This window comes from Crassostrea angulata, chromosome 4 (genome assembly GCF_025612915.1).
Source record: "Crassostrea angulata isolate pt1a10 chromosome 4, ASM2561291v2, whole genome shotgun sequence".
NCBI lineage: Eukaryota > Metazoa > Mollusca > Bivalvia > Ostreida > Ostreidae > Magallana > Magallana angulata.
In genome coordinates this window covers 40,470,556-40,542,644 of record NC_069114.1, presented here as the reverse complement: position 1 = coordinate 40,542,644, position 72,089 = coordinate 40,470,556, and the positions used below count along the sequence as shown (strand labels likewise).

General features: G+C 34.0%; 1 protein-coding gene and 2 long non-coding RNA genes across 3 annotated transcripts; 1 reads left to right on the top strand and 2 right to left on the bottom strand.

Moving 5' to 3' along the window:
- Positions 1–21,096: 21,096 nt before the first annotated feature.
- Positions 21,097–21,994, bottom strand: LOC128179557 (uncharacterized). The gene is made up of 3 exons (XR_008243099.1): positions 21,908–21,994; positions 21,462–21,548; positions 21,097–21,180 (listed from the first exon to the last, which is right to left on the bottom strand). It is a non-coding gene; the product is annotated as an uncharacterized LOC128179557 (long non-coding RNA).
- A 4-nt stretch (positions 21,995–21,998) lies between these two features.
- LOC128179556 (uncharacterized) lies at positions 21,999–22,950 on the bottom strand. The gene is made up of 3 exons (XR_008243098.1): positions 22,834–22,950; positions 22,330–22,424; positions 21,999–22,054 (listed from the first exon to the last, which is right to left on the bottom strand). It is a non-coding gene; the product is annotated as an uncharacterized LOC128179556 (long non-coding RNA).
- A 7,369-nt stretch (positions 22,951–30,319) lies between these two features.
- LOC128182266 (mucin-2-like) lies at positions 30,320–71,763 on the top strand. The gene is made up of 3 exons (XM_052850857.1): positions 30,320–30,381; positions 31,082–33,219; positions 71,756–71,763. Exons 1-3 carry the CDS (start codon positions 30,320–30,322, stop codon positions 71,761–71,763), a joined length of 2,208 nt encoding a protein of 735 aa, XP_052706817.1.
- The last annotated feature ends 326 nt before the right edge of the window (positions 71,764–72,089 follow it).

Sequence of the window (72,089 nt, the reverse complement as noted above, 5' to 3'; positions counted from 1 at the left end):
TCCAGATTAATTCAGGTTTTTAAAAACTTTGTTGGGCCACCATAGGCCATAAGCACAAATATAAACGTGATCACGCGTACTGAATATATTTATTTTTGTAATATTAAATAAAATGTTCAATTTTACACAACCAAATTTGATATGTACTTATGAAAAATAATCGTGAAATCTTATTTATTCGTTATTTATAACAGGGTTTTTTCTACAAGGTTCTGGCATTAAAGTTTTAGTCGAGGATGCCAATTTATTAATATGTTAATAAGGTTGTTCCATTTATGTTTATTATCCCTGACTAAGAGCGCATAGAATGGCTTTACAGCGACGATTCACATATATTTTATACAAATAGACATCAGTATTAATATAAATATAAGCAATGAATGCTTATTTTTGGATGTTGTTGGTCCTATAATACACAAAGCGGTGCAGATAAATTATTATACTGAGGTAACGCGCTGTTTTCAATTTGTCTGCACATCTTATAGTTCATTTGTTATGGGACCGACAAATCCAAAAAAAAAAAACAATCAATGCTTAACTCCAAGGGGGAAAATGGATTTTTATTTATACAGGATCTACATGAATTATTCCAAATTGTCCAGATATTTTGTATCATGCCTCCATTGAGCTGATTTTATCATGTATATTGTTGCTCAGGTGAGCGATGTGGCCTATCAATAATAGTAAAGGATATACTATCAGATTATCTCTCTTTTAACACAACTGTATCTGGCCGAATTAAAGACGGGGCGAAACTAATTCGGGGCGAAAATAACCCTGTATCTATTAGAGTAAACGCATCTAAAAAATGAACCCACTTAAACATTTTCAAATTGCGATAAAATCAATGTGAAAAATGGGCATATTTCTTTTTATTGTAGAAATTGCCCATTGTAGTTTTTGTAATTTACATTAAGTATTCTAAGAGAGATAACTGGTTTAATCCGTAGTGTAGCATGCAAAGACGTAACATAAAATTGGCGATGAGGATAATTGACACTAAAAATTACGATGGGAAGTGTTTTAATGCATGATTTACATGGACTTTGAATTTTGATGTTTCGGATGTGACAAGCATTACATTCAAATGGCAAAGACGGCGTAGGGCATTTGAATTATATGCTACAGGTTAAAGGATAGAGGATGGACTCAAGCTAGAGCTTTGCTTCTACATACGGCAGGTATGAACGTGCAAGCCGTTTTCTTTACGTTACCGAAAGGTACGAGTAACAACGTTTACGCAAAAACGCTGAACGCTTTTGAAAAATATTTTAAGCCCAATGCAAATGTTTCCAACGAGAGATCTGTTTTAAAAGGTATGGAATAGTCCGCACACACGACTATTGAACAGTACATAACTCGGTTACGTCAACATGCAGACACGTGTGAATTTGGGAACCATGATGCAATTGGCGAAAGGACAAACACTGTAAACACCATAAACACTTGAGAAGGGTACAGAACTCGCTCTCGACCAAGTCCGTAAAATTGCCAGAGCTATGGAAGACTCTGGGACAAGTTACATCATGATCAATTGAAAATCAGCCCCAAGGAGCCAGTAGCAATGATGTCAACAAGATAAATGTTCAGAATAAGAAACATTTTGTGAAAAAGACTTACAGTAAATGGTACAGTTGCTGTTATGAATGGCACTTACGAAATGATCCTAGATGTCCTGGTAAGGGAAACAATTGTCGAAAGTGTAATGAAGTTGGAAATTTTGAGCGAGAGTGTTAAGCCAAAAACTGGAGTGCTAATGTGGAAACACGGTTCATAATATCACAGAGCAGCCAGATCAAGGCGATAAGGACAACGCTTACGCATTTAATGTCTGTAATTCTGTGTTGAATGATGGCCACGTTGTAAATGTTGGGGTTGTTGAACTCAATATGATTATCGACTCAGAAGCAAGTTGTAACATTATGGGGATGCCGTTATAGAACAGTCGGCAGGACAGGCTATCGAATGAGTTTCATTCAAAGCCGACAAGCAACTCTTTGCTTATGGAAGTCAAGAGCCTCTGAAATAAGCTGGTATAGTTAAAACAACCGTTAAATAGGACCAAATCGTTATACCGGATGTGGAACACGAGGGGATAGGAAAGCTCAAATCGTTTCAATTAGAAATTCCGATTGATCTAGATGTTGAGCCAGTAATGCAACCGATGAGGCGGATACTGTATAGTTTGCGTTACGAACTCGCCAACAAGCTGAAAGAACTGCTCGACCTTAAGATAATTGAATACGTCGAAGAGCCGCGTTCATGGGTTTGTGCAACGTTGTGTGCGTTCTGAAACATTCAGGTAATGACATCAGATTGTGCGTAGACATGTGACAGGCCAATACCGCCCTAAAGAGAGTTCGTCATCCTATCCCAGCCATTGATGGACTTTTGCATGAAATGAACTCAAGTACTAGTTTAGCAAACTTGGTGTTACTTGGGCATATCACCAAATTGAAATGAAACCTGAATCTTGAGAAATTACATCGTTTGTAACACACAAGGGTTAACTTTATTAAGATACAAACGTTTTATGTTTGGTATTAGTAGTGCTCCTGAAATGTATAAAATTATTTATCATTATTATTATTATAACATTTATATAGCGCTAAATATAATAAAATTACTCTATAGCGCTTTACATAATAAGTTAAAAATACACAATGAGCATACACAAATAAAATTGATTGAGTTATTATAGGCATATAAATACATGAAAAGAGGTTTACATATAGAAAATAGGCTAAACAGTTGTTAAAATATTCATAAAACATTTTCAGCACAGATTAAAGACTGAAGATCTAATTAAACTGATGAAAGTGTCAATTATAAAACGCTAATCTAAAAAGATGTGTCTTGAGTAACTTTTTAAAACTGGTCAGATTTTCTTCGAGTCTTAAAATTGCGGGAAGACTGTTCCAGAGTTCAGCTGCACTGACATCGAAACGCCGATTTCCATAAAGTTTGGTACGTGCCTTGGGCTTAACCAGAAATCTCGAGTTCTCTGATCGAAGTGATCTTGATGGAAAATATACATCAACAAGGTTCTGAATGTATGCCGGTGACTTCTCTTGCAAAGCCTTGAAAACAGTCAAAACTAGTTTGTATTGAATTCGAAATTCCACTAGCAACCAATGAAGAGCAATCAACACCTGTGTGATATGATCATGCTTCTTGGTTCTTGTTATTATTCTGGCAGCTGTATTTTGAAAAATGGTCATGCAACAAGTGTTGCAGGGTTGTGATGGTGTACACATTATTATGGATATCATTGTACATGCAAGTAGTCAAGTAGAATATGATGTCTTGAAAATGTTGTCATAGTGTTGCATGAGGAAGGTTTTACCTTTAATAGGGACAAATGTCGATTCAACATTTCACTGGTTTTTAAGGCTAATGTGTTTCTGGTCGCGGCATAGATCCGGCGGATGTTAAATCCAAAGCTGTCGCGAACCGAAAACTTCAGCAGAAGTTCGTAGCTTTCTGGGACTCGTGAATTACAGCTCTTGATTTTTTCAGATCTAGCAACATATGCTGCCCCATTACGCGAGTTGACGCGTAATAGTGCAGTTTTTAGATGGGGAAAATCGGAACAAGACTCATTTATTCAACTGAAGCGCCGTTTTGCGGGTGCCGAAACGTTAGGCTACATCACAAATCTGCGCCGACTAAAGTCATAGCCGTTGCTAGTCCTGATAGACTAGAGCGGTAGTTGTTGAAGAGCAAAATGGTGAATTCCGAGTTTCTTCACATGCCACAGCAGTTTGAGCGATACGGAACGTCGTAACTCTCAGACGGAGAAAGAGGCGTTAGCTCTATTGTGGGCATGTGAAAGATTTCATGTTTATCTGTACGGTATAGAATGTGAGCTCATCACTGATCACAAGCCGCTTGAATGTATTTATTCTGCGAAGTCAAAGGTCTTTGCTAGAATAAAACGTTGGGTGTTACGTATGCAACTGTATAAATTTAAAGTTTGGTGTATTCAGGGTCCGAAGAACATAGCAGAACGCGTTCACGTCTTGTGAAGGATGACATTCCGCAGAAGTCGCAGGATATTGTAGACGATTATGTTAGGTTTGTAGCTGAAGAAGCAACACCGATTGCTATGACAACTCGAGACAAATAGAGAGAGCGTCAGAGAACGATCCAGAACTTTGATCGGTTAGACAATGTCTTGTTAATAAGCAGTGACATCGTAACGAGTTCAAGCAATATTTGCGGGGCGAATTGTGTTTGATTGGAAAGTTAGTATTACGAGGTACGCGAATCATAATTCCAGCACAATTGCACTATCAGGTTCTTTAACTTGCGCTTGAAGGACATCCCGGCATCGTTGCAATGACGTCGCGATTAAGAAGTAAAGTTTGGTTGCCAGGGTTGACAAATGTGTTGAAAAGTTTTGCATAGAATGTTACAAACTTTACAGTTCTTGTGTTAGTTAGTACAGTTTGCTGTATGCACAAAAAGAGGAAAATGCAGTTGCTAAGCGATGCACTTTATGTTATATTTGGATAATTCAAATCTCCCGAGTTGTTCTTCATGTAAGTTGTTAAAGTACGTAAGCTTATGAAAAGGGGGGGGGGATTCTAATCGGGAAACTGTTTTTCAAGTTAGCTGAGAATGCAGTGGGTTCTTTCTAAAATATATTCTATTAAGCTACACAAGGTTAAAACAATTATTTATTGTATTTAAAATTATATATAATTTCGACTAAACCCCTAACATTTTTTTTTCAAAGTGCGTTAACATCGATGATATTAACGCACTTTGAAATTTTTTTGTTCAAAGTGCGTTGACTTAGTCCCAAAATTAACGCATTTTGAATTTTTAAAGTGCGTAATTTTTCAAAGTGCACGTGCGTTGTAACAGCATGAGATGAGGTCCTATTGTAAAAATATAATTTTTAACGTTCACATCAAGCCAATTATTTAAAAAAAATAATTTACCTGTTGGCAAACATTCCACCAATTTATCCCATGGTCTTCCATAAATTACTTGGCGCGTCTGGAGGTGTATTTGAGGTCGATGTCCTGCTGGAATCGATGATTGGACCAAACGTTTTCTCGATAAATGGCACCTGTGTATCCTTTAGAATAATGTTCGTATAGAACTCAGAGTCCATGATGCCTTCAAACACCCTGATGGTTGATTCGCCGCGCTTGCTTATTGCTGTCCACACATGGATCTTCAACGGGTGTTTCGGCTTGGGCAACACTGTGGTGTGTGATTCCTTGGGTAGTTGCAGGACTTGTTCTGGTTGAGTTAAACGCTACACTCGTCCGAGAATATAACATCATCCAAAGTGTCGTTTGAAGCAATTAAACGTTCGCAAAACTCCACACGCTTCACCTTGTTCGCATCACGCACCATATGTCCATATCGCAGCTTGGAATGGGTGAATCCGGTAGCCTCAAACACCCACTTGGTCGTTGAGTGTCCGAATGTAGCGCAATCCTCCCTCAAAACTCTGTAGATGTCTCGGCTGGAGAGGCTGGGATCCCGAGTCAAGCAATCCCGAATAAGGTCGGCATCTCTGTGAGTCACTGAGGAAAACACAGTAGGTGCAGACAAGTCACACCCATCGCCAAACAGTCCAACATTAAACTTCTTTATCCAGTAGGAAATGGTGTCTCTGGAAACGGTATATCCCATGGAGATAAGTCGTCGAAGAATCCCAGCTACAGATGTACCGCTTCGATGCATTCTAACTATCTCCAGCTTTAAATCGTGTCGAATACGCCCCATCGTAATGCAAAACTTCAAATTAACGGGTATCTCTCTGAACTGAAGTATAACAAATAGAGATTAAAGCTGCCATGAATTCATAAATACGCATTATTTCCCTTTTATCTCCAACTACCGCCATATTAGTTGTCGATTTCTATTGTTCTGCTCATCTCTACACACACCCTATATAAGGCCGAAAGCACTATTCATGCCTCACCGCATTCAGGAATTTCGTACACCCGAACACGTTACCTTGGACTAAAAGACATGGAGAAACGCCTTTTGAAGAAAAATATGACAACCTCTGCACTGGCAAGATATATCCAATAAACGGCGAAACAAAACACTGTCAGACAGAAATCTAGCTAGGCACAGATACGTAAAAAATTCGCTGATATTTGTAAACCGTTTTCCTGTGTATATTATAACATCGCACATGCGCAAACCATACACTTTGGCAGATCGAGCAATGTCAATTATCGCATGGATTTTAGAAACGGCGATTTTTTGTAGGAACGGATAGAAACGATGTTACGTTGTTACTTTCTTCGATTTACTATCATTTAGCTACTGTGTTGGATGTAGTACTGCCGGGTTTTTCAAGAAGATGCAGACGCTACGCATTCTGTATGAACAACACACGTGTTCGATGTGCATGCGAAGTAATGCAACACTGTCTGTGCAAAATAATACGGATACCTCGTAAATCCTTTCAAAGAATCAATATATTTTGTATTTCATTGATTGTTGTTTTGTATAATCTTTATTACAACATTTTACTACAAAGTGTAGTTCATGGATTTAGAAGTCCGTGCAACCTGAATGCCTCGATCGGAAAGCAATCGACCGTAACTTTCTCAACCGGTATATATCCCAGTGGCAGTAGAGGAGCGATCGAAACTAATATGGCGACCTTCTACCATAGCTTGGCGTATTTTCTATTGTTAAAAGTGTGGGTTATCTGTACATACCCCACACTTTTTCAAACTCCGTCCACAATGTTACGAAAAAACAACAACTACCAAACTAAATTTTTTTAATCAACCGTCCATCCGTAATAGCTGTAATGAAATGAATAAAAACAAAAATACATTATTAATAAATGACATTGATATTTGAACGCAGTTTTTATTGCAAATTAATAGTGCAGGAAAAATTCAACTCCAACTTCTGCTCATGCTCCTTTGCCTCACTTTTTATCTTTTTGTTAAGCGTTTCCTCAAGCTCATCCCCCGACGCCGATGGGATTCCAGCTTACAAAGCAATTGACACTTCGTGTAGCATTTCCGAGGAGGGTCTTTTGTACTTTCGTATACTCTCTACTGATCTATGTCCAGTCATTCTCATTATTTCTTGCTCCGGAATTCCTGCTTGGTACAGGGATGTAGCGCATGTACGCTTACCTGAATGGTTTGTGAAGAAACCTGGAATGTTAGCTTCTGTGCACATGCTTTTTAAAAGGCTAGACAGTTTGTTAACTCCGATTGGTTGGGAACTGAATCGTACACTTCCATTCTCTCCGTTTTCTAGTGGTCGTAAATAAAAACGTTCTGAACCTTTTTCTTTGACGCACTGGATGTAAACTTTATAGATCTCATAAAGAGATTCTTTTGCAAAGTGCTATTTCAATTCCTTGGCTGTAATATGTCGCTGATTTAATCCTCCTGACAAAAAAACAAAATTTATTATATACCTTTGTTAGAAACCACTGCTGCAGGTCAGTTGACTAAATAATATATGATTTCGGACTGTAACTGTAGAATACTCTGTAAAAATATCAACACGTGGTCAAATAAAGCCTGGTTTGCTTCCTGTTATCTTATTACTATAATTTCCATATTGTTAACAAACTATGTATCCAAATCAGAAAAACAATATCCATTTATTTCCTTATAATGTTATCAATAAATTCCCCGATTAATTCAATATAAAACAAGTTCTGACTGACCACGTGTTAATATTGTAACGTGTTTTGTCCTGGGTTCTCAGGGATAATATATGAAATAAATTTTCCTCTAACTCTACCTGAGTTAATAATGATTAGTACAATGATTTTTCTCTAATTGGGTAACGTTTAATAAATGGGGATAATGTGTGAGGTGGGCTTTCAGTACTGTGTGTCGATACCCGGTTCCTATTGAGAGAGAGGTACTTGGTGTCTCAATCTTCTTCAGATTTACTACACCAAGCACCTCACCTCAATTCCCTGGGTTTCTTGCCACTAGTTTCTATCTAACCCTACCTCTTAACTCTTTTATCTGTCTTCTTTCTATATTCTTTCTTTCTATCTTGTCCTTTCTACTCCGCTGTTCACAGACGACTCTCCCAGACTCTACAGCACAGCTGTTTATATAACCTTGGAGTAGTCCACTCCAAGGGTAGTCAGGTTATTCCATTTCCCCACCCAAATCTAATTCATCACAACGTTTATTATAATAAGGCATAATCATCGCATTACCCACGCCTCTTTTACCATGCGTCCCGCATGTCTACTGATTTTTTAACAATTTTTTTTTCAAAGGTATTTAAAATATTTATTTTTCAAATATAAATGACAAAACCAACATAACTTTCTGTTATTGGCTGAAATAAGACAACTAGTCTCGCCATAAATCAATTACTGTTTTCTCGAGTTTGTTTCCTGTGAATAATCAAACCACGTGTCCTCTTCAAATTTCTCAATATTTTCACCATTCTCTTGATATTTTCTTATCACTCTGATAATCTTCTGGTGGCCTCTCTTCTTTTGATCATCGACCTTAAAGTTGGTCTGCGTTCCAACGTCTACTTTTTCTCTCCCAACAGCCTTACAACAAGAGCAATGACTCTCTTTCTGGGGTTCTTCTTGGGACGTCGTTTCACAGATCTCTATTTCTACTTCAGGTTCTTTACCATGTCCCTCTGACAATACTGGCTCTTCTTCTACAGCTTTGCGTTTGACACCTGGCAATCTTGGGGTGGTTCTTTTCCGGTATGTTCTTCCGACCTCCACTTCGTCAAATATCAACTCTCCAGGGTCTTTATCCCAATCTTCATCTTCCCCAACACCCTTTGGTGTAGACTGAACCTGGTCTCGGGTGGCTGTTTTCACTCGGACGTCACCGTGGACTCTTTTGATGTGCCTGGTTAAAATTGTCTTTTTCCCAAAGGCTTGATCACAAAACTCGCATTCAAACTTCCTTTTGGACATGTCTTCCAAACCACAAGCTAACAAATGTTTATTCAATTTATCTTTTGACTGAAGTCGAAACAAGCATCTAGTACTCAAATATTCTGGTTTTCTAGGTGTCAATTTTTCATTATTTTCTGTCAATCTAATATGGGAACACCCAATGTGGCCTTGTAACTGTAATTCATGCTCCACCCCTTGTATATACATTTTACTTTGAGATATGTCTATTACACGATGGCTTGATTTCAGAAATTCAAGCCCTAAAATTCCGTCGGCTTTAATGTTGGCAACAACAGCTGTACATTTAAACATATATTCCCCTAGGTGGATTCTGAAATTTCCTTTTCCTTTCACTTCCAAAGGGGTTCCATCTGCACCTACTATGTTTTGTGCAACTGTTTCCAAAGTAATAGGACCAGCCTTTTCCATGCTCTCAAATATTCTATCGGCTAGAATTGTCAATGTTGCGCCGGTATCAACAAGCAAATTGCATGGAACCATGTCTACAAGCGCGTTAATAAACAAACCAGATTCTGTACTGACTGAAGCATTCTTAATAGTGGCTGTATTCGACTTTGTATCATGGCTTTTATTCTTGAACTGAGTTTCACAATGTTCACCTGGTTTAGATTTAGCAGCTTTCTTTTGAGCCTGTTCTTGGTTTAACTTAATAAAGCAATCTTTGATTTTATGTCCACGCCTTCCGCAGTGATGGCATTTAAAAGGGAAGCGATCGACATGCTCTGCATCGGTATCTTTTGATTTGTCTGGCGCCTTACTTGCAGACAATTTTGATATTTTATTTTCCAGATCTCTCATGGACTGTTGAATTTCTTGACGAAGCTTCAAAATTTCTTCACTCACACCAATGCTATTCTGTGCAGAAGCCGTATTTGTATCTACCGCGTCATTTGTAGCACCTCGAGCAAACCCGACGTCGTGCCTACGTTGACGCTCGGCTCTACAGAACGCTTCTATTTCGACTGCTAATATTTCGGCATCATTCAGAGATTTAGGACGGGACTGTTGAATACGCAGTCGCATGTCAAAATCCGACAGCGCATCAATAAACTGATCTTTGGCAATCATTTCAGTTACATCCCTTGGTGCCGTAGGGTATGCAAGATGAGTCAAGCGACCTAGCTCTGGTAAAGTCTCTGTCGCTTTTTGGCGTTTTTCCCTCAGCATTGCTCGGTACAACTCGGTCTGATTAACAGGTGCAAACCTAGCCTCTAATGCATCACATAAATCCTCATATGTGTAAACTGTGCCTGTTTTTATGTTTCCGAGTACAGTCTGTGCTTGTCCTCTTAAAGATGCTGCCAAGTATAAACTCTTCTGTCGAGGATTCCACAAGTTAATACTACAGCAGGCTTCGAAATGAGCTTTATAGTCTATCCATGAGGAAGTGCCATCAAATGTTGCCGGTTTCATGATAGTTTTACCCCTATCATTCTCTACAAGATTGTTTTCAGTGTTACCTTGTGAGTAAACACTCCGATTAAAGACCTGGTTTGAATGTGGTCTATCATTCCATGCACCATGTCTTGATGTCCAAGTAACACTGGTTGTCGTCGATGTGGCACCGAGACTGTGTGTACTGTGTGGAAAACTACCTGCTAGTAGCGTTTCCGAAAAATTTGGTTGTTCAATTGATCGAGGGTTTAAGTAATCACTATTCGCTTTGTACGTTTCTTGACTTGTTTCCCCTCGATAAACAGAGAAATCTGACTTTGGATATTTTGAATAACCAAAATTCCCCGCTGTGTCCGATTTAACATTTGCACTTGCAGTGTTAGCATACTGAGATGATCTAGCATCCATACTTGTATCATCTTTTGGTGTTACATCTACCCCGGAATCTGGTATCATAGAAGGATTAGATGTATATGGCGTAGATCTCAATCTATCCAATGTCTCTTTTAGCTTCTCACGTCTAGCATCTATTACGCTAAGATCAGCCCAAAGTTCAGCTTCTTTGTCATTCATTATCTACACTAATACAAAAATACTACACAAAAGTTTTCTAATTCTTTTATTCTTATCGTTCACAAATTCAAAATTCAGATACACGGTTTCTTTGAACCTGGTACACACTACCCGGTAATACTTCACATGGTTCAAAGCACCCGGTAACAATGCACTCGGTATCCAGTTCCTAATACAAACGCTATATGTTGATTCAAAAACAACAAAATTAAATTTATTAAATCAATGAAATCACTGATATTTTATCCCCGAACCGGCTGCCACCAAAATGTAACGTGTTTTGTCCTGGGTTCTCAGGGATAATATATGAAATAAATTTTCCTCTAACTCTACCTGAGTTAATAATGATTAGTACAATGATTTTTCTCTAATTGGGTAACGTTTAATAAATGGGGATAATGTGTGAGGTGGGCTTTCAGTACTGTGTGTCGATACCCGGTTCCTATTGAGAGAGAGGTACTTGATGTCTCAATCTTCTTCAGATTTACTACACCAAGCACCTCACCTCAATTCCCTGGGTTTCTTGCCACTAGTTTCTATCTAACCCTACCTCTTAACTCTTCTATCTATCTTCTTTCTATATTCTTTCTTTCTATCTTGTCCTTTCTACTCCGCTGTTCACAGACGACTCTCCCAGACTCTACAGCACAGCTGTTTATATAACCTTGGAGTAGTCCACTCCAAGGGTAGTCAGGTTATTCCATTTCCCCACCCAAATCTAATTCATCACAACGTTTATTATAATAAGGCATAATCATTGCAATATTTACTACAAAAAGTCGCAGACCATCATTCATTGTCATTGGTCAGTGCTATCATTGGATCTGTATTTGATATGCAAAATAGTATTCATTGCCTTGAAAACTAACAGTAAATCGATGCACAGTATTGTAATCGAAATACAAAGTTTGAGCACGCACGGTCAAGCAAATCACACGCTTTTGGTTGAATGAAAGTTTGACTGACCATGCATGTGTAGCTATACATTTAAATACGTGATAACACTGATTGGTTAATGGTAGTGTATATGCAAAAAAAGTATCCATTTCATGAAAGCAAATAAAAAGTAATATTATCAAGCTAACTGTTATAAGACTTCTATACCACGCTTGAATACCTACATGAAGAACACGTACTTGCTTCCTACAGAAAATAGAGATCATGCTTTTCGCACATATGTGGGCGTATCTTTCTTAGATTCCTTGGACTGGGTGTTATTAATATTTCAAAGTAAGATCAAATAAACAAAGGTAATTTGGGTAAAGATACAGTCAATCATGTTAGTTAAAATGCATTTTACAAAACGAAGCCTGTTTTGCTCGATTATTACCACAAGTACATATTTGCATAAATGAGAGAGAGAGAGAGATAAAGAGAGAGAGAGAGAGAGAGAGAGAGAGAGAAGGGTAAAATAGGGAAAACCATTACCTTTATATGTCTTGTTGGCCTCCCGGAAAATTTGATAAACTTTCCCTCCTGGTCAGTCCCCAGCTCAAACTGATCCACCGAGAGTTGCCTGTGTTCGTCCACCGCACGCAGTCCAAATAACTTCAAATAATAGACCAAACTTCCAAAACTTGTTTTCTGTTTCAATGCTAATTGTCTCTGCCTGTTTTACATGTGATCCAACACCCTCGGTCGTCAGTTGTGCCATACGTGCACTCAATTCTTTACGAAATTCGTAAAAGTCAGAGTTTTTTTTCGTTCAAAAAATTGCGATGGTTTCCATTTACACGTGTAACGGAGTAGGCCAACAGTAATCATGTATAAAGAACGAGGGGGTAGGGTGATCCATCCTTTTTCCGTGCTTCAATTACAAATTTACCCAGTAATGAGTTGATGTTTTCGGTATCAAAAAGAGCGAGTTCAGGAATGACTGTTCCTTTAGTCGCCATTCTCGCTTTTCTCCACTCCATAAATACGGAAAAGGCCCATTTGGTGTTTTTTCTCGTATTCTTGCTCTGTAGAGGTAATGTGATTTGATACACCAGGGTCCTCCACGAAAGCAAACCTGGCTGTTTCCTCTTGTTGTCCTCTAGCGTGTCCTTCATGCTGTCTACTGTAAGCGATCCCCCCCCCCCCATATCAAACACAGACAACTGACTAAGACTAAGTTCTCCAAATAAATACTCACACTTAATCTCGTTAGTGGCTTGGGACAAGGCAATGTCGTCAATGGTTTCGTCCCAAAGACTTTCCGTTTCCATATTCTCACTCATGTGTCCGAATAAATTGAGAAACACGTATTAGTAGAAAAACGGGTATCGTGTATAAAGTTTTTATATGGAAAAAAATCACGTGATAATAACGCGTTTGAATGTTAAACTTGTTTTGTTGTCAGGGTGAATAGCGCCAGCCAATCGGATAAGTCGTTTTCCATTTATTGTTTCGCGCCACATATTTCTAGAAATATTTTTGTTCGCTTATGTTTCATTGATTATTTTAAATATAGAAAGCTATTGTATTGTATATTAAACGTGTTTACAACCAAATTAAAAGAAGAAAATGTATTATAGATACAAGGTAGCAAATAGGATTTTTAAAAGAGTAACTACCGCCATCAATTGAATTTACACCGTATTTACTAGTAATTCTCTGAACAGAGGCATAGCACAGATACATGTATGAGTTCTTGAATATTAAATTGCATTTATGTAGATTCTTTGAAGCAAATACCGGTACTAGATGTAAGAAAATGATTAAATGTGAAATAAAAAAATTAACAACGGATCGCCAAAATATTTAATATATGATTTTTTTAAATAATTGTTTTAAGAAAAAATAACGTTTATCTTTTGATGTGGATAGAAAGTCATTCAATAGTATTACATGAAATACACAGTGCATTGTAAAGACACCAACATTGGAACCATTCTGACTACATGTTTTACGATATATAATGATGTTAGTAAACAATGGTACAAGTAACTTACCCCATATAATATTGTTGATTATGTGCAGATACCCGATGGGCGTGGTCATAACGACACTCGGGAGCTACGCTCCCTCGTGTCATTATGACCACGCAGCTACGCTCCCTCGTGTCATTATGACCACGCCCATCGGGTATCTGCACATAACCAACAATATATAATATGGGATAACTACTACGAATGCTTTTATGAATTCATGTCAGCTTTAAGGAGCCTTAGAGATACCCAGAGTTGCATAAAATTATGTAATCGAAAGATATTGTGAGTATCCCTTGTCATGTTGTCGTGATAGTGTACCAGCTACTGGCCGTGACAGAAGTTAGCGTTCGCTTGCGACCGAGTCCCTCACCCGTCTCTCTCTCGCTCTCTCTCTCTCTCTCTCTCTCTCTCTCTCTCTCTCTCTCTCTCTCTCTCAACAGAATAACTAGATAAATTTTTTGAGAACTTAATGTTGTTAAACCGTATTCTTATGCTCTTAAATATTTCAAATGAATAAAGAACATGTTTTCAAAGTTTGGCTGTTGATATTTCATGTCGATAAAAAAAAACATTCAGCAAATGTATTGATATTATTTTATGTGTGCATGTAATCTTGTTGAATATGAAGTTACTACACATGTGAAGAAGCTTCACCTCAGCCCACCTCAAAGTTCTATGACTGTCAAAGTAAACTTTATTTAACTTTAGTCCCAATTGTTTTACACAAAGGTGTGAAACCATCACACTGACAGGAAATCACTCTACGCTTGAACGCACAGAATACACAGGAATGAGACAGGTAGATAATCCGTGTAACAAGTGACCAAGAAGAATTCTACATGCATAGCAAACAATTTTACTAAAAGTTAGATCAAACTAGACACGATCTCGTTGCGAGCAACGAGGAGGTCTTCCTTCCGATTTTTAAAAGGAAATATGACATCATCGACTTATATTTTCGACAAAAAAACATGATATGGAAAAAGGAGTGAAGTACTGATTTTTTTTGTATCGTTTTTTATAGTTCTCTAGCATTGCTTTTTAAATACTTGCATTTCTTTCAATGAAGATAGAAGAGATTAAACTTGTTTACCACTGACCCCTAAAAACCCTTATCAGGTTATACAAGAGGAAATCATTTTATTGTTAGGATACATAAACGTATTATGCCTAATTCAGCTTTAAAAAACTTCCACAAAACAGCTCTCAGTAAAGAGCTATAGATAAATGACTTAAGAACACTTTGGTCCCTTAATTTAAGGGACCAGCCCCTTTTTCTTGAAATCAAATGAAAGGTCATTAAAGTCTGAACACATTTTGTTCAACAAGTGTTTAGAAATTTGTTACTGTTCTGGAGATACATTGTATATGACAAAGAAGGTTTTAGGGGCTGATCCCTTATCTCCATTTAGGTGTCGTTTAACGAAATTTTGAAGGTTGCATATTGTTAAAAACATAATTTTGAACAACTTTTTTTCTTCTGTACTGCATTTCAAATTATTTTTCCTTTCTGATTTATGGGTGATCAAATTTTGGACTTTTGGCCCCTAAAGACCCTTAATAACGTACACATGATAAAACAATTGCATTGCTTGGATACATAACTGTAAGATAAACATATTTGCGTCTATAACATTTCACAAAATATCATTCAGTAAAGAACTATGGATAAAAAACTGTAGAGCCCTTTGGTTCTCTAATTTTAGGGGCCAGTCCCTTTTTCTTGATTTTAAATTAAAGGTCTAGTAAATATAAACCTTATTTACATTACATGTTGTAACAAAATATTTTTTTCAGAAAAGAGATAAACAAAGAAAACCCCAAAAAATGACGTTTTTTAAATCTGAAATTTCCAGTCCAGGCGAGCTTCAGTGCCTTTTGAGTCAGACAAAAAAGAATGCCTAAAGACACATCTACAATCTTTCGTCTACAATTCCTAGAAGTTTGAACTCAATATCTTTAATCGTTAAGGAGAAGATCCCAGGACAAGCCGACTGTCTGAAAATCGCTAAAACGTCAATATCTCAAAAACGGAAAGGACGTCATCAAAATAAAAAAAAAATCACGTATGAAGTTTAGATCAGTATCTCTCATATCTGAAAGTTTAATGAAAATCGGTTGCGTCGTTTTTGAGACATCGTGTGCACAAATATTTTTTGGAAAAAAAGAAAAATAGCGAAGAAAAAGAAAGAACGAAAACAAGAAGGTCTTCCGTTGGAAACGGAAGACCTTAATAATTGATTCATTTACTGCGTTCTTTAACCGCTAAACTTGTTTAAGATGTTCCTTCTCGCAAAAAACCTTCATTATAAACTAAACGAGATGAGAAAAAAAACAACGAATTAAACTTTCCAAACACAGTATATCAAGCATCACGAACATTGTTAAAAACTTTATAGTTAGACATACCTCTTATTTTCTTTATTAAAAATAAAACTAACAGAACGAAATAGGGAAGGAACATGTGATGCAGCTCGCGGGCTGATTTTATTGACGGGTTCAGCACGTGGACTCAAATCTGAAACTGCACGATGGATTCCATCACAGTGTACCATATTCTTTTATGAATACTAATTTTATGAATATTTAATATTAATTATATTTCAAATAAGTGTACGTTAAATTACGCCTAAACGCTCCTCTCTCTCTCTCTCTCTCTCTCTCTCTCTCTCTCTCTCTCTCTCTCTCTCTCTCTCTCTCTCTCTCTCCTGAGTTTGTTAAATCACTACATGTATACACACAGAGAGGGAGAGGTGTTTAATTACATAGTACATGTATTGTACCGCTTTTCTACTTTTAGAAAACTCATTACAATATTAAATCAACTCTCCATACATGTTAATGAGTCTTATCCCCAATCAAGGGTAGACAAAACTAAATTCAAGATATTTGCAGAGCAGTGAGGGTAAGAAAACAACTAATAATTTTATTACAACACAGTTTAAAACAGTTATGACAAAAAATTTCTACTGGAAACAGAACAAACTGTATAACAAGTGACTTGAAGTAAAATTGAGCGAGGAATAAACGTGACCAAAAAAGAACCCAAAATACGGCGTTGGGTGCAATCATTCTTTCACGTAACTTTGCTAGATCAATGTATTTATTATTCCAAATTTTTTCTTGTGTTGACAGTAAAACATTAGCACCAAGATCAGATGTAATGCTAACAAGCGGATTAATATGCGTACCGTGTTGAGCCACTAGAGGTGTTGTTACAGTAGACATACTGGTTCCTTGCAGTTGACTGTGTTGAGGCTCTAACACAGGCATAGTTGACATCTGCGCAGGCGGTGAGCTATACATTCCACATGCATTAGGGACACTGCTTGGAACTTGGGGGATGTTTAGGACACTGGACGTCGTAGCTTGGTCTGTGGCCAGTGTGGGGTCTGTTGCACGTGCTTGGTCTGTTGCCAGTGTGGGGCCACGTGCTTGGTTCGTGGCCGGCATGGATCGTGTTGATCGTGCAGGTCTCGCGTAAGGGGACTTTGTTTTAGATCGGCGAGACGATCCCACTCTCAACATTCCAGTGCTCATGCTCTTGCAAATAAACAAGAAAAAATAAACAAGACTTAACATACGAATATCTCGATTTGTTAATCTATAACTGAAAAATTAATCTGCGTGCACGTCCACAATTTTTTTTTTTGGAAAAATTAGCCAAAAAATTGAAATTACATTGAAGAAATGTAATTGATGTGTCTTTTTTTTCAATTTCGACGCTTAAATTTAATCGGATTGGTACTTTACCTCAATGATGGAATTTGATTTTTTCCGCTGCTCAATTTTCGTGTTCACTCGGCCGAGGATTGAAATGAAAAGGCCAAAAGCGCATGCTCAGGAATAATGAAGTATCAGTCATGATGTATAGAAAAAAATTTCCGGAAAAATTGGATATTTTGTTAGATTTGAATTACCTAATTTATTCTCAATAACTGTATTTATCTGTAAGGGATAAATTTGATTATAGAAAGTAAAATTGAATAAAATTTTAAGATAACAAGGGCACTGCATCCGCTCGCGAAATGAAAATATTGTGCTGGGAAATGCATTATTTGGGAATAAATATGTAGTTGAAGTCACCAATTGCAAATATAAAACTTCCTAAAATCACTTCGAATTAAAATATTTCGTTTATTTCTATCCCGATGCACGCTCTTGAGTGTATTCATTGGGGTGAAGGGTGCATTTCTGGGTTGTACAATTCCTCTCATTATTAGCGAAAACACACCACAGAAGATTTAAACTTTAGCAATATGGTTTTATTCTCTTTATCCAGTGACATACATTATGCATTTAGACAATTAGTGTAGGCATATTTAAATTTCATATTGAATATGGAACGTAGCTAAGACAAGCGATTTATAGTTTGCTTTATGGGGACATTCGAGTTACAAGTCGTAATTTCAACCCCAATATTTTGAAAGGGTAAGGTATCTACAGCGATTTACATGAAATGAATTCCCGATTAATCATGTTGACGATGTTCGCCAAAGTCTCCTCTGAATTATTAAACTGTTTTTCTTTAAGTAATTTGGTAAATATAACCCGAATTTCGGCTCAGACAGCTGCTTGTTTTGATTAAATTAGGATGAACTTAATCTCCTGCATGCTTCAGTTTTTCACTTTGGACATCCTTCTAACTCCCCATTTCTTAAAAAATGTTGTTTCTTACCTTTGAAATGCCTACATCCAACACAATATTATAATAAAGTTGTTGATTTGTTGAATGTTTACTTTCACAAACCGGAAGTCGTACATAAAATTTCTATATTAAGTGTTGTAATTTTAACGATATTTTAAAAAATATATAACAGAATTCCTGGGGCTCGTTTCACTAAAAGGCGTAAGATACGACGAAACTAAAGTTAGGCCTTAGGGCGTACGCCAAAAGTTAGTCCGGCGTAAATTAAATTGCGTTTCACTAAGAGGCGTACGCTTGCCCGTAAACAAGCGAGCTTCTTTATATGCGCATACAGACAGACAGACAGACAGACAGACAGACAGATAGATAGATAGATAGATAGATAGATAGATAGATAGATAGATAGATACTTGTCAATTGTGTTTGCGTGAGAGAGATTGAGAGAGAGAGGACGAAAGAGAGAGTGAGAAATAGAGAAAGAGAGAGAGAGAACCGCAAAGTATTATCAAAAAAAAAAAGGTGACAAAATCACACAGCAAAACTTGCTGAAATTTTTTATTTGAAGGATATATTTGATGAAGCATATAGAATATGTTCATTCAAAATCATTAACTAACAGAACTATTTTGTTATCGATATCTACGGTGATTTCACCATGCTTCGAACACCCTTCGAATTTTCCTTTTGATCATGCGTCAATTATGGCCGGAGTATGAATATTTTCTTATTAAATTTTCTGGTTGAAAGAAAATCAGTGAATTTGTTTAAACATAGAAAATAAAGCGAATTAATGCAGTAATGAGCTATTTAACCACGGATCGGACAATATTAAGCAATGCAAGCATCGGACAACCATAGAGTAGATATAAAAAATAACGAAATTTTCTTATTTCATGGGGAAAAAATCCCAAGAGGTTCGGATAAATATATTTATTACTTTCATATTTAGATTTGTGTCAATGTAAAATGAGGAGCAAAAATGACCTAGGAAATAATTGAATAATTCCAAGGCTAATTTTTCTTTTACAAAGTTTGTTTCAGAAGTTTTTTTTCGAATTATTTAAGTGAAAGGGTACATTTTCACTTGGTTCTTTCAAATGCCAAACATTCAAATTACCTTCGTGTAAAATGTGTGTAACCAAGTTTTTAATGATGGCGTATGTTACGATGCCTATATTGCTATTTCTTTGACAATTAAATTTTTTAAATCTTGATAATTAAAGTTAATCAGTTCTAATTCAGGAATAAATTAAACAAACCATAAGTGAATGCACGTTGATTTAATTTAATTTGTAAATGTTTATCCAAAGTTATCCTATCCAAGGTAAAGATGTATGTGTCCGATATATGGTGAACTCAACATAAACAACCCTTACATGTGTACTTAGTATATTGAACGAGGCTTCATATAAAGTTTAAGTTAATATAGAGAAGGTGTATGTAACCTACAAAATAAAATCTATTTAATCTGGAGTCAGTGTTTTGCATCGGTTGTATGATAAATACATTATCTAATATTTAAAAAAAATTAAGGACTTTTGACGACTCTTAAACACTGTTGGAGCTGTCATCATATTTTAGAATTTACATTTTAAGAATGCTGAAAATACTTTTATGATTAACCTTAGTTTAACTACCTAAGCATGACACCTTTTACTCACCAAAAATGAAATAAAAAAGAGGAAAAAATTAATAAAAGTCAATAATTCACTTATAGAGTTTTAAATTTCAAAATATCGCGCTCACACATATTTTGAGGCTTTTAATCATGTTTATGAAGTGTACGAAGTTTGATAAACATGCATGCGAGGGTTTTTTTTAAGTCTTGCCAAAAGGACTGAAATAGACACGCACGTATGCACACACGCTTACACACACACACACACAAGTTGCCTGAGGAGATAAGGAAAAAGCGTCCTTGACTAAATAAGAGATACTGCTCTGACAATTACCGTGAAACTTTTTTAAATCACTTTACAGTATGAGAACTAGAACCTAAGAATATACTGTGTATGGCCTAAAATCAAGAAGTGAAACGGAAATCGATATCCTTTTTGTGAAGACAGAAACCAATGCCGTCCCTATAGTTCAATTATTTTGTTATATACAAGTGATCCTTTAGAATAAAAAGATAAGAAAATGCATTTTTCACAAAACAATTCTAAACCTCTTTCTCCTGAAACATGAAGCTTAACAACAAACAATGCGCTGTAGTAGTATGATGCGCTGTATACACAGCAAAATGTGCCACATACGTTTCACATACGTTAAACATGTGTGATACGTATGTGACCTCACGTACGTTTAACGTGATTTAAATACCACGTGTGTTTAACGTACGTTAATGAACATATGTGAAACGTATGTTACACGTGTGTTAGACATACGTGATACATTCCATACGTTTTACGTATGTGGATCCAACGTACGTTTTTTACATGAATTACATACGTATCACATGTAAATTGCTTAAAATTGAATTACTTGAATATTTTTAATTTTTCAGTTCATTCTTCATATACTTCATCTTGCTGCTTGAATCACTTCAATTGATTACTCAGTTACTTCGGTGGATCTTTGGAAACATTCATTTTGCATTTCCAGCTTCTTGTTAATCTAAAACTAGAGTTACAGAAAAAAGACAGTTTCGAGATTAAAAATGAATTTAATTCCTTGAATGATTACATTTAGATTTATATTGTTGTCATTCTTCTGTGCTTTAATAGTTTCTGGAAAAAACCCAAAGAATTTTGCATTAAATTTCATTTTATGATAAAGTAAAATTTGCAAATGCCTCGGTTGCTTTTTTATTCAACAATATTGTTAAAGAATAACAGGATCCATTTAGATTGATTTTATTGCAAATACAACATGAAGAAAGTTTACAATTGACAATCAATCGTTAATGATTTTTTCTTTTATTTGCAAGCTCTCAGAGAGAGAGAGAGAGGGGGGGGGGAGCAAAATAGAAGGTCAATCACAAGTATTAATTTGACAAAATAATTTTTACCTCTAGTATATTCATCCTGATTTTTGTCCACCTCCAACTTCTTCCTTTTTCATGTTTTCCCATGACAATGCTTGTTTGAACTTCTTTCTAAAATATTAATACAAACTTAAGTACATACAATCATTAGAGTTTTTTAAATACACGATAAAAAATATAATTTATACATGTAAGTGGAAAACAACGTATACAGGTAAATATTTTTTTATGCAAATAAGCTTGAATCATTTGGGTGAAATGAAATTCTAAAGTACACTTACACATAGTTTCACATAGTCCCCAGAAAAGTGTGTGTGTGTGTGTGTGCATGCATGGGGGGGGGGGGGGGGGCAACTCCTTGATAATTCACTTTTTATATGAAAATTTAAGAAAAATCTTTGCTGCAACAAAAAAAAATAAGGGGGTAACTGGATACATGCCTGTATCAATCCTTATCTAAATTGAATTACCTTAATCTGTCACTAAATTAGCAAACACATTGCAACTGTCTTTGAACTCCGCGAAGAACTTTTGGATCCTGGATCATTCATTACAAATTTTAAATCTTCAGGCTACATCAAAACAGATCTTTGAAACTTCTGTATTATATCCATTTGCTACAAAATATAATACATGCATTAGATAATTAGATATATCAAAATTTTTCACTTACTTACTAAGAAATACAAATGTACATGTAGGTGTCATGCAACAGATTATCATTAATGATCCTGAACACCCAGTGACTTCTACTCTTAATGAACTATGTCATAGAAATCCATACCTTTGAGTTATTTATTAGGTTGGATTTGTATGGAAAAAAAATTCCCAGCGGTGTTGATGACCCTTAAAAAATGTTTAAATTGTGAAATGCAATGGTATGTGTACTTACATTATGATTTTATCAATTCAAAGAGACATCTGTCATTGACTGTGTTAGCTAGTTGGTGTCCTCTTCCAGGGATATGTCAAGCAGCCAATGCATGCCTATAAAAAAATTTCAATTACCATGCAATAAGAATACAACTTAATAGAGGCAATTCAATAATCATTTCACTTAGTTGCAATGGAAGACCTACTCGTTACTTTGCATAGGCTTTGCTCTAGTTTTTCTCTACTTTCAAATATTTCAGTTTTCAAATGAGTCTTATCCAAGATCGACATATATTTTATGGGTTTTAATAAGTATTGGTTCTTCTATATTAACTAAACCAAATAGCTGCTTAGTTGTAGCTCTCTTGGGAAACATCATTTTTATCGTCATTAATTCCACCCGAATTTTCCCGGAGAACACAGTTACAGCTCCGTGCTACATGTTTACTCTATTGACATCGGTAATTGTACGATATAATTTTCAAATGCAAGTAAATAAAAACGAATGCTTGACAATCATTACCTCTGCTAAATCCATCCTGCAGTTCGATCTTCTGCCTCCGTGACGTAAAAATGTGACGTATATTTTGTCATCGACAAAACTAAAACCGATTTCGTATTAATTCCGGATTCGTTATCGACTTAATTTTAAGAAGACAAGTGGCTTCTGTTAATGAAACAACTTTATTTATGCATAGTTTAAACCAATAAACACGCACAGTAGCAAGGCCTTTCTTCACACATGTTCACATGCATTCCTTCAGAGACATGAGTGATAAAGCAACATCACACATGTACATGCAGATCATGCGCGGATCCAGAATTTTTTTTTCCGGGCGGGGGGGGGGGGGGGTCCGAAGGATAATTGTGTTTGCCCGGGGGGGGGGGGGGGGGATCCGAGGCATACTTGCGATAATTTTACCGTGTAAATTTCATTAACTTTTATTTTCCGGGGGGGGGGGGGGGGTCCCTCCGACCCCCCCCCCCCCCCCCACCCATTAGATCCGCGCATGCAGATAATTTTGATTTTGATGTAAAGTTATTCAAATGCATGCCTTCAGTTCACACATATGTAAAACATATATATTAATAGCGAGCGCAGTGAGGCGGCGTGAAGCGCCGCTCGCATAGCGAGCTCCATAGACAACGTGTACGAACGGAGAAAATTAGAGTTGAAATCTGCACATTGTTCAAAGAAATTTTTATGAGGCCACGTGAAAACGTTCTACTATCCCAGTGATCCTTTGCGGTGCATAGCAACATGATGGAACAGGAAGCGTTTCTAAGGAAAATTCTTACCTGTAAATCGCATACATCATTTGCATTTAAGGTAGCTCCATACTCGTAAAATTCTCTGAGGAAAGTTGAAAAACCGAACTGATTTCGACTTAATAGACTTAAATGTCATTAATTGTTAGAAAAAATATGCATGTCATCACACTTTTTGAGATGCCAGATAAACATAAACTAAAGCATATTTTAGCATTAGAAAAATGTAATTTTTTGTTGTTAAAAGTAAAATCTTGTAGGCAGAAATTTGTTTTTCTTGTTTAATTTTAATGTCAACTTTATCAGAAAACTAAAATTACAAAAATATTTTAAAATTAATCGTTGTAATAAGAAAAACTATAGCATTTAGACATACAACTGAGAGAAAAGTCAGAAAAAGAGTTATTTCCCCTTTGCATAGATAAAATATATAAACATTTGGAAATTTAGCTTAAAATTAAGTGCGAAAATATCTTGAACCTACCAATAATTCTAATTACATCCATGTGATTATATTCACATAAAAAAAATAAAACTATCTTGCACAATTTTTAAAGAATTCAAAGTTTTACAAAAAAGTGTGACGTCACAGAACACTGGATCTACTTTAACAATAAAAAATCCTTTTAAAAACATTAAAGTAAACAACACATATGCTTACGTAAAAAACTGTACCTATGACGTCATTTCCTTCCCCGAATTCGTCCGACAATTTACGAAAACTGTCGAGCGCAAAAAGTTAAGTATGACGTCACAGTGATCTCGCGTTTTATATTCCCGCGATACATTTAGAGGTGGATCAAGCATCTGTACTGAATGTAACGTGTAGGAAGTACTCAGTAGTCACCGTTAATACTGATACTGCGCTCGCTATTAACGGTGACTCTTTGGCTGATTAGTTTTGTTTTGATGATTTTTTTTTGCTTAGTAAATACATATGCAAGTTCCATGCTAAATTTATTGTCATATTGATCCAATCATTGTATACGTTAGGTAGGTGACAAAAAATTATTAAACAAGAAAAGTCTAATCGTTATTAGATCTACGTGTAGCCACGTCATTTTGTAATGAATAAATAAAAGAAAAAAATTAAACTGATAAAATATCTACATGTATTTGTTATAGTTGCATATGTGGTCAAACCTTTCAATAATATTGGATATCACACACTAAAAAGAGGGGGAGGGCACATATGTCTACAACGCTAATATAGCGTACAAAAATTAAAAAGATTAGAAAACAAAATTGATGTCACAGAGGAAAATAATTAAAACACCGGTAACAACAAGGAACAAAATGAGAAATAACACAGACACACAATTTATTGATTTTAATGATCATTATTAAAAGGTAAAGAAAAGATAAAAAAAAAAAATTTAAAAACCGGCTTTGTGTTTATCAAAATATTTTAATAAGTCTGTTTAACATTTTATTAATGCTCAGTGGTAGTTTTTTGTTTAAGTGTATAAGCCTAGGAAGGGACCATTGGAATAAAAGTTTGATATCTTCCGGTTCCTTGCAGTGGTAAAAGTTTTCGAGACAAAGCCACAGTTTTTTGGTTTGGTTAAGTCCACGGGTTGCATTTACCAATGATGACAGATGTATGGCTCCTTCTGCGCTCGCCCCAACGGTCACACCGTAAAACATATTATGTAAACGGTGTGACCGATGGACCGAGCGCAGATTTAACACAGTGCATTTTGATTTTTGTAGAATAAAATTTATTTGAAATGCACACAGTAGGATCCGCCTGGTTGCCTACTCAAAGCATTAGCCAAAGTTTAACGAAACGTCGCGTGCTCAGTCTACATTATGACGTCATGTTTCAAACGTAATACACGTTTTGTCTTCGGAAATAGCCGAAGAGAGTTACGTTATTCACGCTTCCACGCCCCGCCCACCGATGGCAACCAAAATCACGTGACTCTATACTCCGACAAACTTTGTAAACAACATGGCGGGTGATTTAGAACTCGTCCCCGAACTTTTTTTTTATTTCTTCTTTCATTTTTAATCAATTTAATTCATATAAATGCCGCGGTAATAAAACTGAATACTTTATTCAGTATCTAAAAGACCAGTTCCCTGATATTAATGTTTTTATATTCCATCTGATAATTTGGTAAGACATACATAGAACTAGTCGTGTTTCTTGACTGAAGCACTATTGAAACTTATCCCGTGTCCTCTTTTATTTCTTTTGATTCAAATGAACTTCTATTTAAATACTGGAACATTTTAATCGAGTTTAGGGGCATCAAACATCGATAAGTACCGGTCAAACAATGATCGAATTAACTTTTTAAAAACAAAATGGCTGCCAATATGGCGGCGCCCATGGCTGGAAGAAATTTTTTTTGGCCTTAGTACCCCTGATTGAACTTTCATTTTTCAATGATTTTTTCATATATACGTGTTACCATTAATCCTCGCTTCGCGAGGCGGGCTTCGCCCGCCTCTCGCTGCGCTCGGTATTAACGCACGTGTAACATGGTTTTTAGAACTCATGTTAACCATGTGTTTATTAACATATGTGTAACATGTGGTTGAGATCTACATATGTAAAACATGTGATTCACATATGTTTAACATAATTATGTAAAATCTAACGTATGTTAAACATATGTGATGTTGAACGTTTGTTATCACACGTATGTTAACCATGCGTTTCTCAACATATGTTTAACGTACGGTTTGACTTCACATGTGTGTAACGTATGTTTAACGTATGTTGTACGTGTGTTAAGTTCAAACATATGTGAAACGTATGTGGCACAATTAACTGTGTACAAAAATGATACGAAAAACACGACATGATACTCATTTTTGTTTAATGAGTGGTAAGGTTATTTAATTTAAGGAAAATGGTTATTTTCATATGCATATCTATAACATTCACATGTTTGGATTTTGCATGTGCGTGCGAAAAGTAATCGAAAGAAACTATCACAGCGCAAAACTGACTGTTCTATAATTAACATTATTTCGGACTTTACTTTCCAAATACATAATTTATTTTGTTATACATGTATGTTCTAAGGATTTAATATTTAACCAAGTGAATTAATGATTGACACCTTGAAGACTCTATATTAATAATTACAAACAAGACAGAACTGCTCATCTCTCTGCTTGTCGGAGATGTACGGAGACAGCCGATGGTTGAACGAGACTATGTTGAACTCTGGCGTAGGAATACATACTACTGCAAAAAACTTCTAAATTGTTCGAACTATTCAAAATCTGACTATTTCTTAGGTATTTATAAATAAGTTTCCTTTAAAAAAAATGCTTCAGCGTACATTACTTCGAATTTATCCATTATTTTCAAGAACTAACTTTTGTCAGCGGTGATGATTTGTGCTGAGGCCCAAACATTGTTTCAGTTTCGGTTTGCCAGAGTAACTTCATAGGAGAGTTGATTAAAATCAGCTTCCAAAAACAATTCCATTAATTGCAGATAACTATATAGTTTTAATCATTACTCGGGTTCTTTTATCTATTACCTAACCTAAATTGAAAATAATTATTTTTTTGGTATATTGAAAAATATATTTTGTATGTTGTGGTCTGAAAACAAATCATTCTTCATATTAAAGTATTGGTCATCAATTTATTAATCAATCTGCTTTGTTCATTCTTCTGAAATTTCTTTTATTAATTCAAAGAATTTCTTCATACATGTTCATCCATTTTACAATTACTCAGAGAGTACATGTTGAACAATGAAAAGTATCTTTATTATTATATATTATAAGATCGTTTCTCGTAATAACGAGATCTTTTCTCGTTATTATGAAATCTTTTCTCTTCATAGTGAGATAATTCACTCGTAATAACGAGATAGTTAACTCGTAATAACGAAATCTTTTCTCGTAATAATGAGATTATTTCTTGTAAAAAAGATTTTTTTTCATTATAACGAGAAAAATAACTCCTAATGACGAGATAAATCACTCGTAATGACGAGACCTTTTCTCGTAATGACGAGAGTAACTCCTTATAACAATATCTTATCGCGTTATTTCTTGTCTCACGTAATAACGGCGTCTTTTCACGTAATTACGAGATAAAATTAAAGTACTGAAGCACTGACGGGAGTTGATTTTATTGATTATTATCGATTTCAAAAATCAACGATATGTTGAATTACGCACATTTTTGTAATATGAATTCTCAAACTTTTCCGACAAGAATTTCGAGAAAATCCAATATGAATCATGTTGTGTAATATTTAAAAATAGAATTAATTCCATGAAACTGTGTATCAGTAATCATCAAAATGTGTCTAAAAATTGTACACGTCTGGATTCAAGCAATATTAAACTCTAGTCTCGTCCAACCAGACGCTCGGCTGTCTCCGTTAATATCCAACTACCAAGAGAGACTCTCTGCTTGTCGGAGATTTACGGCCAAGCGTCTGGTTGAACGAGACTACATTGAACTGTGGTGTAGGGATACATACAACTACAAAAAAAAACAATTATTAATAAATTGTTCGTTCTATATAAAATCTGACTATTTTCTGACTATTTTCAAGGTATTTAGTTTATTAATACTTTTCTTTTGAAAAACAATGGTACAGCATACAGTACACCGAGTTTATCTTTTATTTTAAGATCTACGTCTTGTCAGCGGTGATGATTTGTGCTTAGGTCCAAACACTGTTTCAGTTTCGGTTTGCCAGAGTAACTGCATAGAAGAGTTGCTTGAAATCAACTCCCAAAAAATTATCTATGACCCTACTCGTCTGTCATACGTAGACCCTTTCTTCTTCTAGGAACAAGTTTGCATGAAAGATACAGTTGCTGTCAAATGTGATTGGTTATGAGCTAGACATAAACAATTCTTTTAACTTTACTGTCACTCTAACGTCACAAACATAAGTTTAAAAATAGTTGATGCAATATGTACTAGTAATCAGTGTGGGTGTAAAGTTAACTATAATACATACATGTAAGTACTGTTAAGGTGAATAAGAAACCGTCAAAATACATGTATGTACATGCATAAGAAGATGGTCCTCAGAGCTGGATTAAACACTTCAGACCCTGTATTTCTGTTATTTGGAGGAAAGGCTCCTTTTCTTTTTTATATTATATGAGAGATTAAAAATATAACAACATTTTTATTTATGTGTTTTAACATATTATTTCAATGAAAATAGATAGAAAATAATAGTAAAATAAAAGTGTGAAAGTTTTCGATGTTTTCATTTACAATCTTGCGGTCCTACCAGGTTCTGGTAGTTTTCGTCTTTTTAATTTGTGGTAAGAAATACTATTTTAACTTCAAAATATTGTTAACTTATCCTCAAAATCTCATACTCATATCTTGAGTAGCTTCTTAGAAGCTATTAAGTTGCACAAAACGGGTCAATAAAAATTGTCGATAAATCAAGCAAGAAATGACGTGATCAAAGTTTAAAAAAAAACATATAAAATTTAAACCATTGAAAAAATGATAAGAATCGGTTTAAAAAATAATCATCTGGACAACATTGACGGGAAAAATGGACAACTATAGATGACCAAGATACAGATAACTATACCGTTACGGTTTTATTGATACACATTAATTTTTCTTTCTTGACACTGTTAAATTTACAGAGAGTGATCCAATATTCCTGATCACAATATTATGATTTTCCGAATTCATATCACCCTCTCTGATATTGATGTTGTAGTAAACAATGAATAACTTTTGCCTCTTCAACGTTTTAAAAAAGCTTATTTTGTTGTTCAACAAGTACACGTTGTAATAAGACAGTTTTGATAAAAACCACAGCTCAGAGACAGTTTATTTCAAGAGTCAACGTGTCATTGTTTCTCCTTCGTGTCTTTATAATTAATAATGAATGATCGTTTCCTTGATCCAAAACTGTATCTAAAATAATTAAGAATAGACAAAGTCAACACTCTGAATCGTTTTCAACAACTTAATACATTTCCTATTCATTGTGAGGTTTATAAGGCGTAACAAAGTAGTGACCTATTATGTAAATGTTAAAAAATATATTTCCCTTTAAATGTATTGATTTGTATATAATTCTTTGTGTATGGGGATTGACATTGCTTATTTTGTAAAACAATAATCACGTCACCGTCTTATTATTCATTGGACTTGCTAATTAAATTCAATATTGGAAATTTAAAATTATACTTTTCGTAAATTTTAGCAAAGTGGTGGTATTGCAGAATATGTTTATTGGGTAGAAAAAGTAACTATAAAGTGACATAAACATACAATTATGAAGTTAAAGGTTAAACTACAAAGTTAAACTAGGGTCTTAGAATGTGTCTTTGGAAAATGTCCATTAGTTGCAGTGATTTTTTATACACTAATTATGTGTGCACATTGCTTTGAAAAGCTCATTATCAAATTTCGAATTCAGGATGAAACAGGAAGTATGCCTTCAAGAAAAAAAATTGTTTAACAGATTGATTATAATAAACACCTCTTTCAATTTCAGTTATCGCTAAAGTACGAGTCAGTGTTTGTGAAAACTTCACGGAGGATTTCAACAATAAAACATCTAACGCATACAAGAAATTTACGGCACGCTTTTCAAAAGTGGTATTTTATTTATTTTGAATTTAGTTACATGTATATAAATTTTAGAAATGCATACATGTATAATCATGCAACGTTGTTTGTTAACTACAAAAAATCACTCAGGGATATTGCATTAATATTGTGGTTTAAAGTGTTTATCTTTTTTTATCTATTTTCAAATGAAGATGGAAAACGATCTTCGAGCAGAATTTTTATTTCGACGAAAGTGTTGTGTTACCGATCTCAGGTAAAAGAAAAATTAATACGTATGATTGCTCTTCAGTATGAAGCTTAACAGTTACCTTATATTTCTTAATTTGTACTTACAGAATAAGGAGTAAAATCGTCAGCTTTCTTTTATTTATGGAGATTGCGAACACGGATCGCGACTTTGCTAACCTGTCTTTGAAGAATGTTATCAAAAATGCCATGCAAAATATCTCAGGAACAACATATTTAGGAAATATATGCGTAATCGCTTCAAGTTTGTCATCAAAAATTAGCATTCTGAAAGAACCTTCAAGTTTGGTAACATCAGCGACTCCAACTTTAACAAGCACCCAAAACCCGACAAAGAGTACAACTAACCAAAACACTGCAAAACCAACAACTTCAACAACAACACCACCAACAACAACTACAAACCAAACTACACCTTCAACACTAATATTAAGTCCAAATATCAACACAGCTACGGCAAATAATCAACCATACACTCCAAAACCAACAACAATCACTACAATAGCATCTACAATAAGCACTAAAAAACAAACTAATACTAGCACTCGAAACCCAATAAATACCGGCACTCAAAAACCAACCAATACAAGCACTCAAAAACAAACTAGTAGTAGCACTCGTCAACCAATCTATGAAGGCACTCCAAAACAAAACAATACAAGCACTCTAAAGCTAACTAATACAAGAACTCAAAAACCAACTAATAGAAGCACTCCAAAACAAAACAATACAAGCACTCAAAAACCAACTAATGCAGGCACTCCAAAACCAAACAATTCAAGCACTCCAAAACCAACTAATGCAGGCACTCCAAAAGCAAATAATACAAGCACTCCAAAACCAACTAATGCAGGCACTCCAAAACCAACTTATACAAGCACCCCAAAACCAACTAATGCAGGCACTCCAAAACTAACTAATACAAGCACTCCAAAACCAACTAATGCAGGCACTCCAAAACAAAACAATACAAGCACTCCAAAACAAAACAATACAAGCACTCCAAAACCAACTAATGCAGGCACTCCAAAACCAACTAATGCAGGCACTCCAAAACAAAACAATACAAGCACTCCAAAACCAACTAATGCAGGCACTCCAAAACAAAACAATACAAGCACTCCAAAACCAACTAATGCAGGCACTCCAAAACAAAACAATACAATCACTCCAAAACCAACTAATGCAGGCACTCAAAAACCAAATAATGCAGGCACTCCAAAACCAAATAATACAAGCACTACAAAACCAACTAATGCAGGCACTCAAAAACCAACTAATAGAAGCACTCCAAAACCAACTAATGCAGGCACTCCAAAACCAAATAATACAAGCACTCAAAAACCAACTAATGCAGGCACTCCAAAACCAGACAATACAAGCACTCCAAAACCAAATAATGCAGGCACTCCAAAACCAAACAATACAAGCACTCCAAAACCAAATAATGCAGGCACTCCAAAAGCAAATAATACAAGCACTCCAAAACCAACTAATGCAGGCACTCCAAATCAAAACAATACAAGCACTCCAAAACCAATTAATGCAGGCACTCCAAAACCAACTAATGCAGGCACTCCAAAATCAACTAATACAAGCACTCCAAAACCAACTAATGCAGGCACTCCAAAACCAACTAATACAAGCACTCCAAAACCAACTAATGCAGGCACTCCAAAACCAACTAATACAAGCACTCAAAAACCAACTAGTGCAGGCACTCCAAAACAAAACAATACAAGCACTCCAAAACCAACTAATGCAGGCACTCCAAAACAAAACAATACAATCACTCCAAAACCAACTAATGCAGGCACTCAAAAACCAAATAATGCAGGCACTCCAAAACCAAATAATACAAGCACCCCAAAACCAACTAATGCAGGCACTCCAAAACCAACTAATACAAGCACTCCAAAACCAACTAATAGAAGCACTCCAAAACCAACTAATACAAGCACTCCAAAACCAAATAATGCAGGCACTCCAAAACCAACTAATACAAGCACTCCAAAACCAACTAGTGCAGGCACTCCAAAACCAACTAATACAAGCACTCAAAAACCAACTAATGCAGGCACTCCAAAACCAAATAATACAAGCTCTCCAAAACCAACTAATGCAGGCACTCCAAAACCAGACAATACAAGCACTCCAAAACCAAATAATGCAGGCACTCCAAAACCAAACAATACAACCACTCCAAAACCAAATAATGCAGGCACTCCAAAAGCAAATAATACAAGCACTCCAAAACCAACTAATGCAGGCACTCCAAATCAAAACAATACAAGCACTCCAAAACCAATTAATGCAGGCACTCCAAAACCAACTAATGCAGGCACTCCAAAATCAACTAATACAAGCACTCCAAAACCAACTAATGCAGGCACTCCAAAACCAACTAATACAAGCACTCCAAAACCAACTAATGCAGGCACTCCAAAACCAACTAATACAAGCACTCAAAAACCAACTAGTGCAGGCACTCCAAAACAAAACAATACAAGCACTCCAAAACCAACTAATGCAGGCACTCCAAAACAAAACAATACAATCACTCCAAAACCAACTAATGCAGGCACTCAAAAACCAAATAATGCAGGCACTCCAAAACCAAATAATACAAGCACTCCAAAACCAACTAATGCAGGCACTCAAAAACCAACTAATAGAAGCACTCCAAAGCCAACTAATGCAGGCACTCCAAAACCAACTAATACAAGCACTCCAAAACCAACTAATAGAAGCACTCCAAAACCAACTAATACAAGCACTCCAAAACCAAATAATGCAGGCACTCCAAAACCAACTAATACAAGCACTCCAAAACCAACTAGTGCAGGCACTCCAAAACAAAACAATACAAGCACTCAAAAACAAAACAATACAAGCACTCCAAAACAAAACAATACAATCACTCCAAAACGAACTAACAGAAGCATTCCAAAATAAAGCAATACAAGCACTCAATAACCAATCAATACAAGCACTCAAAAACCAATCAATAAAGGCACTCTAAAAACAACCAATGCAATCATTCAAAAGCCAACAAATAAAAGCCCTCCAAAACAAAATACAAGCACTCGGTCTCCACAATCAATGCAGGCACTCCAAAATCAACAACTACTAGTAATACAAGCACTCAAAAACAAATACTAGCACTCAAAAACCAATCAATGCAGGCACTCGGAAGCCAACTTATCAATACAAGCACTTAATAACCAACTAATAGAATCACTCCAAAACAATACAATACAAGCACTCCCAAACCAACCAATGCAGGCGCTTTAAAACCAACCAATACAAACTCTACAAAACCAACCAATACAAGCACTCCAAAACCAACTTATTCAAGCACTCCAAAGCCAACCAACACAAACCCTATAAAACTAACCAACTCAGGCACTATAAAACCAAATAATACAAGCACTCCAAAAACCAACCAATACAATCATTCCAAAACCAATTAATACAAGTACTACAAAGACAACCAATACAAGCACTCCAAAACCAACCAATACAAACACTTAAAAACCAACTACTACAAGCACTATAAAACCAAACAAATACAAACACTGAAAAATAAACCAATACAAGCACTTCAAAACAAACGAATACAAGTACTCGAAAACCAATCAATACAAACACTCCAAATCCAGCAACAACAAGCACTCCAAAACTAATATAACAACAAGCACCACATTTAACTTTAATCTTATAAAAACTAGAGATAGATGAAGAAAAACAACTACAACACTTTAAAACATTACAACACAAAACATAACGCCATGTAATATATCAAATATAAGAAGCAAACAGCATATTAAAAAGCACTTCTTTTATTACATCACTAGCTGAACATTAGGTCAACACTTAGTCTTTTAACGGAAATCATGATTAATAACTATTAAAACACCGTCAACAGATTCCACATTGAGCAATGCACAACACTAAATATAACAAGTAAACAACATGATAAAAATACAGCATTAATAAGATAGCTCAATATAAAATCTACGTGCAACAACAACAACAAGAACACCACCATCGACGCCACAGACGAGAGGTCCAGTATGAACAACATCATTTAGTGCAACTTCTGCAGCATACAAATAACCAATAACCAATAACAAATAACCAATAAACAATCATAGCTAGTATTTATTTCAATCGTGTTTAAAACATTGTTTTGAAAACTAGAATTTGCTCTATGTGATATGTAAAACTATATATAAGAATTTCCATTAAATAATTCAGCATCATCGTAAACAGCAATTTGACTTGTGTAAAGAAAACTCCAAACTAATATGACCTAAAATACTTCTGTGATTGTTATTGTAAGAAATCGGAAACCAATTTGATTTGAAGAAATAAACTGGTTTCAGAATAAAAAAAATATACAACTATTTTGTATACTTTTTTGTTATAGTTCCATATGGAAGCATGTGTACAAATAAAAGGTTATAGAAAAATCGTCTATATCATGATCCCCATTTATCTCGGAAACAAAACAATACGTTAATAAGTTTAAAAAAAAATATCCACCAACTGTTTTGTAAATGAACGCTTTAATTTACAATAAAACTCGGTTATAGCGAAGTCTTAAGAACTAATGGATTACTTCGTTATATCCTTAATTCGTTATATCCGTATAACGAATATTTATATGAAATCAATTCATTTAAACTATTACTTTACATGGTAGTGCAAAAGTTTTAAACTGTAAGGAAGTTGGTATATAGATGTATTAAATTTCGTTATTATTCACCTCTACGGGACTCAAAATCAGTTCGCTATATGCGTAAATTCGTTATATCCGAATTTGTTATAACCGTAAAATTTTGCAAAGATTTGTTAAGAACTTTACCGGGGACTTCACTATAACCGAGAATTCGCTATATCCGTCTTCGTACTAAACTAGTTTTACTGTATATATTTTCACAAAAAAAAACGAATAGAAAAGTGTAATATTTACTACGAGGAAGCTTTAAATGTGATAGAGTTAGCTCCTGCAGATCATACTTATTTTCGGACGTTTGAAATTTGAAATACACATATTGCCCAATAGTGGAGTGACAAAGATAGATATAGTCGTTTATTGGACCAGCATACCTCACGCCTGGAAGTTATACACCTTCTCCAAACATTTCAATCCGGTGTAAAGAAGAATAATGACCGCCGTAGAATAATGACCCCTCAGCTGTAGAATAATTAGGGTTTTCCGTTTTCCAACGGAAGACCCTTCTGTTTTTCTTCGGGAACATTTGTACAAAATTAATTTTTTTTCTTACAAATTGTGTGCACGCGCTTTGTCGACTTTTATCTAACATTCAGATCTGATAGCTACCTATCCGAACCTAATACCAAGTTTTTAAAATTGTTGATATAACGGCATTTAATTATTTCATTATGTTTGTGTATATTTGTTTACATAACATTGCTCTTCGCGAGCAATGTCCAAGTATTACGTAATGGTCAAAACGCATTGCTCCTCTTGAGCAATTGGCTTGAAGTATAGTTATGGGAAAGATTTTATTGAGTCAATCAGTCAGTTTTTGTGTGTGAAAGAGGATTGTTTATGTTTACTTGGTTTTGGATTTATAATTAAGGTGTTCCGTTTTCAACGGAAGACCTTGTACTGATTCTGTTGGTAATTAAGGTCTTCCGTTTTCAACGGAAGACCTTGTACTGATTCTGTTGGTAATTCTTTTTATTCTTTTTTTTCTTCTAGACGTTTTTTAAAACTCAAATATCTTGCTTGTTTGTTGTCCTATAAAATTCAAATTTGCAGAGCTTATTGGTAGTTACTATTTCTCAATATCTATGGAAAATCGTTGATATCAACACTTCCGGTACCGAGTTATTCCCCTTTTTCCCCAAAATATAGGCATTCTTGTGCACGCAAAGGCTCTGAAACCGCCCACAGCCTGTGTTACAAAGTCACAAATCTTCAAAATAGAGAGTTTAAACGTTGTCCTCCGAGTTTTGTTTTTACAATTTTCCTCCTTTAAAGTTTCAAAAAATTAATTTGAATTTGTGTTTCAAAAAATGCTGATTTTTTGTTGTGTTTTTGTTATGTAGCTCTTTAGTTTAAAATTTTCACTAAACTTATATAGAACAAAATATGTGCAAAATGTCAAGGGCTTTCACTTGACACCATTGAAAAAGGACTGGCCCCTTAAATTAGGGGTCTAGAGCACTTAAAAGTCTTCGCTTTATAACTCAAAAATGGTTAATATTTCGCTATAGCTGTCGATAGAAAAGTTGTTCATTATTGTGTTATCAATGTCGTTACAAAACTATTTTGTACCGGTAATGCGTATTATGAGTGTAAAAAGCTTGTCTTGTTAATATGTACCTGTATTCATTTGGCAAGTAAGCGAATCGTCTTCGTGCGAATAACGTACATCTATTAACAGCTGAAAGTGTTCCAGCATATACGGGATGCTTTGATTCATTTGAAAAAGTGTCTAAAAAGTATACAAGTACATGTTTTTCTTACAGCCTTTTTTTTTTGGAGTAACCTCTGTTTAGGTCCTATAGTGGACAACCGTTAAGAAAAACAAAAACGAGAAAATATAAACGTTCTTTTTCTTATCTAGTGAGATACATAAACTAGATTTTAAAAAAAATAACTTCCATGAAATGGATTTGAGTCATTTTACTGCAAGCATTTCAAATCGACCTAAATTTTTAGTTGTGTGCGTCATTACATAACCCATCTCGCCCGCGGCCGAGAAATTCGATCGCCAAGGTCGCGGCTGGACTACCTAGCGGTCAGCGGTTATCTAATACACAAGAATCGCGTCTGTCATATGTGATTTTACTTAGCAGCAAACACAAGAATCGTACACAATGACATTAAAGCTTACTCTTCTTAATTTGAATTAAACGATAGAATAAGAAATCGTTCTGTTTAATCATAAACTCGAACTGAAGCAGTATCAGACAGATAGATCAACTGTGGGATTAAAGGGGGAAAAAACTTATATTAATTAGAGTTCATTCATCATACTGCAAACATTGTAAATCTTCCTGGGTTCTGAGCTTTTTATGTGTGTTTTAACTTTACGTAAGTTATCCGATCCCTCATCCGCGGCCGAGGAAATCGGTCGCGGCTGCACTACCTAGAGGTCAGCGGTTATCTAATAACAAGATATATATACAAGAACTGTTTCAATTTTATGTTCTTTTTGTTCACCTTCAATTTATTGAATGAAACATTAGAATGTGAATTGAGAAGCCCCTCTAAAAATTGATAAAAGCGATATTGTTCCAAATCAGAAACATCATCAGACATAAATCAATAGTGAATTTGTAATTCTAAAATGTTCTAAAAACTATACATGTACTAATAATGTTATAGATAAACAACGAAAAACCACAAAGATTAAACCTTCAAATGATCACCCATAGAACATAGCCAAGGAGATCCCTCGCGAGTGGACAAGTGATCCGCGGTAGCTCGTGTTCTTCTGCATGTACTTGATCACACGTGCATGTTTATTGATATTTTGTACGATTCCAACTATTTGTTTATTCGAGATTTTGACCGGTACATGTAAGATTGACTTGTGTTTCAATTTAAGATTTTTTTTATTTACCCACGAATATTTCCGCTAGATACTGCTGAGAGGTTTTATAGATATCGTAGAAAGTAGTTGACGTCTTCATAAGGTTGCACATAAAATGAGAGAGAAGGAGAGAGAGAGAGAGCGCGCTCAAAATTGGAAGCATTATTTAGCCGAATTAAGAAAATGAAACAGTCTCCAAGCGTTCAAGGCAGGATAAAAAAAATCAAATGTCAAATTAACACATGCGGTAGAGGCAATTGCAACTTCTCTGGCCTTTCTGGCAAGTTTGGAAAAACACCTCGAATGTATTAACATCACCGGATGTTAGAATATTATACAAAATGGAGTCGCTTCCCATTAAAATAAGTATCGGCAAGAAGTTTTGTATGTCGTTTCTGTGTTATATTTTAGTGTATATTGATACCTTTAATGAAATATAGCTCACATCTCAACAGATCATAAAATGTGTTGTAATTATATCAAGTTTTAAAAAAGGGGGGTCGTCATGGACGCCTAGGTAATACATTCGAAGTGTTTTTCCGAGCTTGCCAGAAAGGCCCGAGAAGTTGCGATTGGCGGTAGAGGCTGACACGATAGAATTGAGGGATTTAGTGATTATTTTTAGAATGTTCACATGAGTTTTTAAACAAGATTTGTTTAGATTTTATCGGTTTCATGATCACAGTGCAAGGGATTTTTTTTTTTCAAAATGTGGCGAAGACCCATTTTTGGCGACTGCTTAACATGTGTACATTTTTCTCCTCAGTGTATGTCACCTTCCCACCCGTGTGTTTATTCGGTCAGTCTATGCTAAGTCAAATGAATCCGCTCCACGTGCGACCGAAAATCTCGTGTCGCGTCAGCGCACATAGCCTAGAATATTGCCCCTGGGCTGCAGATCAGCAATTGATAAATAATTGAATATCTTTTGGAAGGATGCTTTCAATGCAGCGGTCAATTGTTAAACAATAAGTGTTTAAATATTCGATGTCAATCAACCTCACATTAAAGGTGCGATATCGTTATCTGAGAATGTGGTTAAAAAATTAACCTGTTGAACACGCTAAACTTCTATAGTTATGAACAGAATAAAATATATATTATCAGAGACTTAAATAACTTAATAAGTTATTTATGTCTCTGGTTTTATAAGTTAACAGTTTTAAGTCAAATATTAAATAAAATTTGTTCTCAGGATTAGGAGTAATGATATACGACTACATTAAGCAATAAAGTCGGTCGATCGTCATTAAATCATCAGAGTACTGCAAGTGTCGACAGTTTCTTATTTCTTTGAAATAATTGTAGTAGTTCAATTGACTTGCAGACTATAATATAGCGACTTTTCTGCCTCCCAAAAATGTATGCATTTAATTGCGATAGATATTTGTTCTTGGGGATTTTACTTATTGTTATATGCACATTGATAAAAAAAATCATTGAAGTTGTGTAATATGAGGTTGTAATGCAGATTAAAACTCAGCTGAATATTTTATTTTTAATCTAGCTTGTCAAAATGAGAGATTGTTAACTTGTAGCATGTTAACTCTGAAAAAGTCTAGAACAGAAGAAATAAAGTCTTTATAGCTTTCGCTACATCTTCTTATTTATGTGTACGCGTACATAAAGCTATTTTAGATTTTTTTTTTTTTTACTGTATAAAAAAGTGTTGTTTTTCCTAACCATAAATTTAAATCTATAGAAATTTCAATATCTACATGTAACATCTCAATAGCTTTGATTGCTTATTACCGCTTGGAAATCATTTAGTGATGCAAATTGACAAATGCCCATGAAAAGACATTATTGGACCCCAAGGGTTTCTTATCCTTTCCAACGATGAGAAGAACTCAAATGTGCATACAAATCATACATTTACATGTATATTTATATGTGATATGATAGAAATAATTGAAAAATATAGGTCTTTTTTGTGCCGCACAAAACGGGCGAAAAAGATTTTTAAACCCCACGAAAAAAAATTGAGGGGGGGGCGGGTTAAATAAAAATCACCTTGTCCGTCCGTATGTCGTGTCCGGTCTATATCTTTCTGATGGAGAAACATTGGAAGTGTTCTTACTTCATACAAATAATACTCATTAACTGACGAAGCTTCATGACCTAAACCCAAGGTCATTTGGACAAAGTAAAGGTCACTGGCAGGAAAAGTGCAAAATTTGTTTCCGGTCCACTTTGGAATTTCTTACTTCACACAAAGATTGCTTATGACCTGAGGGTGTGTAATGATTTGTTCCTAAGTCATTTAAGGAGAAACATTGGGAGTTTTATTTCATGTAAAGATTCCTGATGACCGATGATGTGTCATGAACTTGACCCAGGGTCAGTTGCGCAAGTTCAAAGTCATATTAAACATGTGTCATATCTTGTATTAATGGAAATGAGTAAAAGCTAGAGTTTGTCATAAAGATTACTTGTGACCTGTAAATATACCCTGCCTTGTCTGACTCACTTATTAAAGAAAACGAACCATCCATTATTCTCTAATAGAGAAATACGTGAGTAATGACTTCTTTCTTAGCGGGGATATCATTTGTGAGCTTGCTAACAGTACCTTTTAGATGGTCCAGTGGGAGCAATGCCCCCTTTCTCTCAACCAAAATTTCCCTTAAGTTAACGCTTAGAAAATTGATTTTTGGGTCATTTCCCCCACCGCCACATCCACACTTTTATTATAATTAAAGTAATTATATACATGTACATAAATGATGTACTTTTTAAAGTTATCCTAAACTTGAAGTAAGTTAAACGAAGAACTTGCCTGGTATGAAAATAATACTTTGAAATTGAGTCTCGTTTTCGATTTCTTGAACTTACTATTATCATATTGATAATCCAGTATAATTAAAAACCATTTCCCTTCTCCTTACACTCGCCAGGTTCTGATAGACCTGTATCAATAACAGACTATACCCACTTGACCTCCACATTTGCATACAAATTAAATAAACACCTACTTAGCAAAGATATGCCTTTATCTGTTTAATGAGTAGTGCAATACTCAATCTAGAGGTTACATAGAAAACAGGTATGAATTAATTTTTTTTGTCTCCATTTGAAGAGTTCCAATCAATTTTCTAAAGCTCTAATTCGTAAGAAGAAATTGTCATGTAAAGATGACCTTTTATCAATACAGGGTCTGTCAGGCTCTGACAAGTGTCAGGAGAAGGAGGTATTTTAATCAGACTGATGGACAATCCTTTCGCGACACGAAGTTGCGACGGAAGACCTACTCGTTGCTTTGCAACGAGCTCGGCTCTAGTTCTTTTTATTCTTTTTTTTTCTTCTAGACGTTTTTTAAAACTCAAATATCTTGCTTGTTTGTTGTCCTATTAAGTTCAAATTTGCAGAGCTTATTGGTAGTTACTATTTCTCAACATCTATGGAAAATCGTTGATATCGACACTTCCGGTACCGAGTTATTTCCCTTTTTCCCCAAAATATAGGCATTCTTGTGCACGCAAAGGCTCTGAAACCGCTCACAGCCTGTGTTACAAAGTCACAAATCTTCAAAATAGAGAGTTTGAACGTTGTCCTCCGAGTTTTGTTTTTACAATTTTCCTCCTTTAAAGTTTCAAAAAATTAATTTGAATTTGTGTTTCAAAAAATGCTGATTTTTTGTTGTGTTTTTGTTTTGTAGCTATTTAGTTTAAAATTTTCTCTAAACACATATAGAACAAAATATGTGCAAAATGTCAAGGGCTTTCACTTGACACCATTGAAAAAGGGCTGGCCTCTTAAATTAGGGGTCTAGAGCACTTAAAAGTCTTCGCTTTATAACTCAAAAATGGTTAATATTTCGCTATAGCTGTCGATAGAAAAGTTGTTCATTATTGTGTTATCAATGTCGTTACAAAACTATTTTCTACCGGTAATGCGTATTATGAGTGTAAAAAGCTTGTCTTGTTAACATGTACCTGTATTCATTTGGCAAGTAAGCGAATCGTCTTCGTGCGAATAACGTACATATATTAACAGCTGAAAGTGTTCCAGCATATACGGGATGCTTTGATTCATTTGAAAAAGTGTCTAAAAAGTATACGTGTACATGTTTTTCTTACAGCCTTTTTTTTTTTGGAGTAACCTCTGTTTAGGTCCTATAGTGGACAACCGTTAAGAAAAACAAAAACGAGAAAATATAAACGTTCTTTTTCTTATCTAGTGAGATACATAAACTAGATTTTAAAAAAAATAACTTCCATGAAATGGATTTGAGTCATTTTACTGCAAGCATTTCAAATCGACCTAAATTCTTAGTTGTGTGCGTCATTACATAACCCATCTCGCCCGCGGCCGAGAAATTCGATCGCCAAGGTCGCGGCTGGACTACCTAGCGGTCAGCGGTTATCTAATACACGAGAATCGCGTCTGTCATATGTGATTTTACTTAGCAGCAAACACAAGAATCGTACACAATGACATTAAAGCTTACTCTTCTTAATTTGAATTAAACGATAGAATAAGAAATCGTTCTGTTTAATCATAAACTCGAACTGAAGCAGTATCAGACAGATAGATCAACTGTGGGATTAAAGGGGAAAAAAACTTATATTAATTAGAGTTTATTCATCATACTGCAAACATTATAAATCGTCCTTGGTTCTGAGCTTTTTATGTGTGTTTTAACTTTACGTAAGTTATCCGATCCCTCATCCGCGGCCGAGGAAATCGGTCGCGGCTGCACTACCTAGAGGTCAGCGGTTATCTAATAACAAGATATATATACAAGAACTGTTTCAATTTTATGTTCTTTTTGTTCACCTTCAATTTATTGAATTAAACATTAGAATGTGAATTGAGAAGCCCCTCTAAAAGTTGATAAAAGCGATATTGTTCCAAATCAGAAACATCATCAGACATAAATCAATAGTGAATTTGTAATTCTAAAATGTTCTAAAAACTATACATGTACTAATAATGTTATAGATAAACAACGAAAAACCACAAAGATTAAACCTTCAAATGATCACCCCTAGAACATAGCCAAGGAGATCCCGCGCGAGTGGACAAGTGATCCGCGGTAGCTCGTGTTCTTCTGCATGTACTTGATCACACGTGCATGTTTATTGATATTTTGTACGATTCCAACTATTTGTTTATTCGAGATTTTGACCGGTACATGTAAGATTGACTTGTGTTTCAATTTAAGATTTTTTTTATTTACCCATGAATATTTCCGCTAGATACTGCTGAGAGGTTTTATAGATATCGTAGAAAGTAGTTGACGTCTTCATAAGGTTGCACATAAAATGAGAGAGAAGGAGAGAGAGAGAGAGCGCGCTCAAAATTGGAAGCATTATTTAGCCGAATTAAGAAAATGAAACAGTCTCCAAGCGTTCAAGGCAGGATAAAAAAAATCAAATATCAAATTAACACATGCGGTAGAGGCAATTGCAACTTCTCTGGCCTTTCTGGCAAGTTTGGAAAAACACCTCGAATGTATTAACATCACCGGATGTTAGAATATTATACAAAATGGAGTCGCTTCCCATTAAAATAAGTATCGGCAAGAAGTTTTGTATGTCGTTTCTGTGTTATATTTTAGTGTATATTGATACCTTTAATGAAATATAGCTCACATCTCAACAGATCATAAAATGTGTTGTAATTATATCAAGTTTTTAAAAAAGGGGGGTCGTCATGGACGCCTAGGTAATACATTCGAAGTGTTTTCCGAGCTTGCCAGAAAGGCCCGAGAAGTTGCGATTGGCGGTAGAGGCTGACACGATAGAATTGAGGGATTTAGTGATTATTTTTAGAATGTTCACATGAGTTTTTAAACAAGATTTGTTAAGATTTTATCGGTTTCATGATCACAGTGCAAGGGATTTTTTTTTTCAAAATGTGGCGAAGACCCATTTTTGGCGACTGCTTAACATGTGTACATTTTTCTCCTCAATGTATGTCACCTTCCCACCCGTGTGTTTATTCGGTCAGTCTATGCTAAGTCAAATGAATCCGCTCCACGTGCGACCGAAAATCTCGTGTCGCGTCAGCGCACATAGCCTAGAATATTAATATTGCCCCTGGGCTGCAGATCAGCAATTGATAAATAATTGAGTAACATTTGGAAGGATGCTTTCAATGCAGCGGTCAATTGTTAAACAATAAGTGTTTAAATATTCGATGTCAATCAACCTCACATTAAAGGTGCGATACCGTAATCTGAGAATGTGGCTAAAAAATTAACCTGTTGAACACGCTAAACTTCTATACATGTAGTTATGAACAGAATAAAATATATATTATCAGAGACTTAAATAACTTAATAAGTTATTTATGTCTCTGGTTTTATAAGTTAACAGTTTTAAGTCAAATATTAAATAAAATTTGTTCTCAGGATTAGAAGTAATGATATACGACTACATTAAGCAATAAAGTCGGTCGATCGTCATTAAATCATCAGAGTACTGCAAGTGTCGACAGTTTCTTATTTCTTTGAAATAATTGTAGTAGTTCAATTGACTTGCAGACTATAATATAGCGACTTTTCTGCCTCCCAAAAATGTATGCATTTAATTGCGATAGATATTTGTTCTTGGGGATTTTACTTATTGTTATATGCACATTGATAAAAAAAATCATTGAAGTTGTGTAATATGAGGTTGTAATGAAGATTAAAACTCAGCTGAATATTTTTTTTTAATCTAGCTTGTCAAAATGGGAGATTGTTAACTTGTAGCTTGTTAACTCTGAAAAAGTCTAGAACAGAAGAAATAAAGTCTTTAAAGCTTTCGCTACATCTTCTTATTTATGTGTACGCGTACATAAAGGTATTTTAGATTTTTTTTTTACTGTATAAAAAAGTGTTGTTTTTCCTAACCTTAAATTTAAATCTATAGAAATTCAATATCTACATGTAACATCTCAATAGCTTTGATAGCTTATTACCGCTTGGAAATCATTTAGTGATGCAAATTGACAAATGCCCATGAAAAGACATTATTGGACCCCAAGGGTTTCTTATCCTTTCCGACGATGATGAGAAGAACTCAAATGTGCATACAAATCATACATTTACATGTATATTTATATTTGATATGATAGAAATAATTGAAAAATATAGGTCTTTTTTGTGCCGCACAAAACGGGCGAAAAAGATTTTTAAACCCCACGAAAAAAAATTGAGGGGGGGGGGGTTAAATAAAAATCACCTTGTCCGTCCGTACGTCGTGTCCGGTCTATATCTTTCTGATGGAGAAACATTGGAAGTGTTCTTACTTCATACAAATAATACTCATTAACTGACGAAGCTTCATGACCTAAACCCAAGGTCATTTGGACAAAGTAAAGGTCACTGGCAGGAAAAGTGCAAAATTTGTTTCCTGTCCACTTTGGAATTTCTTACTTCACACAAAGATTGCTTATGACCTGAGGGTGTGTAATGATTTGTTCCTAAGTCATTTAAGGAGAAACATTGGGAGTTTCTATTTCATGTAAAGATTCCTGATGACCGATGATGTGTCATGAACTTGACCCAGGGTCAGTTGCGCAAGTTCAAAGTCATATTAAACATGTGTCATATCTTGTATTAATGGAAATGAGTAAAAGCTAGAGTTTGTCATAAAGATTACTTGTGACCTGTAAATATACCCTGCCTTGTCTGACTCACTTATTAAAGAAAACGAACCATCCATTATTCTCTAATAGAGAAATACGTGAGTAATGACTTCTTTCTTAGCGGGGATATCATTTGTGAGCTTGCTAACAGTACCTTTTAGATGGTCCAGTGGGAGCAATGCCCCCTTTCTCTCAACCAAAATTTCCCTTAAGTTAACGCTTAGAAAATTGATTTTTGGGTCATTTCCCCCACCGCCACATCCACACTTTTATTATAATTAAATTAATTATATACATGTACATAAATGATGTACTTTTTAAAGTTATCCTAAACTTGAAGTAAGTTAAACGAAGAACTTGCCTGGTATGAAAATAATACTTTGAAATTGAGTCTCGTTTTCGATTTCTTGAACTTACTATTATCATATTGATAATCCAGTATAATTAAAAACCATTTCCCTTCTCCTTGCACTCGCCAGGTTCTGATAGACCTGTATCAATAACAGACTATACCCACTTGACCTCCACATTTGCATACAAATTAAATAAACACCTACTTAGCAAAGATATGCCTTTATCTGTTTAATGAGTAGTGCAATACTCAATCTAGAGGTTACATAGAAAACAGGTATGAATTAATTTTTTTTGTCTCCATTTGAAGAGTTCCAATCAATTTTCTAAAGCTCTAATTCGTAACAAGAAATTGTCATGTAAAGATGACCTTTTATCAATACAGGGTCTGTCAGGCTCTGACAAGTGTCAGGAGAAGGAGGTATTTTAATGAGACTGATGGACAATCCTTTCGCGACACGAAGTTGCGACGGAAGACCCACTCGTTGCTTTGCAACGAGCTCGGCTCTAGTTACTGTATTATTTTACTGTGGATATTTAACTGTGAATGAACTGTAAACTTTACTCCTGGCATTTTAATTCAAGAGGACACATTTAATAAAAATGAGATTCACTGGAAGTTATTTCCCTTAGACCCTTAGACGAGAACGCTACAATTACACCACTTCCGGTTTTGAGATTTTGACGTTTTAGCGATTTTCAAAGCGTCAGTTTGTTCACGGATCTCCTCCTAAACCATTGAAGGTTTTGAGTTGAAATTTTCAGGGATGATTGTCAAAATATTGTAAATGTGCCATTTGGCATCCGACTTTGTCTAACGCATAAAGCACCGAAGCTCGGCAGGGATCGAATAGCGAGATGTAAAAAGCGTCGTGATTTTTTGTAGTTCTCTTTCACTATCTTTTTACTCTGAGATATTTTCTTAAGACATGTAAAACAAAAGAAGTTTTATACAGACAATTTAGTTTTTTTGGCGTGAAAAAAAGTGGAATGAATGGCTTATAAGGGGTCTTTAGTCTTTTATTTATAGCTCTTTATCTACGAATATTTTGTTCTACATTAAAGAATGAAAAATGTTAATTTTAAAGTTATAAGTCTGGACATTTAAAAATCATTTCATATGTTTCGTAATTCGGGATATAAAGGGGCTAGACGTTCAAATGTCCTGTCTATCATATCTATAAATGGAGAAATATTTTGAATAGGATTATTGGAGACAAAATGCTTAGAATTCTGTTCTTAAAGGGACTTGGGCACGATTAAAGATCAAAAATCTTATTTTTATTTTTTATGTATAAAATGGTTAACTGGTGCATTTTAAATGATTGACCAAAATATTGAATGTTAAATTCAAGTTACAAGCAAGATACAGAGGTAAGAATTGGTTGTTATGTAAACAAAGCTCGAGTCTTATAGTTGTTTACAAAATATGTAATGTAGAAAATTACCATTTCTTAGACAAAATGACATGCATAAACAATTTAAACTAATTCAATATCTCCATAAATACTATTATCAACAAAAGAAAGATAAATTTGATTGAAACTTACACCAATACAACACATATGTAAAAAAAAGGACAATATTGAGCTTTGTTTACAAACAAACAATTATGAACTCTGTATCTTGCTTATAATTTGATATTTGACATAGCATTATAAACTTTCTATATTTATCAGTATAAATATTAAAAATGGAAAAATAAAATTTGAAAATTTTAAGTCAAATCGTGTCCAAGTCCCTTTAACATTATTCTTTCTTTCAATCTTCAATGAATAGCCCCAATAAGTACATAAAAGGCGAGCCCCTTAAACGTTCTTCTCCATATATCTCAAGAACTGGTCATGAAAAAAAAAGGGGCGGTCAAATTAAGTTAGATATGGCTTTTATGATCAATTCTATGTAGAATCAAAGACTTATAAAAGAGTCTGGCCAAGCATAGTCACCAATTTTCCTTATATTTCATACATGGACACACCTAGGTATAAAACCAAAAAACCCACTAAAAGTTGGTTGCTAGGGCTTACCGTTGCCATAGTAAACAAGGCTTAAGATGAAAAATAGTAAAACGTACCTACTTTGAAGCCATATTAGAAGGTTTTGCCCACTAATGTAAACTATCAAAGACCTAAAACAGCCTTTGTCCTATTTTCAATTATTTAATTATATCCGAAATTTGATGAAAAAACCAATACTTTTAAAATGTTAGCATGGAAACCGTTACGAATTTTTGAAATCAGTTTTTTTGCCGATATGGGAAACTAAAATTTTTACATCAAAATCAATGTCCATGCTATATATATATTTTATTATGAAAATTGATATCCGTTGCTATGGCAACAAAGCCAAAAAATAGGAAAAACTGAGAAATTGAGGATGATTTTGATATGCTTTAATTCCCGATTTTAGAATATTTATGGAATTGTTTTAGTTGGAACTATATCTAAATTTTTATTATATACCACAAAAAGCTCTGTTATGCAACAGAGAAGTTTTTTGCTATGGAAAATTAAGTTGCGTAAAATATCACACAAACATTCTTACTTTTTGAAAAGTCCATTGCAACAGCAGTTAGTTTTAAAAATATTCAGATTTTTTACAAGAGTTATGAAGGACACACTTTATTTTTTCTCATCATTTGATTTTATATATTTATTCGTTATAAGTGAATAATATCCATTCAAAGATGCATAAAAATATTCTAGCTTTCCTTATTTTTAAGCTTGTTACCATAGCAACAGTTCTCAATTTTTATTTTTAAATTCTTAATTGCACAATCATAAAAGTGTTTGCGAAAAAAATCTCAGATTTGCACTTTTTATTCAAATTAAATGAAAAAAAAACCCCAGATTTTTAAAATTTCTATTTAGTAACCATGGAAACGCTCTTAAAATATGCGTTTTTCCGTAAATATTTTCTTTGTTTTGAAAAATGACAACTATTTTTAATAATATATTTTACCTTGGAAACGCCAAGTTCTGCACATTTCTCACAATATGGTCTCAAATAAGCATTAACATGCCATTTTTACATCTTTACCCTTGTTTAGCATGGCAACGGGACCACAAAGCAACAAACAAATGGTGTTAGGCTTTTTTACTCACCAAAGTCTATCAAATCGTCAAGTATAAGAAAATCCGTGACTATGCGTTGCCACCGAATTTTGATTCTTACATAGAATTGATCTTAAGTCTTTTTAGTTAACCTTAGCTGAAAGTTCAAGTGAGCTATTCTGGTCACATTTTGTCCGTCGTCCGTCTATCCGTCCATCCGTCTGTACACTTTTTACACTTTGAACTTCTTCTCTAAAACCGCTTGGCCAATTTCAACCAAATTTAGCACAAAGCATCCTTATGGGAAAGCAAAAATAAATTGCAGAAATGAAAGACTGATCTTTATTTAAAGCGAAGAAGCCCTCGAAACTGTAGAATAAGGGGGTGCATTTTTAATGTCTTCTCAAGAACTACAGATTCAAATTCAACGTAATTCAGCATAAATAATCCTTATGAGAAGGAAAATATGAATTGCAAAAATGTTTGCTTGTTCTGTTTCAAATCTGAGTTATTACGAAAATAATGAATAAGGAAAGGCGTGTTTCAATCAGTTTATAACTTCGGGTTCCGTATTCCATACTTCTAAAACGAGGTTCTCTGTTTAAAGCAGCCATGTTGGGCGCATGATAAACGTGTCGGTCGGAAAATATGAATTTGTTTGTTTTGTAACAGTTCGCATGCGAAGGAAATCTGTAAAACATGCAAGATACATTGGTGCCTATCTTATGAAGTAAATTGAGGTTAAATATTTCAATGCGTTGACAGTTTTTCACATTTGACGATGGTGTTATATATGTTAGCTCGTTTTGATTTTCAATTCATTAAGGTCTTCCGTTTCAAACGGAAGACCTTATAGTGATTGTAGTGTTTTTTCTTTCATATTATTTTTTTTTCTCCTTTTTTGTCGGCAGAATTTCTCAGAGATATCTTGATAGATTTCCTTGAAATTTTTAGGACTGATTGAAAATGATAATATCTCGAGGCCTTTTTTCATTTTTTCAAAATTCATTTCCGGTCGTCCGTTTCCTGTCTCGCGTCAAAAAACCATGTTTTCTCGAGATCTCAGAATCTGCAAACACTTGAACATCCAAACTTTGTGGGATGATACAACTATAATTGTAGATTTGTTTAAACCAATTTGTTCTTGTTCGTCGTAACTTCCAGTCGTCACCGGAAGCACTTCAAAAATTATTATTTTTACGCATTAAATTCCTTTTCCATATAATAAATATATAAGTATAAATCTATACATAGCTTATCTATGCCATGTTATATCAAACAAAATAATTCTACTTCCGGTGAGATATCTCAATTATCTCGGGTAGCTTTTTTAAAACACAATTTGTTCCCACGAGATCTCAGAGACTATAAATGATATAAGCACGAAACATTCAGGGATGATACACATTTGATTGATGATGTGTTTTAAGCGTTTCATTTTGTCTTTCGTCACTTTCGGTCCAAACACGAAGAGTTCGAACAAATCTAGCTGTTTATCAGTTTAACTTTATTCCTTTGATATTTGTAGTGTGCTCGATGAACAATAATTTACAAAAGGCAAGTATACAGGAAATATTCAATACAATTTACATTGAGCACTTCCGTTTGTCCTTTTCCTGTCCCGAAACAAAAAACCTTATATCGACGAGATCTCAAAAACGGTAACGACTTGAACAACCAAACTTTGTGGAATGATACACCTATGTATGTGTTAACACTATTTTGTTCTATCTGGCGTAACTTCCTGTCGTCACAGGAAGTACACTTTATTTTGATTTTTTAATAAAAATTTGGTTATTTAGCATGGAAGTAACATTTAAGCTATTGAAATACAAAAGGTCATCTACAAATTGTAAAAAAACACCACAAAAATGTTCTACTTCTGGTGAGACGTCTCAAATTATTCAGATAGCCTTCTTTTTTAAAAACAAAGTACCCATAATATCTCGGAACCTATGAGAGATCAAGACACAAAACGTATATGGATAATGGACATTTGATTGGGCATGTGTTTAACGGGTTTCATATGGTCATACGTCACTTCCGGTTTTCACTCGAAGCGTTCAAGCGATAGAAGTTTTTTTTAAACATTTTATTCAACGTGATGAACAGTAGGTAAATATACTAAAATATCTACTTTTCATTTCTTAAATCGCTCACTTCCGTTTGTTCGTTTCCGGTCACGAGATAAAAACCTTTCCTCAACTAGATATTATTACTAACAAAAACTTAAACATCCGAACTTTTTGGAAAGACAAAAGAATGTATGAAGTTTTGTTAACTATGTTCTGTATGATCCAGCGTAACTTCCGGTCGTCACAGAAAGTACTCAAAATTGAAATTCTGTCTTTTGGTTTTGTTTATTGGTTGGGAATTCCTTTACAGTATATTTAATATCAATTTTCTGTTTAGAAACAAAGCGTATTTTTTGTACAGATAAATACATGAAGAACGGAAGACCTTTTTGTTGCTATAACAACAAGAGTCTAGTTTTCATTATTAATGCTTTGTAACCTGGGTGAACTATCGCCTATATTTTGTAATTATTATGTATCGAATCAAATTAAATTTAGACTTCGGTAAATCAGTCAGTTAACTGTTTAACTGCGCAAAATAAGCAAAATCTGATGTATGAGCAGAGTACTAAAATACAATTCAACCTATTGGTAATTCAGTATGATCTTTTGCGTAATGGTTGATTAATACAATGTGTTTTGTTGAAATGCTCAGCATTTTCTCGAGTTTATTAAGTTTAAACAGAGTTTACTATCACTGACGGAAATATATAGGTATATATATGATTCATTTTGAAAAATAAAATTGGTCTTTATTTGTTCAAGTGCATGTTTCTTCTGTGTAATTGTTTACAATTTCTATTTACTAACCATATTTGAGTGCTAAGCTTCAAATTATAAGCAAGATACAGAGCTTTGCTAACAATTCTATGATTGTGCACAGATCTGAGGCCATTTTTTTACATTTTAAATGCTGAATAGGAACTTATACCAAGTTAAAAATCTTAAGCTGAATGTTATAAACTCATGTGAACAAACTATGACACAAACCTAGCAGAATTGTGAACTCTGTATCTTGCTTATAATTCAATTATTGACGCTGAAATTTTAGTTGAAATTTAAAATGTCTCGCTAAACGTTTAATACTCGTACGAAAAAATTAAAGGATGATTTGCTGTAACTACTTTCTGGGGGCTCTCCTTATACAATGAAAAATATGGAATCTTCATCAATTTTGATAGTTTTTCAGGCACGAGTAAATAAAAACGACACCTTTAAAAAGGTTTCTATTGCTCTGACACATTTTTGTTATGGGTAGAAACGCATTATCGCTATTCCTCAGAAAATATTAAGCTGAAAATCATCCTGGTTAGTAGCCATTTGTTGTCCCCCGCCGCAACGCGGAGCGGGGACATAGAAATGCAGGGCGTCCGTCCGTGGGTCCGTGGGTCCGTGTGTCCGTGCGCCCGTGTGTCTGTGTTTCCATCCGTCACACTTTTTTGTAAGCGCTCTTATGCCTACAAATTTTGACGGAATTTCATGAAATTTATACCAAATGTTTATGTCACTAATACTTTGGTCAAGTTAAAAAATCAGCATTGGTCAATACTTTTTGTTGGAGTAATGGGACTTTGACCACAATAATGACTCCGTTTTATAAAAAAAAAATTGACCTTGTAAGCGCTCTCATGCTTACAAATTTTGACAGATTTACATGAAATTTATACCAAATGTTTATACCACTAATACCTTGGTCAAATTCCTAAATCAGCATTGGTCGATACTAGTAAACTGCTTGACCGGCGGGGGACCCAGGAATTCTATTCTTGTTGTTTTTTAATAAAGATAAAAATAATGGGTGTGCCTTAGTAAAATAGAGTAATATGCCTGTCAATACATTGATTATAATAGCTCTTTAACATGTTACGTGACAACAGTTTTCATTCGAGTGTATTCATCAATCATGTGAGTAAGGTTATAAAAGTAACACGAGTTTACGCCAGGTAAAAAACAGTCGTTAACAATTTGAAAGACCAATTAAATTTTTTGAATGTTATTAATTTGAGAAATTGAGCCATTGAGGTACAATCTTATTCTTCACATCCATAGGAATTATTAAACAAAATACAATAACTATTATAATTTTATAGAAGGGGGGGGGGCAGAACGAAAATATAAGGAATTGGAAGTTAAAATGTACCTCTACCAAAAGTTTAGTTTAATATATTGCATAGCATTTTCTTATATTTGGTAAAAATGGTATTCCATAGAGGTACAATTTTAAAGATTAAGTGTTTGCAAACTTAAGTGTAAAATTCGAATACTTTACAATATTTTTATTTTGTTATTCTATCTAGGGGATAGACAACTTTTTTCTTTAAAAACATCACCAGATTACGTCTCTTGCAACTCTATGTGAATTCCCTTGACGTTTCTTTTGTTTGCGATTAGATTGTTGATTTGATTTTAAATTTTGAGTGTTATCTTGGTCATATTCTAATTGTTGCGACTGTCTCATATAACTAGGATTTTGTACTTTTGAATTTGAAGGCACTTTTGGGTTTGAATCAGTTTGAATCTCTTTTGTTGTACAAAACATGATTGTTTGCATGCCCTTGTAAAAATGACCTATCCTGTTACAATTATAACACAAGGCATTCAGAGCTGGACATCTAGACCTATTCATGCACATACCTAAACAAATATAACAATGCAGGGGTGTTGTGTTCGCTGCTGCTGCTTTGCAGTAGGTGTTACATTGACCTTGGGCAGCTCGTACCGAGCCGTTCTTGACCTTTTAACTTTGATATTCTGAAGTCTTGCCATATAAATAGGTGTCTGTTGTCTCGGAGAAAAATATCTAACCATGTGACTTTCTACCGGTGGCAATTTTTCACAATATTGCGATGCAAAATATTGATATTGATTTTGATCTTGGGCTTCAAAACATTTCATACCAGTGATTTCATATTAAGGTCTTCCGTTTACAACGGAAGACCTTATAGTGATTGTAGTGTTTTTTCTTTATTTGTTTCTTTCTTCTTATTCCCCCCTCCTCTTTTTTGTAGGCAGAATTTCTCAGAGATGGCTTGATAGATTTTCCGGAAATTTTCAGGACTGATAGAAAATGATAATATCTCGAGGAATTTTCTCATTTTTTTAAAAATTATTTCTGGTCGTCTGTTTCCTGTCCCGCGTCAAAAAACCTTGTTCCCTCGAGATCTCAGAATCGGCAAATACTTGAACATGGAAACTTTGTGGGATGATAGACATGTGTATGAAGATATGTTTAAACTATTTTGTTTTCTTCGTCGTAACTACCGGTTGTCACAGGACGCACTTCAAAAATTATTATTTTTACGCATTAAATTCCTTTTTCATAAAATGAATATATATTATTAAGTATAAATCTTAACATAGGTTAACTATGCGATGCCAAATCAACAAAAAAAATTTACTTCCGGTGAGATATCTCAATTATCTCAGGTAGCTTTTTTAACAAACATTTTGTACCTATGAGATCTCAGAAACTATAAGCGATCAAGACACACAACTTTCATGGATGATAGACATTTGATTGAAAATGTGTTTAACCGGTTTCATTTTGTCTTCCGTCACTTCCGGTTTACACCATAAGAGTTCAAACAAATCGAGCTCTTTATCAGTTTAACTGTTTTTCTTTGATATTTTTAGTTAGATAAATGAACAATAATGTACAATAAGCAAGTATACAAGAAATATTTAATACAATTTACATTGAGCACTTCCGTTTGTCCGTTTCCTGCCCTGAGACAAAAAACCTTACTTCAACGGGATCTCAAAAACGGTAACGACTTGAACAACCAAACTTTGTGGGATGATTGACCTATGTATGTATATGTGTTAACACTATTTTTTTTATCCGGCGTGACTTCCGGTCGTCACAGGAAGTACATCCAATTTTGTCTTTTTAATATATTTTGGTTATTTAGCATAGAAGTAACATTTTAGCAATAGAAATACAAAAGGTCTTCTACACATGGTAAAAAAACAAAAAAAGTTCTACTTCCGGTGAGACATCTCAAAAATCTCAGGTAGCTTTCTTTTATAAAAACAAAGTAGCAATAAGATTTCAGAAACTGTGAGAGATCAAGACACAAAATTTATATGGATAATGGACATTGATTGAACATGTCTTTTAAGGGGTTTTTTGGTCGTCCGTCACTTTCGGTTGCCACTCGAAGCGTTCAAGCAATAGAAATTTTCATTTTTTAACTTTATATTTTTTTAACATTTTTTTCAATTTGATAAACAGTAACGTACCGTAGGAAAATGCACTTAAATATCTACTTTTAATTTCTTAAATCACTTCCGTTTGTTCGTTTCCGGTCCCCAGACAAACACAATTCAAAAACCTTTTCTGAACGAGATAATATAACTAACAAAAACTTGAACATCCTAACTTTGAGGAAAGACAAAACAATGTATAAAGATATGTTTACGATGTTCTGTATGATCCGGCGTAATTTCCGGTCGTCACAGAAAGTACTTAGAAATTGACTTTTTGTATTTTTCTTTTGTTCAGTTTTGGGAATTCCTGTACAGAATATATTATATCCATTTTCTTTTATATAATAACACTACTTGTTAAGTTAATTTTTTTTTGAATTATTTGAAGTCATCGAATGTATATATTGTTTGAAAATCAAGATCCAGAATTTCAGGTTATTTCCCTTATGGGATGTGTCTAATGCGAAATCTTAGAAACTATATTGTATGCAAATGGAAACATATTATGTTAATCGTTGCATTCATGTTGTATAAAAATAGAGGTATCTATGCAATAGACTGTCGTGATTTATAATGGCTATCAACAATTTGTTTATATATATATATATATATATATATATATATATATATATATATATATATATATATATATATATATATATATATATATATATATATATATATATGTTTCTGTTCAATTATTACTTGAGTTTATGTTACCGGTTTGATTATGCAATAATCTCTATTTATTTGGAGGAAATAAAAAGTATCTTATCGTATTTAATTACCTTGAGTTATTTGTATTTTCATTAACAACAGTTATATTTACAAATTACTTCAACTGTATAATATTAAGCTTGGGGCCATTGATTTAATAGGTATTAGATACATATAAATTGCCACATACTCATTTTGATCAAAAATAAGACAAAAAATACACCATCTGTAATATTATATTTTATTCATTCAAAATCTACACTGTAGATGTAAATAGTGTAGACCAAATAGGTTCAGGGTTTAGGTAGTGATCTGCTAGTCATGAGGTTGATACCAGTTTGGAATATTAAAACTTATCCTTATCTAAGAACTTTTAAAATACTTTTCATAGTCATATATTCAATTTGTTTATCAAATTTGCTTAACTTATCCTTTCTTTTAAGTAGATTTTAAACGAACAAAAAAAATAATCTATTCAACAGGTTCTGTTCAAAGGATCCCACAAAGATATTTGTATTAGCGAAATAAATTAAAGTCACATAATAGAAGAATATAAATGTTTAAACTTCCCGCGAGAAAGACATTCACTCATTTCGAGATTATACACTGGCTAATAGTTAAGATCATCTACCGCTTCGTTATATGGGATGGTTCAGGGGCTTTTGTTATGCGAACATCTGTCATGATAGTTCCTGTCCTCTTTTGAATCTAGTATGTCACAGTTATATTTCTTGATCGATGTCAATTAATTAAATTGTAATTTTGTTTGACTTTGATTTTTGATGAGGGGTGGACTTATAATTAAAACTTAAATGGCGTCCAGTTACATTTTTTTCTTTGATAGGAGGACACTTTTAAAAAAAAATAACTAAACGATCAGGAGATCTTCTGTTGGAGGAGCAGTTATATCATCTTAGCCAAAAGGTAAGAGAAATTGAAATACATAATTATTGAAATATCTACCCAAAAGAAAGATATTCATTTAAAAAACTAATATGATTGTGATTCTTTACGGATTGAAAGAATTTATTAGTGTTTTAAATAAGATTTTTTTTCCCATGCATTCAATTAATGAGAAGAAAGCGTTTGGTTTACATATTGATATATTTATTTAATGATTGTACAACAGTTACTATGTTGGTTGTTAATCATATTAGGAGAAAATGGTTTACTTTCAACCGAGAACACCATTGATATATTGACCTTCAGAAATCTAGTTATTCTTTAAATATTGTAGTTTTATTGACAAACCTTAGATCTTAATTTGACTTTTTTCTATTTCGTCGAATATCATATTGTTAAATATTTGTATTTATTTTAGGAATCTAGGATAAAACGCACACAAACAGAAATATCGCCGTAGTCTTACGTTATACCAGAGTCTGTTTCTGAACAGTTTACTTATTAATATGTCTTTCAGTTTTTATAAGAGAACAAAACGTCTTAAATTTTGGTTCTACTTTCACCGGATTTTGAAATGTGAAAGGTTTTATTTATTTAGCACGTAAATTCATTTTTGAATAAAAACAATATCAACAGTTGTCTACAGTAAAGCAATGTTAAATCAGTGAAACCAGAATGGACTGCCATAATAAATTCAAACACATAACACACAAACCTTAAAATTACGTTATATTCTAACATGGAAAATGTACAAAACCTGATCATTCTATTACTATAACATCATTCTTTCAAATACATGTAGTGTTAAGCATATAACTGTTGTGGCTACCGAAATTTATAATGGAATGCATATTGAATTTCTGTCCACAAAAAAGCTCTTGTGATGCACAAAAAACCCCAAACGTTTAAATTAATCAAAAGCGAACAGTGGGGTGTCATTAAATGATAAGTTCGTGTTTACTTTTAACAGCAGTGGTCTCTCTTTTGATTTGTTAAGATTACATAAGTACTTTCATTGAATGTACTTCAAAACAAATAGTTCTGTTGGTGAGATTAGCAAATCAAAGTGAAAAAAAACCTCTATTTGCCAATTGGAAAAGCTAATACTCCTTGATACTAGAAGATAAAAAATAGAACATAAGGAGTTTGAAAAGCCACTTGAAATATTCTTCCCAGATAGCAGAGAATAAAAATATAAAGCATGCTATCTCACGACAAATTAAATAATTAATACATTAATAAATGATTTACTTGATGTTTTGGTGTGTATATTGTTTAAGTGTTATCTAGAACGCACACTAGTCAATGGCAAATAAATGTTTAAAACTAACCTTATTTGTTTGACTCTTACTCTCAGAAAATGCAAAACAAATAAATCACATAGAGAAAAAAATGTCTTATCTTGCCAGTAAAAACAAAAACAATAGTTTTTTTTAGCTCCCAGAGAAAACCAATTAATGAGCATAAATTATGCTTAACAAATGTTAAATTAATTAAATAGAAAATTCAAACAACGCTTAATCTTTCAAACAAAACTATTAGCAAAAATCAGAAATTCGTGATTGAAAAGATAGTAGTAAATAATTAATAACCCGCGTTATTATTTTGATGATTACTGCATAATGATATTTAAGTAAAACCTCTCCGCTCTTAAAAATACTGCCAACAATGAAGCTAGGTTTTTTGCCAATAAAAGATAACTTAACAACATATCAGGTTCCATAAATGTCATTTATTGAAAAATGACGTTGAAAATAAAACATAATACATAAAAATATTGGGAGGCCACTCTAAACACATATACTAAAATATTTGACAAGATTGTTTACATATCATAACTCACAATATTAATGATATATTTGTTAATTAGACAGTTGTCTGGAATATTAGATAAACTAATATAGAATTTCATTGGCGTTTTGATTCGCCTTTGGTTCACCATTGTACACCTGTAGCACTAACCTACTAGCAACACTTAAACAAACAATAACTAAGCATTATTGAGATGATGACCATCTCTATTGACTCCGTTCAAAAGAACAACAAAAACAGAACTTTGCTTTGACCTTAAGAAAAATTATTTAGAAATTTACTTCAAGATAACTCCATGTTAGTAATAAAACAGGCATTTTATAGGTGTACAAAGGAAAAAAAATATAAGATTTCACAAAGAAGTCTGATGTTACTGAAGAGAAATACATAAATTTTAAACAAAGAAAGGAGTAACAAAATTATAAAGTTTGTTGAATCATGTATTTGATAAACTTGCATATAGAAAAATCTATAGAAACAGAAGCTTTCACAAGTATATACGACCTATAGAAATAAAGCATGACGCGAGCTTTGCTTACATAACAAAGAAATGTTAGCTATTTTTCTCGATCAGACATTGTAACTAGACAATGGCGTTAACATTTTAGCTGACCATAGCAAAAACAAAACACTCCCGTTACCGCTGCGCTGCGGGAAATTTATAATTTGCACCCTGACCAAAATGATTTGTAACTTCCTATTGGACTTAAGAAAGGAAATTAAAGTGAAAAAATCACAAAAAATGATAACCATGCCTTTTTCTGGTCAGATCAAACGTTTATTTGACCTCCCCCCTGTGTACTGTCAAATTTTTACTTATTTCCCCCATTTAGACCCAATCCAACCGCGCTTCCTGCAGAGAGATGACCACTATCTGTTGTACAACATGTCCCCTCCCTGCCAGTCTGTACCGCCCTACCTCCCATCCATGTCATTTTAATAATATTTCACTTACCATCAGCCCCACTTTCTTTTTGCATGAAAAGTAAGCACACCTTTCAACAACCGTCGTTTCGTATCTGACTCCCAAGCATCTCTATATAACACTATGGGACCTACATGCTTTACATCAAGATACAGGAATGACTCCATGCTACCATAAAATTATCACCTATGATCAATTATTTTCACAAATTATATTACAATTATATTACAAACAGGCCTTCAAATACAGGTACACCCATTTTTACTAGAGTATTGACAAGTACTTTATGCAAAACTGTCCCTTGCTATCACAGGTAAATATGTTACTTTGTTCCTAAGAACTTCGATTGTTTACATTAATTTTTCATTTCCATTGCTTATTGATATTATTTCAACGTTTAATTTTGGTCTGAAAAAAAAAATTAGAAATTAGTAGAATTGTACATTACGTGTTCGGTAAATTACATGTATATTATACGGCGCATTTAACGAATTGTAACCTTAAAATAAAATCATCATAATTGCTTATGAAAAAGCACGGAACGATTAACACTAAAAGATAGATGGGAAAACTCGAAAAATAAACAATAAACCTTATATGATTAACGCATGATGGGATATGATTAACACGGGATATAACAGTATAAAGGCACAATATGATTGATACACGATAGAATATAATAGGATTGTAATATGTAACATTGCGGGTACTGTATTCCATCCTTTTTTATGTTGTTTGCTTTTAATTTTTAGGAATTTTCAAAGGAAATACCAAATGAATGGTAAAATCTCGAAAACGGTTGGTAATATACTTTATCCTCAAAAAAAAAACACAGGAGTTGGAGATGGAGGATCCAGATTTCAAAAAAGATTGGATGACTACTGTTACAAGCAAAGAGTTTCGAAGAGATTATTTTAACCGTCCAATAAGGGTAAATGAAAAAAAAGAAAAACATTGGTTACAATCAAATTATAACACAAAAAATGATAATAAAGTAATAACAATCAATATGATATAGCACTAAGTAAGTAATAAGTATAGTCTAACAATGTCATTTAGTTTCTAGACACCACGACATTTCAAATTAGTTATTGCTGTAGCTTTATCAATCACCATTAAGATTTTTTCATCAAAATATTTTAATATCATATCATACCTGTTCAAGTGAAAAGAAATGAAAAATATTACTCTTTTTTGCCGTAAAACAAATAACAGGGAAAGAAGTGACAAATGCGAAAGGATAAAATGGTCGACTCTAATATTATTTGTGTTCAAAATGGCATGAATATATTAAGGTGCTATACATGCTATACAGTGAGGCATCCATTTGAAGCATCGTTTACACCACGAAATACACTGTTGCACAATGTAAATATTGTCTTAAAACAGTAGAATAGTTTGTGACATTTTTTCTTTTTTCTGTATTCTTTTCTGTTTTTTGTGTTCAAGTCCTTTAATGTGGTATAGGGTAGCTTAAGTTATTAATAAAGATGAAAGAAAATCATACAAAAATGTAATAATTGTTTTAACATTTTCAAAATCTTTATTAACAAACTAAAGCTGTGTATCAATTTTGATGCAAAACTAGTTTCGAAATCATGACTTGCAAATCAGAAGTTTATCTGTTACATGTTACCAATTGCTTTACGCAGCTGTAATCAGATGTAATAGATACAATTATTCTTGTTTATCTCTAAAAAAGAACATCACATTATCAAGTATTATATCCCCTCCTTTCGTTGTGTTTGCTTACGAGTTATGAGTGTACGAGTCATCGTTTCTGCGGGACGGTATGTACACTTCCGGTAAAGAGTTGCATATCGAGGTATAATAGTAACGTATTATTGGATTTAAGAACCTCGATAAGAACCTCGATCTGATTGGTTGCCTACTACGCCTCCATAGTTAAGCGAGTCCTCATTGGCTAATGATTTTCCTTCTTTAACTTCACTATAGGTCGCCTTGCACGCTTGATAATCAAATCCCTACATTATTAAATGATAAGAAAACAATTATTCCTTAATTTATTTTAAAAGCACGGATTTTTTATACAGTTCAATATATATTATGTTGTCTCAATGTACCAGAATGTGGAACACTACATTTTGGCCATATTGATCTATGAACCTTATATACTTTATATAAGCTATATCTAAGAACCTTGTCTTGTCTTTACTGGCCATGTCTAAGAACCTTGTCTTTTCAATACTAACCATATCTAAGAACGATAATTTTATACTGACCATATCTATGAACCTAGCTTGTTTACTCTATACTGGCCGTACCTAAGAACATTGTTTTCTCTATACTGACGATATCTTAGAACCTTGCCCTGTTTATAATGACCATATCTAAGAACCTTGTCTACTTTATACTAGCCATATCTAAGAACTATGTCTACCTTATACTGACCATATCTAAGAACCTTGTCTGGTTTATACTGACCATGTATAAGAACCTTGTCTACTCTTTACAAACCATATCTAAGAACCTTGTCCATTCTATACTGACCATATCTAAGAACCATGTCTACTCTATATAAACCATATCTAAGAACCTTGTCCGTTCTATACTGACCATATCTAAGAACCTTGTCCTGTTTTTATGATCATATCTAAGAACCTTGTCTACTCTATATAAACCATATCTAAGAACCTTGTCCGTTCTATACTGACCATATCTAAGAACCGTGTCTTCTCTTTACAAACCATATCTAAGAACCTTGTCCGTTCTATACTGACCATTACTAAGAACCTTGTCCTGATTATAATGATCATATCTAAGAACCTTGTCTACTCTATATAAACTATATCTAAGAACCTTGTCCGTTCTATGCTGACCATATCTAAAAACCTTGTCTACACTATATAATCTATATCTAAGAACCTTGTCCGTTCTATACTGACCATATCTAAGAACCTTGTCTACTCTATATAAACCATATCTAAGAACCTTGTCTTCTCTATACTGACTATATCTAAGAACCTTGTCCTGTTTATACTGACTATATCTAAGAACCTCGTCTTCAGTATACTAACCATATCTAAGAACCTTGTTTTCTTTATACAAACCATATCTAAGAACCTTGTCTTCTCTATACTTTTACCATATCTAAGAACCTTGTCTACTCTATACTGACAATTTCAAAGAATCATGCCGTGGATATACTGGCCATATCTAAGAACCTTGTCTTCTCTATACTGACCATATCTTAAGATACGGTTCTTAGATATGATTAATATTGAGTAGACAAGGTTTTAGATATGGTCAGTAAAGAACGGACAAGGTTCTTTGATATGGTCAGTATAAACAGGACAAGGTTCTTAGATATGGCGAGTAAAAAGTAGACAAGGTTCTTAGATACTGTGGAATCATTAAATTTCGTGGGGGACAATTTTCGTGGATTGCTTAAATTTTACAGGTTTGTGGGGACGTAATTTCGTGTATTCTCTAAAACCTACAAAGGAAATAATTTTCGTGGATTGTGGGTTTGTGGGGACGTAATTTCGTGTATTCTCTAAAACCTACAAAGGAAATGATTTTCGTGGATTGCTTAAATTTTACAGGTTTGTAGGGACGTAATTTCGTGTATTCTCTAAAACTTACAAAGGAAATATGACTTTATTACCCGAATTTATTATTTCGTGGAGGATGTAAATTCGTGGATGAGAAGTACCCACGACTTCCACGAAAAGTGAGCCACCACGAAATCTAGTGATTCCACAGTATGGTCAGTATAGAGAAGACAAGGTTCTAAGATATGGTTTGTATAGAGAAGACAAGGTTCTTAGATATAGTGAATGAAAGAGCACAGGGTTCATAGATATTGTCAGTACAGAACGAAAAATAGAGAAACAAGGTTCTTAGATATGTTTTATATAAAGTATACAAGGTTCTTAGATATGGTCAGTATAGAACGGACAAGTTTCTTAGATATGGTTTATATAGAGTAGACAAGGTTCTGAGATATGGTTTGTATACTGAAGACAAGGTTCTTAGATATGGTTTATATAGAGCAGACAAGGTTCTTAGATATGGTTTATAGAGAGAAGAGAAGGTTCTTAGATATGGTCAGTACAAACAAGGACATGGTTCTAAAATATGGTCAGTGTAGAACGGACAAGGTTCTTAGATATGGTTTGTATACTGAAGACGAGGTTCTTAGATATGGTTTATATAGAGTAGCCAATGTTCTTAGATATGGTCAGTATAAACAGGACAATGTTCTTTGATATGGTCAGTATAGAACGGACAAGGTTCTTAGATATGGCTAGTATAAAGTAAACAATGTTCTTAGATATGGTCAGTATAAACAGGACAAGGTTCTTAGATATGGTCAGTATAAACATGGCAAGGTTCTTAGATATCGTCAGTATAGAGAAAACAATGTTCTTAGGTACGGCCAGTATAGAGTAAACAAGCTAGGTTCTTAGATATGGTCAGTAAAAAAGTATCGTTCTTAGATATGGTTAGTATTGAAAAGACAAGGTTCTTAGACATGGCCAGTAAAGACAAGACAAGGTTCTTAGATATAGTTTATATAAAGTATATTAGGTGTTTAGATCAATATGGCCAAAATGTAGTGTTCCACATTCAAGTACTTTGAGACAACATAATATATATTGAACTGTATAAAAAAATCCGTGCTTTTAAAATAAATTAAGGAATAATTGCTTTCTTATCATTTAATAATGTAGGAATTTGATTACCAAGCGTGCAAGGCGACCTATAGTAAAGTTAAAGAAGGAAAATCATTAGCCAATGAGGACTCGCTTAACTATGGAGGCGTAGTGGGCAACCAATCAGATCGAGGTCCTTATCGAGGTTCTTAAATCCAATAATACGTTACTATTATACCTCGCATATCGGCATATTCCAAACGATGCAATGGAACCATATCGTAATGAAGGCACAGACTTCCTGTCATTATTCAATGCAACGGTGGAAGACAAACGTATTTATCAGAATTTTCAAATGCAAACATTTCTGCGAGTAAATCACATAAAATTGAGTGGTAACAAGCTGGAACTCGTAAAGGCTATAAAAGATCGTTCGTGCACGACGCCCAATCACACTGGTGTTAAGCCGATATGCGTACCATTTGGTACGCATATCATAAAATGGCGACGGCCTCTGCAGGTTCGTAAGTTTATACAACTCATTTTATTTATTCAGATCGTATTTCAGCGGGTAAAACATAAGTGTTTGAAGGGCTACTGAGTCTTCACATGTAGCAACCTATAAAATAAATAAAAACTGCATATTAATTTATATTTTCTTCATTAATGAAAATCTCGATGATATGCGTACCTACGGCATGTTTATGTTTTCGGATATACGTACCATATTTTAATGATATGGGTACCAACTATTTTCCTATTATATATCGTGTTCTCTAATTTTCATTGAACTGTTCGGTTTTGAGACGTTGAATGCCTTTGTATTATATTGTTTTATTATCGTTATCCCCAGAGCGTCAGTATGTTGAGAACTTGGACATATATCGTAACTTTATAGTAGCGAGAAATAAACATTCAAATTTTCAATATATCATACTAATTGATCTCTTGTTTTCGGTCGGTCGGTTCAATCGGTTTTGATATACGCTTAATACTGAACCTCGATTGACGGATTCTAGCAATACTTTTTTCAGAGAATTCAGAAACGATAATGGGTGAATCCCATGTAAGTAGATAATATTAATATTCAAATAGTTGTCAAGATATCATCCTATCCACTTAATGTCAATTGTTTTAGAATGATAAATACGCCGAGTTTTAATTGTTTCATGCTTTATCAGATGAACAAAACTCATCATTAAATGGTGAAATTTTGAACTAATTTTTTTTTGTTTCATTCGTTTGTATTTCTAATTTCATATTTATAAACAAACTCATTTTGCAAATTTTTTCAAGTCTTGAATATTAATTATTTTTTGAGAAAGAAATTGAATGACTCTAAAAACCTGTATCATTCGGACTTGAATGTTGAATTTGGACTTAAAATGAGATTTTGGTAATCTGATGATTATATATAAGGTAATCTAAATCACCTGTGTTTCTTTCGTAAATATATATATTTTTTTCATTTATAGTTTTCATTTAACAAGTTGTTTTATTTTTTTTTTACGAAATATAGTTTAATATTTTAGATATACAATTCCTTTAAAAAAAAAATAAATATCAATTGAAGCTCAGCAATATAATACTTTTTGACATTAATATGGACTTTTTCGGGTTTAAACAGTTAGTGGATTTGATGGGTCTTTGATTTCAAGCACCCCTAAGCATAAACATAGAGGTATGAAAATATTTCTTTACACTGTACGGTTTTCGTTTAAATTATATTGCACAATTTATTATTGTGATTTCCAAAAAATTGTGTCTACTGTACATTTGTATTTTATGTGAACAAAATATCTAGATCTGTAGTTATATCTTTTTAAAGATGATGGCAAGTACCAGTATGTGAAGTGTGTGGAAAGATGTTTAGTTCAAAGCAGGGCATGCAAGTACCGGTACACAAAATACTGAAGCACACACAGGAATACAAATTCAAGTCTGGTCAATGTGAGAAAGGTTTTTTGTCGCAGACCAGATTAAATCGCGCCTGCTGCTACATTTAAATGTAATCCATTTTTATTTATTCATTTACTTTGATGAAGCAACAATTCACACTCGCACATGCATGTACACGCGCGCACCTACCCATCCACGTACCCACAAACATGTTGAATTTATATTTTTATTTTACAGGAAAAACCTTATGCCTGCGACAAATGTACCAAGGCGTATGTCCATAAGAAAGATCTCCGAAATCACAAGTTGGCCCAGAATGATGGGGGAGGAGGGGGGTGTAAATGCGATGACTGTAATTCTATCTTACTCTCAAGAGGCACATTGAAGCAAAACACAAAAAGACAACATTTTCACGCTACCTCTGCAATCCATGCATCACCGTTTGCATATAAACAAAATCTGCTTCGTCACCAGCGTGAAAAACATGGTGGCAATAAAATGTAAACATCAAACCAATGACGTATAATTATGTGTTCTTTGATTATTTTTTTTTTAGAGAAAACGCTAAAGAGTTTCTTAATTATTGTATTTTATTTAGACATTTTGATATCAATCTCCTCATCTGCAAAACCAAGGCCTTTTTGGAAAAGTATTTTATCACTTTGTATATGAGTGGTGCGTATATCTTACCGATGGTACGCATATCCAGAAATTCCTATTTGTTTTATGGTACGTGTATCTGTTTTTGTAGGTACGCATATCATCGGGATTTTCATTAATGAAGAAAATATAAATTAATATGCAGTTTTCTATTTATTTTATAGTTTGCTACATGTGAAGATTCAGTAGCCCTTCAAACACCTATGTTTTACCCGCTGAAATACGCTGTGAATAAATAAAATGAGTTGTGTAAACTTACGAACCAACAGAGGTCGTCGCCATCTTATGATATGCGTACCAAATGGTACGCATATCGGCTTAACACCAGTGCAATCAAATACCCCCCCGCACACCGATCGTGTCAAACTTCAGACGAACCTGTACCTGATAAGGACCTGGATTCAGTTGTAACAGGTAAATCGGGTATGTTTCCCAAAAATTAAAATTCAAGGTAGGGAGAATTATTTGATCCACACACGGTCGATGCAAAGAAAATTTAGTGCTATAGACAATATATTAAAGGAGTATTTTTTTCAAAGAGGGCTACATGCAAAAGATTATAATGAATGAGATAAATCTTGATAGCGGGTATTGCAATATACGATATAATATTATGCAATCCTCCAATGAAGCAGGGTGCGTATGATCAGTGAATCCTAATGACAAAAATGCCCATTTTCACGTCCAGAAAGTTGCACGTGCCCAACAGAGTATGAAATAATAGTATCAACTAAATAATAAATATAAATCACTTTCTTAAATTATAAAAATATGTCAAAATTGAAATTTTTAAATAAATGGATTATTTTTCTCATTATTTATCTAATTATGCATGCATTCATAAAACAATAATTTTAACAATGAACACTTCAATTTAATTTTTGATATCCTCGTGAATAACATTTTTTAATCAACTCTCACAGCTGATATAAATATATATTCATGTTTCTGATGTCAAGGGGCATCAAATGTTATGTAGGTCATGGGCCCTGTGGGTGGTCCTGACCCCCTCAAACAGCAAGTCCCTTAATATCTTCAAAACAGTTGAGATCCCCACCCTTAAACATATATATTCTTGTTCCTTGTGTCAAGGGGCATCAAACGGTATGTAGGTCATGGGCCCCGGGGTTGGCCCTCGAACAGAGAGTGCATGAATATCTCGAAAACGGTTGAGATCCCCACCCCTTAACCATATATATTCTTGATCCTTAAAGGGCATCAAAAGATATTTAGGTAATGGGCCTCAGGGTTAAATTTAATTTTTCAAAACCGTAATGCACATCTATGGAACAGTTCCTATCATATCCTAAGATATGATGTGTCTATCCATTAAATCATAAAAGGAGTTCTAGGATCTATGTTTTTTGAAGTGATAAACGTCAATTTTCTGCTACTTTTTGACTCCCTGGATGAAATTTAAATTTTAAAACCTTATGCACATGTATAGGACAGCCCCAATTATATCCTAAGAGATGACGTAGCTACTCCAAAAGTTGTAATTGGAGTTCTGGGAACCATACTTTTTTTGCAAAAATACGTAATTTTTTGTTGCCCACTGACCCCCTTAATAAAAAAGAAATTCTGGAACCTGATAACACTTCAATATGACACCCCCAATCATATTTTAGAAGATCATTTGGCCACTGCAAAAAAAATGACGTTTTTGAAACCAGTTTTTTGGTAAAAAAAAAAAAACCGTCATTTTTGAGCCATTAAACGACCCCCAGGACAAAATTGAAAATTTCGAAACCTTATTGCGCATCTATAGGATACCCTCAAACATATTCCAAGAGATGATTTGTCTACTGTTGAAAATGTTAGAGGGTTGTGAAAAAACGTCATTTTTTACCAATTATTTGACCCCCAGGACAGGAATTTTTAAAACCTTGTTACAAAACAACATGCTACCCCAAATCAAACTCCAAGAGTTGTGTTTGATGGTTTATAAGATGTAAGAGCAGTTTGAGAAAGTAAAACGTGACAGACGAACGGGCGAACGGAACAGGGTAACAACAATATACCTGAACTTTCTTTAGAAAGTGCGGGTATAATAATTTTCGTTTCTGGCACACGGCACAATGTACCAGATAATTAGTAAGTTTACTGTAAATAAAAACAAGGAAAATGCAGTTGCTAAGCGATGCAGTTTATGTCATATTTGGATAATTAAAATCTCCCGCGTTGTTCTTTATGTAAATTGTCAAACTCCGTAAGCTTATGAAAAAAAGGAAAACAATTCTTATCGAGAAACTGTTCGTCAAGTTAGCCGAGAATGCAGTGGATTCTTTTTAAAATATACCCCATTAAGCGACACAAGGTTAAAACAATTATTTATTGCATCTAAAGTTATACATGTTTATTATTTCGACTAAACCCTGAACAAATTTTTTTCAAAGTGCGTTAATATCGACGATATCAAAGCACTTTGAAAAAAAAATTTTTTAAGTGCGTAGACTAGGTCTAAAAATTAACGCACTTTGAACATTTTTTACAAAGTGCGTTATTTTTCAAAGTGCTTTGTAACACACCTTGTAGTTAAATTGATGATGCTGTTAAGGTAAATAAAGCAGCCTGCAGTCTAAATTCTTAAGTTCTTTATTTAAAGAAACATAATAGACCTCTAAGTACAAAACCCTATTTCTAAAGAATTTTTAAAATATCAGTCTAGTTCCAGATAACCCTTTGTTTGTCATTTTTTAAACATTCTTAGACGGGGTCACGTTTACTGTCAGCCGTAGTCTCAAACCGGAAGGCAAGCGTGAATTGAGAATTGAGTCTACGCGTAAGAAAATAGTGCAGAAAGTTTTCATGCATTTCAGTAAATATGTATTATAAAAACACGCATTAAATCTTTTTAAGTCCTCTGTGTATAAACAAAATTCAATTTAGAAAATAAACAAACAGTTCTATTGATCAAAATATTCTTGCTCCTGAATTTGCCTTCTCGTTCGCTGGCTCTTTAGTTGATTAAACTGAATTTGAATTTTAAACAATGATTTGTAAGCAAAATCTATAATAGATTATACATTTTGGAAGACTTATACATCATATAATATAGACAATCTTATCGATTGAAGAACCAAGTTAAATGTTAATGTTCATGTTTTCGGGCTTAGTTGGAATCTGGCTTGGGGTGAATTACATTGTAAAATAACGTATTACATTACCATTACTTCATGAATTAGGGCATTCAATTACCATTACCATTATCAATTTTCTTGAAGTAATGCATTATATTACCATTACATGGGTAAAGTAATGCGTTACCATTACTTTGTGAAAAGTCAATAAGTTTTAAAAAAGTAATTTAAAAACTAAATAAAGAGGTTTTGTAAATAATTCATAAATAAAGCATGCTTAAAATATTTACAGGTTCATGTTCACTAATAGGTTCAAATTTAATGACTTATACAAGATTGCTGTTGCACTTGTAGTTCTCAAAGTAAGGTTGGTCCAGTAACACTTTCACGCTAATGGCAGAGTTAACAATCTCTGTTATGTCTCTGATTTTCGGAGTATGATTTTTAATGAAAGGAACGGTTGTATCGTAATTCGTGTAGGTGATGCGCGAGTTTACACAAAAAAGTAGTAAGTGGCGAACGGATTTATGTTTACCTATTAATATTGCATAAAAATATTTCTAACGTCAGGTGCCTGTGTTTGTTATCGGTCTACAAATGTTCACTTTGTTATTTCAGCAGTTTTAAAGTTTTCGGGGTTTTCATAAAACTTTTATAACGGATACCGTTCGACTTGTGGATTTTCCCTTGGATCACAAAATTGAATGATTAAAATTATCTACTTTGATATAGTTGTTTGAGTTTCCCAGTTAGTAGTAATTTTTAAAATTTTTCCTTGGGGTCTTATTTTACATAATATATCGTTGCGTCAATTTTCTACAATTATGAAGGCCGAGATTGAGTAAAATTTAGACAAAGTATCAAACAATTGCAAAAAGCCGAATTAACATAGATTGTAACAACTATTTAAAACTCATAAATTTTAGAAGCATATTCGAGGAAATCCAGGACACTTTCAAGACTCCGTCTTTCAGTACTCTCAGTACTTTGATTGTTTTTAATTCTTATGGAAGTGAAATGTTATAAACTTGAGAAATGTAAAACAAAAGAATTATAAATAAAACTTTTTGTGTGACTTTTATTAGAATCCACATAAATATGAATCTAATATATATAAAAAGAATCTTTTTGAGCCAAACTGCTTGATAAAATCCCACAAAAATCTAAAAATATAAACAATATTTGTTGATTAATGAGATGAAGAAAAAAATGAATGAAATTGAAAAATTAAAAGAAATATTGAATTATTGCAAAAATTTGGTATGAAAGATCCGGTTTAAGAGTTGTCTTTCTTTATTTTACATGGTCTCAAATATCTTGGTACCTGAAAAAATCGCGAAGAAAAATTCAAAAAAGCCCTTTAACAAGTCAATGCTAAATACATGTATGTAGAATCTATTTACATAGTAGATATAAGGTTAGTGGTGCATATGATAATATTTGAATCTCAAAAATTATTATTTTTGATGAACGCTTTATAAATATGTAACATACATGTTGTGATGGTGTAGCCTTCCACCTTAACAACCGTCAAATATGGTTTTACATACGAAAACTGTAGAAAACGAATCTTATACTACAGTGCAATTTTCGTAAAACATAGTATATATTAGATAAACCCATTTCATGAACTGTGAAATAGTCTTTAGCCCAGTTTTGTTAATTTGGCGTGCCATACATAGGTGACACGGGACAGTTTTTTGGATACAATTCATTATAGCCAGGGGTGTGTGTCTTCGTAACTCTTTAACTAGAATATCCCATTGTTCCCATTGAGCACAAATACCTTTAATTCACTTGTTATAGGGTCAATCACTAATTTCTGAAGAAAACTACTAGTCGAAACCTGTAAAATTTTCTACATACTGGATTTTATGAGATTTTGACCCTTTCATATTTTGTTAATTTTTCATGATTTTTCAGCTTTTTAGACCTCCCCAGCTAATTCACTGCAAAGGTTTTACTTTCTGTACCGTGTGCATGTTGCACCATCACATGTCAGAAACTTACCGGTATATAGTTTACAGTGTCCCATCAACTTTTCGTGTTATTTTACCCCCCGTCTGTCACTTCACTGTGTAAAGTGAACACAACAGTCAAAGCCGCGGCTTCGCATTTTACTTCTGATTCTCATGTATCTAACATATGGAGCCTACATATTGCATGTCATTTTCAACAAGAGACATCCCTCTAACTACTGATAATCCTTAGAAATAATTTCATGAATTTTTGCAACACTCATGAGCCTTCAAGTACA

Excerpts from the sequence above, each read along its gene's own strand:
- LOC128182266 (XM_052850857.1), top strand. The coding sequence starts at position 30,320 with ATGGAAAACGATCTTCGAGCAGAATTTTTATTTCGACGAAAGTGTTGT. Across the intron at positions 30,382-31,081 it reads TGTTGTGTTACCGATCTCAG|AAGCACTCCAAAACAAAACA; the intron begins GTAAAAGAAAAA and ends ACCAACTAATAG.